The sequence below is a fragment of the Lepus europaeus genome, chromosome 5 (genome assembly GCF_033115175.1).
Source record: "Lepus europaeus isolate LE1 chromosome 5, mLepTim1.pri, whole genome shotgun sequence".
NCBI lineage: Eukaryota > Metazoa > Chordata > Mammalia > Lagomorpha > Leporidae > Lepus > Lepus europaeus.
The window spans coordinates 132063400-132135488 of record NC_084831.1 but is presented as its reverse complement, the minus strand read 5'-3'; the positions used below and the strand labels follow the sequence as shown (position 1 = coordinate 132135488).

The 72089-nt window shown below is 39.2% G+C and overlaps 2 protein-coding genes across 2 annotated transcripts; one reads left to right on the top strand and one right to left on the bottom strand.

Annotated features, from left to right (window-relative positions):
• Positions 1-20851: 20851 nt before the first annotated feature.
• LOC133759259 (flavin-containing monooxygenase 5-like) lies at positions 20852-64690 on the bottom strand. Its single transcript, XM_062190193.1, has 8 exons — positions 64556-64690; positions 56144-56332; positions 55142-55304; positions 53039-53181; positions 52040-52239; positions 24014-24366; positions 23812-23884; positions 20852-21227 (listed from the first exon to the last, which is right to left on the bottom strand). Exons 1-8 carry the CDS (start codon positions 64688-64690, stop codon positions 20852-20854), a joined length of 1632 nt encoding a protein of 543 aa, XP_062046177.1.
• LOC133760515 (N-alpha-acetyltransferase 11-like) lies at positions 44335-45078 on the top strand (the record flags this gene model as incomplete). Its single annotated transcript, XM_062193043.1, has 1 exon — positions 44335-45078. A coding segment is annotated over one exon (744 nt), but the record flags the coding sequence as incomplete, so codon positions are not given.
• Positions 64691-72089: the final 7399 nt, after the last annotated feature.

Genomic DNA, 72089 nt, shown 5'->3' with positions numbered 1-72089 from the left:
TTAGGTGTTGGAGGCACTGCCCTCTGCAAGGCTAACCCCTTCCTGCATGCTCTGGCTTCCTGTCTTCAATAGAATCTCTTCTGTGGCACATGCTCCCACCGTTGTAATGCCATTCTTTATGAGGTGATACAGCCAGGGGAACTCTGATATATATAGACATATATATATATAGCTATATATATATATATAGACATAGGTATAGATGTAGATATAGATATAATATATGTCACACAGAGTTACTTATTACTTACCTCTTAGCAATATGTAATGCAGCTATTTTGCATATGTCTATAAACAGTTCCCATTATGAACTATACATGCTCACTATAGAAGCAGACTCCTTAGCATTTTACATCTAGAGTTTAGATGTTTAGGACTATTTCAGCTTCAACAAACAATTCTCCAAACCCACAAACCAATTTAGAAAACATCTTTTAAATGCTGTTCACATTGAACTGCTGCTGATATCAAAGTCTGTGTTAGTTGGGATTCTCCTGAGAGTCAGAACCAGTCGGATGGATAGATGGATTAGAGGAGACCCACTACAGGAGCTGGCTCATATGATTATGGCCCAGCAGTCACACAACAGGCTACCTGCAAGCTGGAGACCCTGAGAGGCCAGTAGAATGCCTCAGAGCGTATCAGAAGGCCTCAGAACCAGGGAAGACAATGACATAATACTCAGTCCATGGCTGAAGGCTTGAAGAAAACCATGGGGGTGTGGTGGGGCAATGAGGTAGTTTTTAGAATTCAAGGCTAGAAAATTCTGATGCCCAAGGGCATGAGAAGAAGAGAGCCCCAGTTCCAGGAGACCGACAGGAAATTGCCTTCCCTCTGCCTCTTCTGTTGTAGCTGGAACTCCAACCTGCCCACAATGAGGGCAGATTTCTCCACTCAGTCCACTGACTCACACGTCAATTTCCTCTGGAAAAACCCTCACAGACACACCTAGAAGTAATATCTGGCCAAATTTCCAGGTCTTTCTTAACCCACTCAGATTAACACTTAGAACAAATCACGTCTACCCTCTTTGGGGTTAGGCATGGCCATTGACACCTTGGACCAGAGAGCTGGTAGCTTCTCTTTCCCTGGCTTAGCAAATGGCTCTGCTACAGTTAGTAGCTGCTTTGTGCATCTGGATTTCAGAGTGAGGATCACACTGAGCAGATGGATGTGTTACATGAGATACAAATGTTTTTTGAAGCTTCTGAGATTTTGGAGTTTTTTGTTATTGAAACATAACCTCATCTAGCTGACTGATACAGACAGTAGTATCTGGATGTTGGATGCTATTGTAACAAAATGTAAAGAAATTCAATTATGGCTTAGTAGTATTCGTTTAGCAATTGGAAAAGACACTGATACAGACGCTGGAAGAATGACCACCTGTGTTATTTACTGAAAATACTTTGGTGGAACTGTTGTCTGTGATATCATGAAGGCAGATGCTATATTTAATATTCTTAATAGTCTGATGCTGTCACTGCAGATTGAACTTTTTATTTACTTTTTCTAGACCTTTGGATATTCTTTTTTTCTATTTTTTTATTTATATCAGGTGAACAAATTTCATGCATTTCATAAATACAGATGTGGGATCATAGTGATAATTGTACACTTGATCTTAGCCAAAAGGCCGAGAAGTGATCATAGTGATAATTGTCACCCTACCCTCCTCCCATCCATGCTCCCACCCTCCTTCCTCTTTCCTTTCTTATTCTTTAATTATTACAATGCCATACTTTCTGTTTATTTTTATAATCATAAGCTTAGCCCTACACCAAATAAAAAATTCAAAAAATAAAAGAAAAAAAACCACTGCTCCTCAACAGTAGAGAAAATGGCTATAAACAATAATTAAATTTCAAAATGTCAATTTTTCTCATATATGTAACTTTTTTTGTACTCTACTCTTTACCACAGATCAGAGAAAGCATATGATCTTTGTTTGGGACTGGCTTATTTCACTAAGTATAATGGTTTCCAGTTGCATCCATTTTGTTGCAAAAGATAGGATTTCATTCTTTTTTACTTTGAGTAGTATTCCATAGGGTATATATACCATATTTTCTTTATCCAGTCATCAGTTGTTGGACATCTGGGTTGATTCCATATTTTAACTATTTTGAATTGAACTGCAACAAACAAGAGTGTACAGATAACTCTTTCATATGCTAATTTCATTTCATTTGGGTAAATTCCCAGGATGACTGGGTCATATGGTAGATCTATTTTCAGATTTCTGAGGAATCTCCATACTGTCTTCCACAGTGACTGTACAAGTTTACTTTTCCACCAATAGTGCATTAGGGTATCTTTACTCCACATCCTCACCAGAATTTATTGTTTTTTGCTTTCTGTATGAGAGACATTCTAACTGGGATGAAGTGAAACCTCATTGTGGTTTCGATTTGCAGTTCCCTGTTGGCTAGTGTTCTGGAGGATTTTTTTCATGTGTCTGTTGGCCATTGGAATTTCCTCTTTTGAAGAATGTCTGTTGAACTCCTTTGCCCATTTCTTAACTGGGATTTTGTTGTTGTTGTTGAGTTTCTTGAGCTTTTTATAGATTCTGGACATTAATCTATCATTTACAAAGTTTGCAAATATTTTCTCCCATTGTGTTCATTGCCTCTTCACTTTTCTGAGTGTTTTCTTCACAGTGCAGAAGTTCTTTAGGCTGATATAATCCCATTTGTCTATTTTTGCCTTGATTGCCTATGCTTCTGGGGTTTTTTATAATAAGTCTTTGCCTATGCCAATATCTTGCAGAGTCTTCCCAATGTTCTCCTCTAGTAATTTGACAGTATCAGGTCATAGATTTAGGTCCTTGATCCATTTTGAGCTGATTTTTTATAAGGTGTAAGGTAGGGATCTTGGTTTATACTTCTGCAGGCAGAGATCCAATTTTTCCCAGCACCATTTGCTGAACAGATTGTCCTTTCTCAAGGGGTTGATTTCAGCTCTTTTGTCAAAAATTAGTTGGTTGTAGAGGCATGGATTGATTTCTGGGGTTTCTATTCTGTTCCACTGGTCTATAGCCTATTTCTGGGTCGGTACCAGGCTGTTTTCATTATAGCTGCCTTGCTGTATGTCTTAAAATCCATCATTGCGCTGTGTCTGGTTTTGTTTCTGTTGTTTAAGATTGCTTTAGTTACTCGGAATCTCTTGTGTCTCTATACTAATTTTAGCATTTAAGATCTGAGAGAAATGTTGTTGATATTTGGGTCTTATTGAATCTGTAAATTGCTTTTGCTAGTATGGACATGCTCATGACATTAAGTCTTTCAATCCACAAACATGAAAAAAATTCTTTTGTTTATTGTGTATTTTTTCTTTAATGTTTGATAATTTTCGCTGTAGAGCTCTTTCACCTTCTTGATCAAATTCCAAGATGTTTAAAGTTTTCTGTAGCTATTGTGAATAGACTGATCTGATAAGTTCTTTCTCAGTCATGGCATTGTCTGTGTATTCAAAGTCTACTGATTTTTATGTATTGATTTTATATCCTGAAACTTTACCAAACTCTCTTTTGAGTTCCATAGTCTTTTACTGGAGTCTTTTGGTTTTTTTAATATATTGGATCACGTCATCTGCAAACAGATAATTTTACTTCTCCTTTCCAATGCATATAGTTTTGATTTCTTTTTTTGTCTAATAGTGAAAGTGAGCATCCTTGTATGACTCTGAATCTTAGTGGAAATGCTTCCAACTTTCCCCCTTTCAATTTGGTGCTTCATGTAGGTACATCATATATTGCCTTGATTATGTTGAGGAGTGTTCCTTCTATACCCAATTTGGTTAAGGTTTTTTTTTTATGAAAGGGTGTTGTATTTTATCAAATGCCTTCTCTGCATATAACAATATGATATAACAAGATGGCTTTATTCTTTAATTTATTACTGTGATGTTATACTTTTATTGATTTGCATATGTTGAACCATCCCTGCAACCAGGGATAAATCCCACTTGGTCTGAGTGAATGATCTTTCTGATGTGTTGTTGGATTCATCTAGCTAGTATTTTGTTGAGGATTTTTACATCTATGTTCATCAATGATATTGCTCTATAGTTCTCTTTTTTTGTTGTATCTTTTTCCTGCTTTGGAATTAAGGTGATACTGGCCTCAAAGGAGGAGTTTGGGAGGGTTCCCTCCCTTTCAATTGCTTTGAATAGCCTGAGAAGAATTGGAATTAGTTCTTCTTTAAAAGTTTGGTATAATTAAATAGTGAATCAATCAGTGCTAGACTTTTCTTTTTTCAGAAGGATTTTTATTATTGATTCAATCTCTGTCTTGGTTACTGGCTTATTTAGATTTTATATGTCTTCATGACTTAATTTTGGTAGATTGTATGTGTCCAGGAATCTATCCACTTACTCTAAATTTTCCAATTTGTTGACATATAGCAAAAATTTGCATCAGTCGGGTCCCTGGAAATGTGTTCCTCCATTTGTCCTTTTCATATCCCAGAGCAGCTGAAGTTAGTGTGGCTACACCCTGTTCAACCATCTTGGATCTTAAGAATCTGGACACTCTTTTCTGAGACAATGGTCTCCTTAAGGAGTTGGTCTGGTCATTAAAAAACAACTCTGTCAAATCCTTTATAGCACAACAACGTCTAGAACATGCAGAAGTATGTCCAACTGGGTAGCACCTGCTCAGTTTTCAACTGTGTGGAGGCTGTAGTTGTGGTACATGGCAAGATAACAGGAAATATTGAAGAAAATGTAAGGACACGTAGTTCTGCTCTACATAGGCATATTCAGGTATCTTATGAATCTTTGAGACCAGTTGAGAATTATCTAATGTATTTTCAATCAACTTCCCAGACGATGGAGCCATCACAGAATGATAGAATTATTGCCAAAATTTATTTAAAATCCTCTTCAAGATGCTTTCAGATTCCATTGTTTACATGGATTTTCATAATCAGACTGTGAGTGCTACATAGCTGTCTCTCATAGCCACATTTATCAAAACATATATTTACCAATTATTTATTCTTACATACTCACCAATGTAATGACAAAGTCACAACAACCTTCAATTAATTTCTTGTTTTCCTTTGTCCCACTTAATAAATCCTGCAAAAATCACCTAATACATGTTTCTGAATTTCATTGATTTCTGGTCTTAAAGGTTCTCTTGTTCTGGTTACTGGTTGTTTTTCTCTTCCACATGTTTTCCATTTGTTTTTCCAGCCATGTCAACATTCTGATTATTCTTTCTGTAGGATTTGAAGTATAGTTCATTGCTGCATCAGTCTGTTTCTCTTACCATATTGTGCCAAATTCTTTCCTTATCATTTTCAGTTTGTTTTTACCTGCTATCCTTTCAATATTCAGTTTGCTCCTTGTGAATTTCCTGATGCCAATGTCCAATGGTTTGCTTGTCCCAGATACTACTTTCTTGGGAGTTTACTGCCAACACCTTAGAAAATTGGAGTGACAAATACTCTTTTGGTGGCCTTTTTTTCCTGATGTGATAGTTTCAAGTTAGGAATGCAAGCCAGTTGAGATCCACTTTTGTCAGTTTTGATGGTGACTACTCGATAACCATATACCAGTTTTAGAAGGCAGAAGTAAAACAATGAATTTTTTAAAGGCCCATGCTCAAGAAGGTCAGAGTCTATATTTAGAGCTCTATATTTAGATGTCTGAAGAAAGCTTCAGCATACTGTAAAGTAGAAGTGTCCATCAATGTCTCTGACATCATCCCATGAATGTTGTCTAAGGCCAGTAACAAACTGAGAGCAGGAATGGTTAGGGAAAGGGTGATGACAGGGAGTGCTGGGGAACAGGAAGAGAGGGTTTGGAACAGAAGGGTCTGAGGAAGCCATCTGGAAGTTTCATGTACGTACTACCTGTCCTAGAAAATGTCAATCATGTCAAAGAGTGGGGAAAGCATCTGGAGATCACACACTAGCGCTACTGGAGAATCAAGGGAGTTAGAGTAAAGCAATTGAAAATTAATTAAGAAGAGGTAAATCCTTCATTACTTAAAATTCTTTTTTTAAACTTTTATTTAATGAATATAAATTTCCAAAGTACAGCTTATGGATTACAATGGCTTCCCCCCAAAAAAAACTTCCCTCCCACCCTCAACCCTCCCCTTTCCCGCTCCCTCTCCCCTTCCATTCACATCAAGATTCATTTTCAATTCTCTTTATATACAGAAGATCAGTTTAGTATATATTAAGTTAAGATTTCAACAGTTTGCCCCTAAATAGTAATGCAAAGTGAAAAATACTGTTGGATACTAGTTACAGCATTAAATCACAATGTACAGCACATTAAGGACAGAGATCCTACATGATATTTTTTAAAAATTAATTAATTTTCTATGCCATTTCCAATTTAAAATCAAGTTTTTTTTTCATTTTCAATTATCTTTATATACCGAAGATTGATTCAGTATATACTAAGTAAGGATTTCATCAGTTTGCACCCACACAGAAACACAAAGTGTAAAAATACTGTTTCAGTACTAGTTATAGCATCACTTCACATTGGACAACACATTAAGGACAGATCCCACATGAGACATAAGTACACAGTGACTCCTGTTGTTGATTTAACAATTTGACACTCTTGTTTATGGCGTCAGTAATCTCCCTAGGCTCTAGTCATGAGTTGCCAAGGCTATGGAATTCTTTAGGGTTCACCGACTTTGATCTTATTCTGACAGGGTCATAGTCAAAGTGGAAGTTCTCTCCTCCCTTCAGAGAAAGGTACCTCCTTCTTTGATGGCCCTGTTCTTTCCACTGGGATCTCACTCGCACAGATCTTTCATTTAGGTCTTCTTTTTTTTTTTTTTTTCAAGGGTGTCTTGGCTTTCCATGCCTACAATACTCTCATGGGCTCTTCATCCAGATCCGAATGCCTTAAGGGCTGATTCTGAGGCCAGAGTGCTATTTAGGAAATCTGCTATTCTATGGGTCTGCTGTGTCTCCCGCTTCCCATATTGGATCGTTCTCTCCCTTTTTGATTCTATTAGTTAGTATTAGCAGACACTAGTCTTGTTTGTGTGATCCCTTTGACTCTTAGACCTATCAGTGTGATCAACTGTGAACTGAAGATGATCACTTGGACTAGTGAGATGGCATTGGTACATGCCACCTTGATGGGATTGTATTGGAATCCCCTGGCACATTTCTAACTCCACCATTTGGGGCAATTCCGATTGAGCATGTCCCAAATTGTACATCTCCTCCCTCTCTTATTCCCACTCTTATATTTAACAGGGATAACTTTTCAGTTAAATTTCAACACCTAAGAATAATTGTGTGTTAATTACAGAGTTCAACTACCAGTACTAGAACAAAAAAATACTAAAATGGATAAAGTATTACATTGTACATCAACAGTCTTCGTAAGCACCTAAAATATTTTTTCTTTGCATCTGTGGTCTCTCAGCACAGCATGTAAAGAAAGTTCTTATGGTATTCCCAATTCCCATGATAATCTACCCTGTTAGAATGTGGCTCCCTCAAATTCTCTTTGGTTTCTCTGCGACAAGTCATTCTGGAGGCAAGATTCCTCGAGATGTCTGTTTCCCACATTTAGAAAATGATGCTCAGTGTAACTCACAGCAATATCCCTTTCCCTCTTGTGCTTTTCCTACCTGTCAGGAAATATGTAAAATCTTCTCTCTGAATGTGGCTTGTAAGGCATTTCTAAGCAAGGCTATTACCATATTTTTATTTTTGTTGCAACTCTGTCTCATTTTTTATTGTTAAATATCAAATAAGCAAACAAAATAAAAAAGAATCATCCATCTATATTTATATCTATGTCATCTATATCAATATCTATCATCATCTATCTTCATTCTATAAATAATAACTTCTGAGAAATGTCCATGTCCTAATTCTCAGAGTGTAAGACCCTATGTGGAAAAAACGACTTTGCAGATAAGATTGGGTTAAGAATCTTCAGAAGAGATTATGCTGAATTATCCTGGTGGATGCAGTACAATTAAATGGGTTCATATGTGAAGGAGGCAGAGGAAGCACAGAGTCAGGGAAAGAGATGTAAGAACAAGGCAGATGCTTTGCCTTTGAAGATGGAGGAAGGGGTTGTGAGCCAAGGAATGTAAGCTGACTTGAGAAGCCACAATGGCAAGAAACATTCTCCCTCAGTGCTCCTCAGAAGAAACGTAGCCACGCTGACTTCTTGATTTTATGTCGGTGAAACTGATTTGACTTCTGACCTCCAGAATATAACATACTCAATTCATGTAGCTTCAGGCCATTAGATCTGTGGTAATTTATTCCAGCAGTTACAGGAAACTGTTTAACAAAGACCCACTAACTGAATGAGAGATTCAGGACCCTTTTCAGATGGTTGAAAAATGCAATGGCCATTTGTTCCCCTGGTAGGACAACGAATCATTGTTTTCAGCTCACTACTATAATACTCAAAGACTGCAATAAGTACCTTGGTTTTCTATCTTTCTTGCCCATTTGCCTCTTCCTAATTTTGTACCAATTGCATAATTCTGCTAGGAGTAGGGGAATTAAGGGTTGGGAAAGAGTTCATAAAGGAGATAGAATTTTAGCTAATTTTGAAGGATGGATAGCAACTGGCAGTTGGAAGAGAGAGAAATTTTTTTTCAATCAGAACAGTCTGTACAAAGAGTGGAGATAAAATGCGCACCATGGTACTCAGGAACTTGGAAGCAGTTGGTACGCCTAGAGTGTAGATTGATCCCACAAAGGAAGATCTGAGGGGGAGTCTGGAAGAGGGAGCAAGGGGCAATTCTAGAAGGGTTCTCTCTCGGGGTTGCAGAGTTATGAGGGAGGGAGAAGATTGGATAGAACAAGTTTTCTTTTAGGTCTAACCATGGCATTGCTGCAGATGGTAGATTAGAGCCTGACAGTTAGCAAAGGCATGAGTAAGGAGGCCATCTTGCTAGTTGACACGATCCACCATGATGACAGTGAACTTGGAAACAATAGGACAGATGTTAGGGATATTCAGAATGGACAGGCATTCGAAAAGTACAGCCTGTAAGTGAAGGTGGAGGAGAACAACAGGACTTCTAGATTTTTTACTGGGGCCACCACTAAGATAAGGGATGTGGGAGAAGAGCATGTTTTATGGAAATTAAATGAGTTCAGTTTGAAAAATGACAGTGTGTGAAGGTGCCTTTGGAGCTGCCCAGAGGAAAGTACACACTTGAGATTCTACCTCGGGAGGGAGATTGGCACTGAAAGATGAAGATTTGGAAGTCAGCCGAAGGTTGAGCCTGAGTGGGATCAGCTGTGGATGGAGTACTGGATGAAATCATGGAGTACTAAAGGCTGGGAAGAGAAGACAAGGCAGGGTTTGGGAGCAAGCTCTGATTAATGGGTACTAAGTTACTTTAGATAGGAGTAAGAAGTTCCGGAATCCTCTTGCACAGTAGGGTGACATTAGATACTGTACTGCACACTTCTCCTTAAAAAAATGAAAACTAGAAGAAAGGATTTTGAAAGCTTTTGGCATAAGAAATATTAAATGTAGAGAGAGTTTTGCTTGCTCTGAGTGGACATTGCACAATGTATGCAGGATTTGAAATATCACGTGGCTTCCATAAATCTGTGTGATTACCCTGTGTCAATTAAAAATTGTAAAAAACACTTAGCAGAAGGGTGGGTGTGGGAAAGTCTCACTTAGCAGGCTCATGCAGGTCCATTTTATTCTTTTAGGGCTCCTCCTGTTAAGAAGTACTAAGCAGTCATGGCTAAGGATTCACCTCAAAACACCTTGTTTTTGAAATACATGTAGCATTACAAAATAGCATTCATGAGTTAGGATTTATTTGACTACATGCTGTTGTTCAAACATGTACTATATAGCAAAGCAGTCAATATTTACAAGTTATTTGGATATATCTTATCTTTGATGCATACAGTATTGATAAGAAATGAACATTGCATAAATCCATATTATATACAGTAATAGGCAGCGATTAAAAAGTAACTAAGCTACTATGGAAAAATTCTAAATGGAAAAAAACATTGATTAATGTGTGTGCAAGTTACAGAGGTGTTCACAAGATTTGGAATGCAGAAAAATGGGAGTTCTGCCAAGAATACCAAAACAAGTTTAGCAGACGGTACTGGATAATGACCTGTACATAAACACAGTTAAGTGGGAAAGATTCTACTCTCTACCTCTCAGCCTCCACTTTTCTCCCCAAAAAGTGGTTCATTTTTTCCAGAGTAGGTTAACATTTAAAAAATCAAATTTCCTTTTTTTTTAAAAAAAGATTTATTTATTTATTTGAAAGGCAGAATTAGAGAGAGAGAGAGAGAGCGCTTCTAACTGCTGTGTTATTTCCCAGATAGTTGCAAGAGCCAGGGCTAGGCCGGACTGAAGCCAGGAGCCCGAAACTCCATCTAGGTCTCTCAGATGGGTGGCAGGGGCCCAAGTACTGGGCCATCTTCTGTTGCTTTTCTAGGCACATTAACAGGGATCTGGATTAGAAGCAGAGCAACCAGATTTGAATAGATGTTCACAGGGGATGCCCATTTGCTGGCAGTGGCTTAACCCACTATGCCATATGCTGGCCCCCCAAACCCAGTGTCTATCTATAGAAATCTGATTAAATCAGGTGATGGAGAGGATATATGGTAAAAATACTTTGTGATTTGCCATACTAAGTTTAGTTATCTGAATTCTTCTGGAGAAAAAGTACACATAGTATTTATTTGGGTTTTGTTGACCAGAGGAATAATTATAAAATCCAATGGGGAAATTTATATTAAGTAAATAAAAGTTTAAAAAAAATCCAATGGGGGAATTTTTGCTAATAGCAAAGTAAAAACTAAAATATCAAAGATTTAAGATTTTTTATTTTTGGGGTCAGTGATGTAGTGCAGTGGGTTAACCCATTGCCTGCAATATTGGCATCCCACATTGTAGCACTGGTTCAAGTCCTAGTTCCTCTGCTTCTGATCAAGCTCCCTGTTCACACGCCTGGGAAAGCAGTGGATAATGGCCTGAGTGGCTCGGCTGCTGCCGCCCACTTGGGAGACATGGATGGAGTTCCAGACTCCTGGCTTCAGCCTGGCCCAACCCCAGCCACTGTGTCATTTAGGGAGTAAACCAGTGTATAGAATCTCAATCTCTCTCTCTCTCTCTCTCTCTCCCTCCTTCCCTCCTTCCCTCCCTCACTGTCTCCCTCCCTCCCCCTCTCTCATAATCTGCTTTGCAAATAAACAAACTTTTTTGAAACAACAAAGTTTTTGTTGTTGTTGTTTTTTGTTTTGTTTTATTTTGTTTTGTTTTTTTACTGGGACCAGTGCTGTGGCATAGTGGGTAAAACTGCAATCTACTGGCCGGCGCCGCGGCTCACTAGGCTAATCCTCCGCCTTGCGGCGCCGGCACACCGGGTTCTAGTCCCGGTCAGGGCACCGATCCTGTCCTGGTTGCCCCTCTTCCAGGCCAGCTCTCTGCTGTGGCCAGGGAGTGCAGTGGAGGATGTCCCAAGTACTTGGGCCCTGCACCCCATGGGAGACCAGGAGAAGCACCTGGCTCCTGCCATCGGATCAGCGCAGTGCACCGGACGCAGCGCGCTACCGCGGCGGCCATTGGAGGGTGAACCAACGGCAAAAGGAAGACCTTTCTCTCTGTCTCTCTCTCACTGTCCACTCTGCCTGTCAAAAAAAAAAAAAAAAACTGCAATCTACTGCAAGGCATCCATATGGGAGCTGATTAGAGTCCTGGCTACTCCACTTCTGATCCAGCTCCCTGCTAATGAGCTTGGGAAAGCAACAGAGGATGGCCCAAGTACTTGGGCCCCTGGACCCATGTGGGAGACCCAGAAGCAGCTGCTGGCTCCTGGCTTTGAGTTGGCCCAGCTCCAGCCGCTGCAGCCAAAGAGGGAGTTAGCCAGCGGATGGAAAATTTCTTTCTATATATCTCCCTCTCTCTCTCTCTCCTTCTCCCTCCTCTCCATAACTCTTTCAAATAAATAAATCTATTTTTTTAATTTTTAAAATTAAAGTTTATTCTTCAGAATCATTAACATATAAATATAAGCACTGTGTTCTAAACCAACTTGTATTAATATAAAGAATTTTAAGGCTTTTTATTTTTAAAATCAAGACACAGCCTTCAGACTCACCTACGTACAGTTATAAATAGAAGCACTGTTTTTAAAATGACTGTCAATATTTTTGCTCCATTTATTCACTAGTGTCTTTCTACACTTGCACTGGCTATGTTACTTTTTCTTCTGATGCTGTAGTAAAGCATCAATGATGTAGTGGCGTAGATAACACGAGTTCATTATCTTTTCAGTCTGGAGGTCAGAATCTCCCATGGCTAACATGGAATCAGTGCAGCTGGGTTTCTTCTGGAGGATCGAGGGCAACATCTGTGCTTTCTTTGCACAGCTTCTGTAGCTGCCTGTGCTCCTTGGCCTACGGTTCTGTTCCTCCTCAAAGCCAGCCAGGCTGTCCCTGAACCTCTGCTTCCTGATTCTCCTGCCTCACTCTTCCCTGAAAAGGACCTACATGAATGTATTGGCCAAGAGCCTTATCAGCAAAGCACCAGTTGTTCCTTGGGAGATACCACAGGCCTAGGTTCTGAGAACTGGTTATTTAAACAGTTGCCAGTAATTATGTTGTTAGTAATAGTGTTGCAATTGTCACTCTGAGCTGGCTGTATATGCCTTGTGCAACAAAGCACCCATGGTGCCACGTAAGGTGTGGGGACAGATGTGGAAAGATACAAACAAACTTCCAGTTTCTCTTCAAAAGGCTTTAGTAAATAGATTCCTTTATGATGCTTTTACGATATTTTAACTGATGTTTCTTCTTGCTCTAACTGCATACAGTCAAGCCCTACCCTTCATTCCACTCAGCTCCCATACTTTCATTCTGTGGTGGGTTGGATCTTAATAGAGCGGCAGAGAGAACACTGCTAGGCAACAGAACCCAGGCTTAGGATTTCAGTCCCCAGGGTAGAAGGCCTTTGGAACAGGGAGCCCTTCTGATTTTCTCAGAATATTGACAGTGAGAAGTCCCTGTCCTTATGTAGAAGGAGGCTGTTCCAGTAGTGTCAAATTGTTAAGTCAGCAACAGGAGTCACTGTGTACTTACATCCCATGTGGGATCTGTCCTTAATGTGTTGTCTAATGTGCAGTGATGCTATAACTAGTACTGAAACAGTATTTTTACACTTTGTGTTTCTGCGTGGGTACAAACTGATGAGATCTTTACTAATTATATACTGAATTGATCTTCTGTATATAAAGAGAATTGGAAATGAAAAAAAAAAACCCTGGTGTTAAATTGGAAATGGCATAGAAAATAAATTAATTTTTTAAAAAAATATTATGTAGGATCTCTGTCTTTAATGTGCTGTACACTGTTATTTAATGCTATAACTAGTACTCCAACAGTATTTTTGTGTTGCTATATGGGGGAAAACTGTTGAAATCTTTACCTAATATATACTAAACTGATCTTCTGTATATAAAGAGAACTGAAAATGAATCTGGATGTGAATGGAAGGGGAGAGGGAGCAGGAAAGGGGAGGGTTGCGGGTGGGAGGGAAGTTATGGGAGGGGGGAAGCCATTGTAACCCATAAGCTGTACCTTGGAAATTTGTATTCATTAAATAGAAGTTTAATAAATGGAAAAAAAAAGAAGGAGGCTGTTCCAAGGGCACAGCATGCAGCTGCGTTTTTTAGAGATTTATTTATTTATTTGAAAGGCAGAGTTACAGGGAGGCATAAAGAGAGACAGAGAGAGAGAGAGAGAGAGAGAGAGAGAAGGGTCCTCTATCTGTTGGTTCACTCTCCAGATGACCACAATGGCCAGAGCTGGGAGGATCCAAAGCCAGGAGCCAGGAGCTTCCTCTGGGTTCCCCACATGGGTGCAAGAGCCGAAGACTTGGCCCATCTTTGTAGCTGCAATTGTCACTCAGGTGTCAGTGTAGCCTTGCTCTTAATAGCATGTAGTGATTGTCTATCTCCAATTAGCAAGAGCTTAGCGCAATTCATTGAAGTTTATGAAATCTATTATATTTTTATTAGTTGTTTCTTCAAAAACAGTTGCATTTAAAGTGAACAAGTAAATTTAAAAGAAAAACTTTTTTTCATTTCTAGTAAGCTGAAACCTAAAATATTTTATTTTTAAGTTGAAGTATAAAATGTTTAATTTTTTAAGATTTAACTTTTATATGGCAATTTGAATCTTTTCTGAGAATTTTATAGAATTTTTTGAAAAAATAAGCAGGCCTGCGCCACGGCTCAATAGGCTAATCCTCCACCTGCACACCGGGTTCTAGTCCCAGCACACCGGGTTCTAGTCCTGGTTGGGGTGCTGGATTCTGTCCTGGTTGCTCCTCTTCCAGGCCAGCTCTCTGCTGTGGCCCGGGAGTGCAGTGGAAGATGGCCCAAGTCCTTAGGCCCTGCACCTGCATGGGAGACCAGGAGAAGCAGCTGGCTCCTGGCTTCCGATCAGCGCGGTGTGCCAGCCGCGGCAGCCATTAGGGGTTGAACCAACAGAAAAGGAAGACCTTTCTCTCTGTCTCTCTCTCTCTTACTGTCTACTCTGCCTGTCAAAAAAAAAAAAAATAAAAAGAAACCCAAATGCTCATCAACCAATGACTGGATAAAGAAATTATGGTGTATATCCACTATGGAATATTACTCAGCATGAAAAAGAATGAAATTCTGTCTTTCCCAACAAAAGAGATGCAGCTAGAAACTATCATACTTAGTGAAATAAGCCAATCCCCAAGAGACAGACCCTCTATGTTTTCCCTGATCTGTGGTAACAAATGGAGTACAAAAAAAGTAGTGTATAATTATCTGCATTACAATCTGCCTAAAATTATTCCTGAGTATAAACTGCTGAAAGGAAATTGTTTAAAGTCTAATTGAGGCCATGGTGGAAGACCCTGCCAGAGCAGTGGAGATGGTCTGGACGCGTGCTGAGAGAGAAAATACCAACAGAAGACCTGCCAAATTGAATCCAGGGAGGAGGACACCTGCCCCTGCAAGCCAGGTAAGAGGGGACTCCTCGGGCCCATGGCTCTGCTGATACAACAGGAGGGAGAGCTTAGTGAACTGCTTTTGGAGTTCCACATGGATCCTCCACTGTATCAGGTGATTGATCACCCAGAAGCAGATCTGCAGCCAGCCAAGGAAGAGCTGATGCCATTTTTGGACACAGGCAGATGGCACCCACCCCAGATGCTGTGCACATATCCAGGAATAGCTGGGGTTCCCCTCACACCCAGTTGGTGAGGGCCATAGCAAGTCAGAGACAGCTGAGGAGGAGAGCCTCCACCATGCCATTTACATTGCACCAATTGCCTAACAATAGGAGGAGAGGGAAATCCGCACCTATGGAGGGGAAGCACCACACGCAGGACTGTCCTACGTGCCCAGCACAATTAGGAAGTGAGTGGGGCTACAGAGGGTGGGTATTTTGTGTGCCTGTGAACCACAGATCTAACCAGAGAGAAAAACCCGCCTTCCCCACCAACACTGAATCAGGTTGGAAGGACCACACATAGAGAGCAGCTCTGGGAACTCTTTAGTTTCCATATTATAGACAGGACTGGCTAGTAGGGGACAGAGAGACCACACTGGCAATGCACCACCTGGAGAGCCCGGGGAGCTGAGTCTGAGAAAATAGTGACTGCATAAGAGGAGGCAGAATGTGGCTGGGTTCTGGGCAACCACAGAGTGCTTCTCTACACTCTCTGAGCTCCTTGGTTGCCTATAGCAGCTCTTAGCAGAGGGAACTGTGCTCACAGGAAAGACTCCACAGATCAAATGTGCAGTTCATAAAGTGATGCAGGTAAGTGCTGAGCACACTGGGAACTAACACCTGGATGTTCATCAGTTAAGAGGAGAAGAGCTGGTTGCACCAACAGAGGTGATCATTCCTCTCAATCCAGTTAACCATAGGAGAGCTACCAGGCCCAACTTGGGTGTTACTCTGGATACTCACTCCACCTAGGAATACTGAACAGAGCACCCTGGCCACACCCAGCACACACCTCTTGGTAGTCACTGAAACTCTAGACATCCCACTAAGCCATCAGACAAAAAAAATTTCTAAAAAGGCAAAAACTCAAAAAATAAGACTAAGTAAGACACTTTGAGCTCCCCAAAGGAACACTACACCATTTCAGCATTAGAGTATAAAAATGAAGAGGTTGAGGAAGTGTCAGAGATGAAATTCAAAAAGCTAATTATCAGATTACTCAGCAGCAATGAGAAGCAAATTCACAAACTAAAGAAAACCATATATTATATAATGAAAATTTTCCCATGAAATTGAGATCTTAAAGAAAAATCAAAATGAAACATTATAAATGCAGAATTCAATAGATCAAATAAAAGTGCAGTAGAAAGTCATAACAACAGAGTTGACAAGGCAGAAGAAAGAATATCTGAGCTAGAAGACAAACCCCTGGGTTTTACAGTCAGACCAAAAACAAGAAGAAATTAGAAAACTAAAAAACACTGTTGTACTATGCGAATTAATGGTAAAACTACTACTCAAACAGTACTCTATACTTTGTGTGTCCTTGTGAGTGCAGTCTGTTGAAATCTTTATGTAGTATATACTAAGTTGATCTTTTGTATACAAAGATAATTGAAAATGAATCGTGATGAAGAATGGGATGGGAGAGGGAGTGGGAAATGAGATTGTTGTGGGTGGGAGGGAGGTTATGGGGGGAAAGCTGGTATAATTCAAAAGTTGTACTTTGGAAATTTATATTTATTAAATAGAAGTTGAAAAAACAACACTTGGAAATTTACAGAATACTATCAAGTGACTCAACATATGGGTCTTCGGAGTTCCTGAAGGCGTGGAAAGAGAGAAAGGAATAGAAGGTCTTTTTAGTGAAATAATAACAGAAAATTCCCCCAATTTGAAGAAAGAATGGGACATCCAAGTACAGTAAGCATATAGAAATTCTAATAGACAATACCAGAAGATCTTCACCACAACTCACTGTGGTCAAACTCTGCACAGTAAAATATAAAGAAAAGATTCTAAAATGTGCACAAGAGAAACCAGATCACTTTCAGAGGATCTCCAATTATACACCCAGCAGATTTCTCATCAGAAACCCTATAGGCTAGAATAGAAGAGAATGGTGAGATATATTCCAAATCTTGAGAGAAAAAAATTGTAAACCTAGAATACTGTACCCTGCAAAGATCTCATTTATGAATGAAGATGAAATAAAGACCTTCCATAACAAACAGAAATTGAAAGATTTGTCACCACTTGTCCAGCCTTACCAAAGATGCTTAAAGATGTACTACACACAGAAACACAGAAACATGATCATCTCTACAAAAGAAGGTAAAGGAAGAAAATCTCTCAGTAAAAGTTCAAAGGAAATTAAAAGTAAAAAATAGAAATATTTTTGGAAAAATGGCAGGGCAAATTTGTTTCTTATCAGCAGTCACCTTGAATGTAAATGGCCTCAACTCCCCAATTAAAAGACACAGACTGGCTGAATGGATTAAAAAACAAAACCCATCTATTTGCTACCTACAAAAAACACATCTCACCAAGAAAGATACTTGCAGACTGAATGTGAAAGGATGGAAAAAGATAGTTCATGCCAACAGAAACCAAAAAAGAGCTGGTGTAGTTATTCTACTATCAGACAAAATAAACTTTAACATAAAAACAGTTAACAGAGACAAAGAAGGCCACTATGTAATGATTAAAGAATCAATTCAAAAGGAAGAAGTGATTATTATAAACATATATGCACCTAATTACAAGGCATCTGGCTATTTAAAAGAAATATTAAGGGATCTTAAGGGAGACATAGACTCCCATACAATAGTAATGAGGGACTTGAATAACCCACTTTCAGCAATGGACAGATCAACCAGACAGACAATCAGCAAGGACACAGCAGATTTAATTGACACTATAGACCAAATGGACTTAACAGATATCTACAGAACTTTTCATACTACAGTTGCAGAATACACATTTTTTCTCACCAGTGCATGGAACTTTTCTCTAGGATTAACCACATAGTAGGCTGTGAAGCAAGTGTCAGCAAATTAAAAAAAAAAATGCATACCATGCATTGTCTCCAGTAAAATATTATTGGAACTCAGAAAAGAGTTTGGTAATGTGGTAGGATATAAAATCAACACAGAAAAATCAATAGCCTTGTATACACAGAAAATGCCATGCTGAGAAAGAACTTTAAAGATCAGTTCCATTCACAATAGCTCCAAAAAGAATAAAATACCTTGGAATACATTTAACCAAGGATGTCAAAGATCTCCCAATGAAAATTACAAAACACTAAAGAAAGAAACAGAACAAAATACAAAAACATGGAAAAATCTTCCATGCTCATGGATTGGAAGAATCAACATCACCAAAATGTACATATTACCAAAAACAATTTCCATATTCAATGCAATCCCTATAAACATGCCAATGAAATTCTATGCAGAGCTAGAAAAAATGATGTTAAAATTCAAATGGAGGGTCGGCACCGTGGCTCAATTGGCTAATCCTCCATCTGCGGTGCCAGCACCCCGGGTTCTAGTCCTGGTTGGGACACTGGGTACTAGTCCCAATTGCTCTTCTTCCAGTTCAGCTCTCTGCTGTGGCCTGGGAGGGCAGCGGAGGATGGCCCAAGTGCTTGGGTCCCTGCACCCGCATGGGAGACCAGGAGGAAGCACCTTGCTCTTAGCTTCATATCAGCGCAGCACTGGCCATAGCAGCCTTTAGGGGAGTGAACCAATGGAAGGAAGACCTTTCTCTCTTTCTGTCTCTCTCTCACTGTCTATAATTCTACCTGTCAAAAAAAATTCATATGGAAACACAAGAGACTCTGAATAGCTAAAGCAATCTTATACAACAAAAGAAAGCTGGAGGCATCACAATACTTGATTTCAAGACATACTACAGGGAAGTTATAATCAAAGCAGCCTGATATTGGTACAAAAACAGATGGATATACCAATGGAACAGAATAGAAATGCCAGAAATCAATCCAAACATCTAAACCAACTTATCTTTGACAGAGGACTAAAATCAATCCCTGGAGCAAGGACAATCTCTTCAACAAATAGTGTTGGGGAAACTGGATCTCTGTGCTTAGAAGTATGAAACTAGACCCATACCTTACATCTTACACAAAAATCCACTCAAAATGGATCAAAGACCTAAATCTATGACACGATACCATCAAATTACTGGATAAGTTTGGAGAAACTCTGCAAGATATTGGCATAGGCAAAGAGTTATTGGAAAAGACCCCAGAAGCACAGGCAATCAATGCCAAAATTGAAAAATGGGATTTCATGAAGCTGAGAAGCTTCAGAATTGCAAAGGAAACATTCAGGAAAGTGAAGAGGGAACCGACAGAATGGGAGAAATTATTTGCAAGCTGTGCAACTGATAAAGGGTTAGCATCCAGAATTTATAGAGAGCTCAAGTAATTCAACAGCAACAAAGCAAACGATCCAGTTAAGAAATGGGCAAAGGACTTGAACAGGCATTTTTCAACAGAAAAAATTCAAATGGCCAACAGACACATGAAAAAATGCTCAGGATCACTAGCTGTCAGGGAAATGAAGATCAAAACCACAGTGAGGTTTTACCTCACTCCAGATAGAAGGGCTCTCATACAGAAATCACCAAATGACAAATGCTGCTGAGGATGTGGGGAAAAAGTTATCTTCTTCAATTCTTTGTGGGAATGTAAATTAGACAAGCCACTATGGAAGACAGTATGGAGATATCTCAGAAATCTGAATATAGACCTACCCATAAGATCCAGCCACCCCACTCCTGGAAATTTACCCAAACCAAAGGAAATCAACATGTGAAAGCATATTTGTACCCCCATGTTCATTGCAGCATAATTCATAACAGCTAATGTCTGGAATCAACCCAGATGTCCATCAACTGTTGACTGGATAAATAAATTATGGTGTATATACACTATGGAGTACTATTAAGCTTTAAAAAAATGAAATTCTGTCTTTTGCAACAAGATGGATGCAACTGGAAACCATTATACTTAGTGAAGTAAGCCAGTTCCAAAATGAGTACTACCATATGTTTTTCCTGATCCAAGGTAACTAATAGAGTACCTGGAATATAATGTACTGGAATGAAATAGACATTTTGAGATTTGATGATTGTTTATAGCCCTTGTCTCTTACGTTGAGGAACAGCTTTTTTTCTTTTTTCTCTTCATACTAATTTTTGAACTCTTTTACTTAGTGTAGGGCTAACTAAGTGATCATTAAGTAGGCTGAAAATAGATCTTTATAAAAATTAAGACCAAGGATATGAGAGCGAGGAAAAGGAAGGGTTGGAGTGTGGCGGGAGGCATACTGGGGGGGAGGGGAGTATCATTATGTTCCCAAATCTGTATATATATGAGATACATAAAACCTGTATAACTTAAATAAAATTTTTAGAAAATCATATTGAATCTGCTAAAATTAATTAAAATAAAAATGAAAAAAGTGATGAAGTAAGATTTTATTTATAAATTTGTATAAGGAGAACTTAGCTTTGTGAAACCACTTTTGTTATACTTTATATTGCAAAACCATTCTTAAAACTTATTAATGATTTCTTTTGATAATAATACCTTCGTGAACATTCATAATGCTGTATTATATGGAAATATGATGCAAGCCCATTCTTAAGGAGTAAATTTATTTTTAAAATATATCTAAACACTTTCTATAGCAGTTGTAGTAGTACTAAACACTACTGGACATATGTTGTTGACTTAAAAATAATGATTTAGGCATAATGATTCAGGAAGAGTTAAAGTTTAAAAGCTATTAATTGTTTTTTCTCCCTCAATTTCATTCATTCACTCATTCCTGTTTGTGCTGATGAATATATCTGAAATATATTAAGGCAGCAGCCAGAAATGCCAGGCCAAGTGGCACCAACTTTCTCACAAAGTGCTGTGAGGATGACTGGCAGACCCCACTAGTAACTCGAGTCTTCAGGGGCTTGATGATCCGTTCTCTCTGGGTCAGAATGGCTCTCCGGGCCCCGTCCCATTTCCCTGGCCCCTGTAGGCGGTACTGGTATGGGGTGCAGGGGCCGAAGAAAACCTCCATGGCTAGCTTTGGATCTGAGAGAAAGAGCAATAGCAGGTTGGGCTTCACCCCCGCCAGGGCGGCGATCTCATCCATGTATTCAATGTGATCCACCTGGATGGTGTGGCGTGGTGTCTTCACATACCTGAAAGGGAAGGGAAAAGTGTAGAACACTTGGCCCGTGGTAGTGGGAGGGGCACAGAGATTTCTGTCATCTGAGTTATAAGAATCTTAACCCTTTCTGTACACAGTACAGGTAATGTAAGTGAACCAGGCAGCTGAACTGATGAACCCAATGCCACTCCACTATTGCATGACAGACCAGATGTGCAATGTAAGTTTCTTCATTTCTTAGTGTAATGGGGGTGACTTTGTTGCAGATTGGTATGCTCAGTGACCCGGACCCTTTAAAACATTCATTTTATCAAGGAAGGACAGTTAGCTACATCTTGTTTATTGTGCAGATGGATCAAAAACTCTTACTTTCTAGTGCCCTGGGTGTTTGCATCCAGTCAGGGATGGATAATCGGGTAATCATAGACAGCCTGGCCCCAGGAGCTTGGCGGCTGCAATGAGGCATGGGTGCAGTGAGGTAGCCTCCTTTGCAGCTAAGTGACTCTGCAGTGCTACTGGGATGGCAGTAACTTGGGCATCTCTCCTTTGACCCTAATGCTTCAACCCTGTGCATTGCTGAATTTGTACCCAGGGACTGCATGACCCTAGAGACCCCATTCATTGTAGATACTGCAGAGTTGATGTTTATTATCACAGTTTTTCTTTCAGTGTTTGAAAGAAATGTGTCTTGAGGAGGAATTGCCTTTTTTTAGGAGACAAGATGCATTTTATGGGATAACTGCAGCCCTGTGTACACTCGCTGGACAATATGAGGCAAAAGTGGTATGCATACTATCATCTCAGGATGTGTGGGAGCTGATGCTTCTGCTACAGGAATGGAACATTCGTTCCACGTGAAGAGAACTTCCCCTTAATACAGAGACCACAGCCCTCACATTTGACTACAGAAGGCTTATTTTAGTTAAATAAGAAGAAACAACAGTGTTATTATTTTATGTTGTTGTCCATTTCCTCTTGGGCATAATCCTATTGGAAATGCTTAGCAATATGCCCACCATATTGATAAAGGCAAAAAGGAATTTTTAAAAATGCATTTATTTGAAAGCGGGAGAGAGAGAACCCATCTTTTGGTTCATTTCCCAAATTTCTGCAACAGGCAGGGCTGGGCTGTGACCAGGAGCCAGGAACTCAGTCCAGGTCTCACATATGGATGGCAAAAACCCAACTCTTGAGCTGTCATTGCTGCTTCCCAGGATCTGCGTTAGAAGGAAACTGCAGTCAGAAGATTGAGTTGGGTATTGAACTGAGGCACTTAAATATGGGACACAAGCATGCTAGGCTAAATATCCACTGCACAAAATAATGAAGTTTTCATGAATGAATTAGAAATATTTCACTTCTCCTACTTCTGAATGTTGAGGAGAATGAAACTTGAGTGCTTTTTCAACCAGTGGTTTTCTCTATGTTGCAGCTTGTAAAATTAATTGTGAATTGTGTGTGTAGAGGGGACTGGTGTTGTGGCATAGTAGGTTAAGCCTCCGCCTGCAGTACTGGCATCCCATATGGGCACTGGCTCATGTCCTGGCTACTCCTCTTCTGATTCAGCTCTCTGCTAAGGCTGGGAAAGCAGTAGAAAATGATCCAAGTACTTGGGTTCTTGTGGGAGATATGAAAGAAGCTCCTGGCTTCAGATCAGCCCAGTTCTGGCGGTTGTGGCCATTTGAGAAGTGCACCAGTAGATGAAGACTTCTCTCTTTGTCTCTCTTCTCGGTCTGTAACTCTGCCTCTCAAATAAGTAAATAAATATTTAAAAATGTGTAGAAGAAGAGTATTGGTAAATGAATGATGAGTGAATTTCATTTTTATATGGACATAAACACACATATACATTAAAGCCTTTAAAATCTTGAAATAATGAGGCAAGGTAATCTATTAAGATATTCATTTGTACATGTTCTTTCATTGTCCCTCTCATCCACTGTCTATGAAAATGGCCATGCCTTTTGTGTTTCCTGGCCTCAGAAGCACTTTGGTTACATGACCAAAGAAGCACCTTACCTGCAAGATACTTCCCCTCTTAGATTTTGTTCCCTTAAATTCTGGGCTCATGGTAGAGAATAAAATAAATAGCTTCGAATGCAACAAGACATAAGTGTATGAAGTAGAAGTCTGATCTTAAAGAATCTGAGAACTCCTAAACAGAATTCAAGCACAAGGATTGTGATGTGTTCCTTCGGAGACCTCAGCAAATATTCCTGCACCCAACTCATGGTAGAGAAGCCAAAGCCTCCAGACCTTAAAAGTGTATCTCAGACTTAGGTCATGAGGATGTCAGTGAAGAACACAACATGGTGGAAAGCAGAGACTCTTCCCATATTTTGGGAAATCACTTACAGTTCCTGGATTCTGATGAGAACCTGGAAGAAACACTAGTTGATGGGGGTTGAGGTTGAGGGCTTTCATGCAGATGTAGTGCTGCGTAACTGAATGGGAGGATGAAGATACATACTTGTGTTGCATAACAACATAATGTAGGAAATAGAAGAAATAAAATCGAGTGAGAGGAAGAAGAGCATAAGGTCTAGAAGCCCAGAGCAGGACTTGCAGCAGTCCTGGGAAGGTGCCCCGTTGGTCACGGCTCCTGATTTCTTTACCTTTTTTCCATGTCTCTTTTCCTCTGGGCAATGTCTGCCATCATGGTCTTCATTGAGGGCAAATTGCTGAGCCCTAGGAGACAGAATTCAGAGTCTGTCAGGGTTCCTAAGAGTAAGAGGCACACATTTTGCTGAAAGGAGAGAATAGGTGTGCAGAAGAGGCTGAGGATTAACTGTAGAACTACTAGGTCATCCTACATACCTTTGAACACGCGCACAGCCCAGCGCGACTGGAGTTCTGCAATAGGGAGGACGATGCCCAGAGGCTGGATAAGACCGATGATGGCCAGGGTCGGCTTCTCCAAGTCAGGTGGGAACATAAGCTTATACAGGGACACTTCGTTATTGCTAACCTTGACCAAATCATCCAGGAAAGGAAAAGAGAAACTATATCCTGTGGCAAAGATAACAACATCGATATTCTCTTCGACCGTGCCATCATCAAAAATGGCATCTGTTTCTGTGAACTCTGTCACGTTGGGTTTCACTTGGACTTTCCCAGAAATGATGTGGTTTGGCAGGTCATCACTGATAGTTGGGTGCTGACTTAAAAATCTGTGTGTAAAAGTTAAAAAGAAAAATCTAGGTAAAGACAATATACAAAAAGGATAAAATGTATATGAAAAAGTATTGAAAAAATTGCATTGAAAAAGGATTTCCTTTCTAAATATGTGCTTATCTAATATTCTACCTTTCATCTCCAAAGAGAAATTTTATGCCCTCAGTGCTTTGGTGACTATATCAGCTCTACATTGTTATCTTATATTTGACCTTAAAACCTTATGTATATGTTGGTATTCTGTGTCATAATACTTATTTGTTCTACTGCTAAACTATTTTAAGTTACTGAGAATCAAAGATAAAGGATAAATAGTTATTAGTCATAACTTGAAGGCAAGTCATAGATTATGCTTAACGTTCCCTCCACTTCATGTCCAACCATGTTTTTATTCTTGGTAAGCAAAATCAACCTCCAGATTAGATACATAACACATCTGTAGCAGAATTAATTAGTCATAAAAGTACCTGGCACACGTACTCATTCAAAATTTTTTTAACCAGCTAAATGATTGTCTTAAATAACTCCAGGCATTGAATTCATGTTTGAGAAAAGATGAATGAGAAAGGACAAGGATTTATATTTGTGAGGGTGACCCATTTTCCAGGCAAACACAGGCCTTTCCAGAACCTCCATTTATTGGATTCCATTTATTCTTACAGGGGAAGGTATGTCACATGACCACACTGTCCTAACAGTTTTCTATTGTAAAGATGAAGGAGCTACTTGGTAAACAACCAGGAGGACTGTTACAGATGGGTAAGATTGTTGAAAATGGGGCATCACAAAATAAATGAAAAAGACACATTTATAGAATTTTTCAAATATATATGTATATGTACAGTTAAGTTTGCTTTATGGAATTTTAAGGGAAGGAGTGGAGAATAAAAGGCAAGGTCACTTGATTTGGACTTAATCTGAGAGTAAAGGGAGATTTACTACAAGCATTTAAAAAATAGATTCCTACAGTCACCATGTTAAATATAAACACTTGGGGCCAGTGCTGTGGCACAGCAGGCTAAAGCCCTAGCACGTAGCACTGGCATCCCATATGGGTGCCAGTTCAAGTCCCAGCTGCTCCACTTCCAATCCAACTCTCTGCTAGTGTGCTTAGGAAAAGAGCTGAGGATGGCCCAAGTCCTTGGTTCCCTGTACCCATGTGGGAGACCCAGAAGTGGCTCCTGGCTTCGAATCTGCTCAGGTCTGGCCATTTGGGGAGTGAACCAGTGGATGGAAGACTCTCTCTCTCTGTTTCTACCTCTCTCTGTAGCCCTGTCTTTCAAATAAATAAAATAAAATTTCTTTAAACAAAAAATTCAGTCTGTCCCTGATACTGTTTCTAAAAAAATACATTCTTGATTTAATACTTATGCATAGAAATTTTAAAGTAAGATTGCTGCACAAAAATCTTTTACAATCTGTGGCAGAAAGACCTCCTTAATTGAGTTTAAAAACTCAGATATTATTACATGTTCATCACATGATGTGTGTTCATCACATGGATGAACAGTGAAAATTTAAGAACTTCATGCATTAAAAAAGGTATCATTAGAGACCAAGATGGCCAAATAGAGAAGCCAAGTGTCTACCTAATCTTTTACTGAGAAAATACAAAGCAGCTATAGCTTGCGGTGAGTGTGCAAGGAATAGTGCTTGACTGTAGTAAAAGAACAGTGGGAACACCAATACCAGGGCAAACAGCATAAAGAGAGGCAAAAAGTTAAACCAGTAGGGGTGGTAACAGCATCTGAATCCCTGGCTCCATGGTTGGAGACAATCCCTGTTGCAGGGCAAAGGGTGGTCAGGAGAGCCTTAGTAGAATCCCTGTGCAGATCATCCTCACTGGAAAGGACCCAGTCACCACAAACCAACAGCTCAGTAAGGACAGCTCCCTGGGTAACACACAGTCCCTTTGCTTCAGAGAAGGAACTTGTGCTGCCCCTTCCCCAACACCCAGAGTATGGGCTGTGGCACTATCTTGAGAGGAGTCACTGTTACAAGCCATACTGGATTAGGAGACTGAAACGCTTGCCTATCTTCTTTCTAGGGGGCTCAAGAACATTCCTGAAAGTTGCAAGAACATTCCTGCAGTTTAGCAAGACAGACTGAACCCCACAGGCCCAACTGGGCCCAACAGAGCAAGAGCAGAGGTCTCCCCATCAACCGCATCCACAGCACTTTGCACCTCAGCAGGAGTAGGGCAATTGGGATTTTTAGCCCCTAGGATCCTGGAAGTAAGGGAGACTGACCCCCTGTTTTGGAGATCAACCTTCTCCTCATTGTCTTCCCTCCCCCAGACATTTGAAACACTACTTGTTGCAGCTGGCTCTTGTGCACAGTGGGGGCTAAGTCAGGGTTCCCCAGTACCCACCCAGTCTGCCAAGCACTGAGAGTGAATCTTGCAGTAGAGTCTGAGCATGCAATACAGAGTGTGCATGTTCTCAGGATGCTGTATACATCCAAATGAGTGAAAATTGCTGGGACCATGTGCTTACTCTGAGCAGTAAATCAGCCCACTCCCCAGACACGAGGAAGACTGATGGACTAAACACCATACCTGTTGGCTCCAGCTCTTTGCATTGACAGTAGCTGGAGGTGCTGGATCACGCTCATCTCTCATATCCCTCTGGACTCTTGCCCCTCCCAGGAGCAGCTGCTAGAGCTCTCTGGTCCCACCTGGCACATTCCCTGTGGGGCTTTGGCTTGAGCCTTCCATACTCCACCTAGCCAACAGCAGTTTGCTCACTGGGGCTTTGAACAGGCCTCTCTGTGCCCCTCCCAACACAACACAATTGCTCCTATTTGCTGGGATTTCTGGCCCAGAGTTTCTGTGCTCTGCCCAGACCCAGCATGGGCTCAGGGCTCTAACCTCTCCTGTGAAAGCTGCCAGGTTTTGAGTGCTATAGCTCACTTATGCCTCAGGCCTAAACTACCTTCACCCCACCCAGCCCAGCAAGCAGCCAGTGAAGAGTGGCCCAAAACTTCTTGTTCTGCTCTCACTGAGCTAAAGTCACCCTAATAGATCCTGTAACCCTCTCAGATAGCATCTGTGAGACATTCCTCTTCTACACTGAATTAGTGCTACTCATTGATCTCTGGAGTTGGGCAGTGAATTGGAGTCTGTGAGACTGTCCTGCTCCTCAGAGGGCTGATCTCACAACACAAACTCCTGAGGTGACTATTGACTGGAAGTCTGTGTGCATCAACAACATGAGCAGGACTTGCTCTCAACACCTGAGGAACCTCCTCATTCCAGAAAGAAAAGAGAATGGATTCAAAAACTTAAATGAAATTAGATGCTTAAGTGAAATTCAGCAAAAAGATAGAGATTTCGAGAAAAAAAAACAAACAGAAGTATTAGATATGAAGAACTCAGTAAGTCAAAATATATACTGCAAAGCCTTAAAAACCTTAACAATAGATCATATAGAAGAAAGAATTCATGATCTTGAAGACAGCTAATTTTATAATTTTTATTTTTAAAAATTTATTATTTAAGGAATACAAATTTCATAAGTACAACTTTAAGAATATAGTTATTCTTACCACCATACCCGCCATCTCACCCACACTCTCACCTCTCCTCCTCCTTTTTCTGCGCTTGCCAGTCTCATTCTTTATTAAGATTCATTTTCAGTTAACTTTGTACTCAGAAGATCAACTCAGTTTCAACAATTTGCACATAAACACACACACACACAAAACTGTTTGAGAACTAGTTTTGCAGTTAAGTCTCATAATACAACTCATTAAGGACAGAGGTCCTGCATGGGGAGTAGTGCACAGTGACTCCTGTTGTTAACAATTAACACTCTTATGTATGATGTCAATGACCACCCCAGGCACTTGCCATGAGCTGTCTAGGCTATGGAAGCCTTCTGAGTCCATAAACTCTGTCAGTATTAGGACAAGGCCATAAGCAAAGTGGAAGTTATCTCCTCCCTTTAGAGAAGAAGAGTATATCCTTCTTTCATGTCTATTTCTTTCACTGGGATCTCACCCACAGTGATCCTTCATGTAGAACAATTTTTGCCACAGTGTCTTGGCTTTTCACATCTGAAATGCTCTCATGGGCTTTTCAGCCAGACCAGGAAGACTTAAGGGATGATTCTGAGGTCAGAGTGTTACTTAAAGTGATTGTAATTTTATGAGTCTGCTGTGTTGACTGCTTCCCATGTTGGAACATTCTCTCTTTTTTAATTCTATCTATTATTATTGCCAGGCACTTGATCCTATTTATATGATCACTTTAGCACTTAATCCTTTCTATATGTTCACTTTAACACTTAATATGATCACTTTACCAATTAAGATGGCATTTTTACTATCAAGCTTAATGGGATTTGGAGTCCCATGACAAGTTTTTAAACTCTACTCTTAGAAGTAAGTCCGACATCATAGACCAAATAGACCTAACAGATATCTACAGAACTTTCCACATATTTCTCTCTGGTACATGGAACTTTCTCTAGGATTGACCACATGCTAGGCCATAAAGCAAGTCTCAGTAAATTCAAAAAAATCAAAGTCATACCATGCACCTTCTTGGACCACAATGCAATGAAGCTGGAAATCAACAACTCAAGAATCCCTACATCATATGCAAACACATGGAGAATGAACAACATGCTACTGGATGAGCAATGAGTCATATAAGAGATAAAAAGAGAAATCAAAAAATTTCTGGAAACAAATGAAGATGACAATACAACATAACAAAATTTGTGGGATACATCAAAAACAGTGTAAGAGGAAAGTTTATAGCAATTGGTGCCCACATCAAGACACTGGAAATGCACCAAATAAATGAATTATCCATGCACCTCTAGGAACTAGGAAAAGAACCAGCAAACTAAACCCAAAACTAGTAGAAGAAAATAAATTATTAAAATTAGAGAAGAAATTAAAATTGAAACCAAAAACCAATACAAAAGATCAGCAAAACGGACAGCTGGTTTTTTGAAAAAATAAAAAAATTGACACACCATTGGCCTAACTAACCAAAAAAAGGAGAGAGAAGACCCAAATCAATAAAATCAGAGATGAAAAAGGGAATGCAACAACAGACAGCACAGAAATTTTAAAAAATCATCAGAAATTACTACAAAGAGCTGTATGCCTACAAACTGGGAAACCTAGAAAAAATGGATAGATTCCTGGACACGTACAGCCTACCTAAACTGAGCCATGAAGACATAGAAAACCTAAAGAGACCCATAACTGAGACAGACATTGAGTCAGTAATAAAGGCCCTCCAAACAAAGAAAAGCCCAGGAGTGGAGGGCTTCATTGCTGGATTCTACCAAACATTTAAAGAATTAACTCCAATTCTTCTCAAGCTACTTAAAACAATTGAAACAGAGGGAATCCTCCCAAATTCCACGTATGAAGCCAGCATCACCTTAATCCCTAAATCTGGAAAAGATGCAACAGAGAAAGAAAACTATAGACCAATTTCCCTGATAAACATAGAGGTAAAAATCCCGGCCAATCAAATTCACCAACACAACAGGAAGATCATTCACCAAGACCAAGTGGGATTTATCCATGGTATCCAGGGATAGTTCAAAATCTGTAAATCAATCAATTTGATACATCACATTAACAAACTGCAGAAGAAAAATCATATTATGATCTCAATAGATGCAGATAAAGCATTTGATACAATACAACACCCTTTCATAATGAACAAATTGGGTATAGAAGGAACATTCCTCAATGCAATCAAGGCAATTTATGACAAACCCATGGCCAGCATCCTATTGAATGGGGAAAAGTTGGAAGCATTTCCACTTAGATCTGATACCAGACAGGGATGCCCACTCTCTCCATTGCTATTTAATATAGTTCTGGAAGTTTTAGCCAGAGCCATCAGGCAAGGAAAAGAAATCAAAGGGATTCATATCGGTAAGAGTGAAGTCAAACTATCCTTATTTGCAGATGATATGATTATGTATATAGGAGAACCAAAAGCTTCCACTACGAGACATTGGCACTCATGAAAGACTTTGGTAAAACAGCAAGATATAAAATCAACACCCGAAAAACAGCAGCCTTTGAATACATAGATAATGCCATGGCTGAGAAAGAACTTCTTCTTTTTCTTTCTTTTTTTTTAGAAAACTTTTATTTAATAAATATAAATTTCAAAAATACAACTTTTGGATTATAGCAGTTTTTCCCCCCATAACAACCCTCCCACCCATAGACCATCCAATCTCCTACTCCCTCTTTCATCCCATTCCTCATTAAGATTCATTTTAATTATATTTATAAATAGATCAACTTAGTTTATACTAAGTAAAGATTTTTTTTTTAATTTTTTTTTTTTTTGACAGGCAGAGTGGACAGTGAGAGAGAGAGACAGAGAGAAAGGTCTTCCTTTTGCCGTTGGTTCACCCTCCAATGGCCGCCGCGGTAGCGCGCTGCGGCCGGCGCACCGCGCTGTTCCGATGGCAGGAGCCAGGTGCTTCTCCTGGTCTCCCATGGGGTGCAGAGCCCAAACACTTGGGCTATCCTCCACTGCACTCCCTGGCCACAGCAGAGAGCTGGCCTGGAAGAGGGGCAACCGGGACAGGATCGGTGCCCCGACCGGGACTAGAACCCGGTGTGCCGGCGCCGCAAGGCGGAGGATTAGCCTGTTGAGCCACGGCGCCGGCCCTAAGTAAAGATTTTAACAGTTGAGAAAGAACATCTAAGATCAATCCCATTCACACTAGCTACCAAAAAAAAAATCAAATACCTTGGAATAAATTTAACCAAGGAGGTCAAAGATCTCTATGACAAGAATTACAAAACTCTAAAGAAACAGAAGAATACACACAAAAAATGGGAAGAAAACTTCTATGTTCATGGATTGGAAGAATCAATATCATCAAACGTCCATTCTTGTAAAAATAATTTATAGATTCAACTTAGTATCAATCAAAATACCAAAGACATTCTTCTCAGATCTAGAAAAAATGATGCTGAAATTCATTTGGAAACGCAAGAAACCTTGGATAGCTAATGCAATCTTATACAACAAAAATAAAGCCAGAGGCATAACAATACTAGATTTCAATTCATACTACAAGGCAATTATAATCAAAACAACCTGGTACTGATAGAAAAACAGACGTATAGACCAATGTAACAGAATAGAAACACCAGAAATCGATCCAAACATCTACAACCAACTTATATTCGACCAAGGAGCTAAAATCATTCCCTGGAGCAAGGACAGTCTCTTCAATAAATGGTACTGGGAAAACTAGATTTCCATATGCAGAAACATAAAGCAAGACACCTACCTTACATCTTACACAAAAATCCATTCAAAATGGATTAAAGACCTAAATCTATAATCCAATGCCATCAAATTACTAGAGAGTACTGGGGAAACCCTGCAAGACAATGGCGTAGGCACAGAGTTCCTGGAAAAGACTCTAGAGGCACAGGCAATAAAAACCAAAATTAACAATTGGGATTACATCAAATTGAGAAGCTTCTGTTCAGCAAAAGCAACAGTCAGGAAAGTAAAGAGGCAACCAACAGAATGGGAGAAATTATTTGCAACCATGCAGCTGATAAAGGATTAATAACCAGACTATATAAAGTGATCAAAAAACTCAACAATAGCAAAGCAAATAACCCAGTAGAAAAGTGGGGAAGGGGCTTAAATAGACATTTCTTGAAAAAGGATATCCAAATGGCCTACAGATACATGAAAAAAATGCTCAGGATCACTAGCCATCAGGGAGATGCAAATCAAAACCACAATGAGGTTTTACCTCACCCCAGTTAGAATGGTTTTCATACAGAAATCATCAAACAACAAATGCTGGCGAGGATGTGGGGGAAAGGTACCCTAATCCACTGTTGGTGGGAATGTAAACTGGTAAATCCACAATGGAAGACATTTTGGAGATACCTCAGAAATCTGAATCTAGTCCTACCATATGACCCAGCCATCCCACTCCTCAGAATTTACCCAAAGGAAATGAAATCAGCAAATAAAAGAGGCATCTACACCTCAATGTTTATTGCAGCTCAATTCACAATAGCCAAGACATGGAATCATGGCCTCAGAATCAACCTCTAGGGCATTTGGAACTGACTGAAAACACCATGAGAGCATTTCAGGCATGGAAAGCCAAGATACAGTGGCTAAAACAGTTCTGCATGAAAGATCTCTGTGAGTGAGACCCTAGTGGAAAGAAGGGGCCATCAAAGAAGGATGGACTTTTCTCTGAAGGGAGGAGAGAACTTCCACTTTGCATATGGCCCTGTCTAAAAAACAACAGAGTTTGTGGACTCAAAAGGCTTTCATAGCTTTGGCAGCTTTGAGTGATCACTGACATCATAAATAAGAGTGTCAGTTGTTAAATCAACAAGAGTCACTGTGCACTTGCTCCCCATGTTGGACCTCTGTCCTTAATGAAGTGTACTATGAAAATTAACAGTAAAACTTGTCTTCAACCTTACTTTATAATTTGTGTGTCTGTGTGGGTGCAAATAGTTGAAATCTCTACTTAGTATAGATTTGGTCTTCTGTATATAAAGTCAATTAAAAATAAATCTTAATGGAAAATAGAATGGGAGAGGGAGTGGGAGGTGGGTTGGGAGTGGGGTGGGAGGGAAGGAATGGGGGGGGGAGAAACGATATATCCTGAAAATCAGTTCACATGAAATTTGTATCAATTAAATAAAAACCTTCAAAAATAATCTAAAAAAAGTAAAATAAACTGTTCTTTCTCAAAAAAAGTAAATCCATAGGAATGTATGCAGAAGTATATAGCTTTACAGTTACAAACTTCTTTCTCCCTCTCTAATTCCCACTCTTATTTTTTACTGAGATCAATTTTCAATTGACTTTATATACATGTGATTAAATCTATGTAAAGAGTTCAACATATAGCATGAAGAAAACAAAACAAAAAAATGAAACTATTCCTCAACAGTCAAGACAAGGGCAGTTCAAGTCATCCCTTCTCAAAGTGTCAGTTTCACTTCTACAGATTTCATTTTTGGTGGTCTATTACTTCTCACAGATCAGGGAGAACATATGGTATTTGAGACTGGCTTATTTCACTAAGTATGGTATTTTCCAGATTCATCCATTTTGTTGCAAATGACCAAATTGCATATTTTTTTTACTGCTGTGTAGTATTCCATAGTGTACATATCCCATGCTTTCTTTTTTTAAATTTTTTTTTTTGACAGGCAGAGTGGACAGTGAGAAGAAAGAGACAGAGAGAAAGGTCTTCCTTTACTGTTGGTTCACCCTCCAATGGCCACTGTGGCCGGCACACCGCACTGATCTGAAGCTGGGAGCCAGGTGCTTCTCTTGGCCTCCCATGCGGGTGCAGGGCCCAAGCACTTGGGCCATCCTCCACTGTACTCCTGGGCCACAGTAGAGAGCTGGACTGGAAGAGGGGCAAGTGGGACCGAATCCGGCGCCCCAACTGGGACTAGAACCTGGTGTGCTGGCGCCGCAAGGCGGAGGATTAGCCTATTGAGCTGCGGTGCAGGCCCCCATGCTTTCTTTATTCAGTCTTTGGTTGATAAGAATTTAGGTTTATTCCATGTCTTAGCTATTGTAAATTGAGTTGCAATAAACATGGCAGTGCAGATAACTCTTTTGTTTGCTGACCTCATTTCCCTTGGGTAAACTCCCAGGAGTGAAATTGCTGGGTCACATGGTAGGTCAATACTCAGATTTTTGAGGTATCTCCATGCTGTCTTCCATATTGGCTTTACCAGTTTACATTCTCACCAACAATGGATAAGGGTACCTTTTTCCTCACATCCTTTCCAGCATTTGTTGTTTGTTGATTTCTGTATTAAAGCCATTCTAACTAGGGTGAGGTGAAACCTCATTATGCTTTTGATTTGCATTTTCCTGACAGCTAGTGATCCTAAAATTTTTTTAAGTGTCTATTGGCCATTTGGGTTTCCTCTTTTGAAAAATGTTTGTTTAAGTCCTTGGCCCATCACTTAACTGGGATGTTTGTTTTGCTGTTATGGAGTTTCTTGATCTCTTTGTAGATTCTGGTTATTTATCCTTTATCAGTTGCATAGTTTGCAAATAACTCTGCATTTCTGTAGGTTGTCTCTTTACTTTCTGACGGTTTCTTTTGCTGCACAGAAATTTCTTAATTTAATGTAATCCCATTTGTTAATTTGGCTTTGACTGCCAGTGCCTCTGGGGTCTTTTCCAAGAACTCTTTGCCTATGCCAATATCTTGCAGAGTTTCCCCAATGTTCTCTAATAATTTGATGGTCAGGTTGTAGATTTAGATCTTTAATCCATGTTGAGTGGATTTTTGTGTAAGGTGTAAGGTAGGGGCTTGCTCATGCTTCTGCACATGGAAATCCAGTTTTCCCAGCACCATTTGTTGAATAGACTGTCCTTGCTCCAGGAATTGTTTTGAACTCTTTGGTCAAATATAAGTTAGTTGTAGATGTTTGGATTGATTTCTGGTGTTTCTATTCTGTTCCTTTGGTCTTTCTGTCTGTTTTTGTATCAATACCAGACTGTTTTGATTATAACTGCCTTGTATGTCTTGAAATCTGGTATTGCTATATATCTGGTTTTGTTTTTTGTCGCATAAGATTACTTTAACTATCTGAGGTCTCCTATATTTCCATATGAATTTCAGCATCATTTTTTTCTAGATCTGAGAAGAATGTCTTTGGTATTTTGATTGGTATTGCATTGAATTATAAATTATTTTTACAAGAATGGACATTTTGATGATATTGATTCTTCTAATCAAAGAACATAGAATGTTTTTCCATTTTCTTGGTATCTTCTTCTAGATCTTTGACCTTCTTGGTTAAATTTATTCCAAGGTATTTGATTTTTTTTTTGTAGCTATTGTGAATGGGATTGATCCTAGAAGATCAATCTCAGCCTTAGCATTGTCTATGTACACAAAGGCTGTTGTTTTTCTGGTGAAAACTTCCAGGACTATATTGAATAGCAATGGTGAGAGTGGGCACCCTTGTCTGGTACTGGATCTCAGTGGGAATGCTTCTAACTTTTCCCCATTCAATAGGATGCTTGCCATGGGTTTGTCATAAATTGCTTTGATTGTGTTGAAGGACATTCCTTCTATACCCAATTTGCTTAGAGTTTTCATCATAAAAGGGTGTTGTATTTTATCAAATGCTTTCTCTGCATCTATTGAGATAATCAGATTGTTTTTGTTCTTCAATTTGTTAATGTAATGTCTCACATTGATTGATTTCAAAAAAACCAACTCTTCATTTTGCTGATCTTTTGTATCTTTTTTTATTCAATACTGTTGGTTTCAACTCCAATTTTAATTATTTCTTTTCTCCTGTTTGAGTTTGGTTTGCTGCAGTATTTCTAGATCCTTGAGATGCATTGATAGCTCATTTATTTGGTGCCTTTCTAATTTCTTCATTGTAGGTATCTAATGCTTTTAACTTTCATCTTCACACTGCTTTTGCTGTATCCCATAAGTTTGCTATGTTGTATTTTCATCTTCATTCATTTCCTGAAATTTTTTGATTTCTTCTATGACCCATTGTTCATTCAGGGGCATGTTGTTCAATTTCCATGTTTTTGCATATGTTCTAGAGATTCCTAAGTTGCTGATTTCAAGCTTCTCTCCACTGTGGTATGATAAGATGCCTGGAATAATTTCAATTTTTTTGAATTTACTGAGACTTGCTTTATGGCCTAGTGTGTGGTCAACCCTAGAGAAAGTTCCATTTACTGCTGAGAAGAATGTGTGTTATGCAACTGTAGGATGAAAAGTTCTGTAGATATCTGTTAAGTCCAATTGGTCTACAGTGTCAATTAAATCTGCTGTGTCCTTGCTGATTTTCTGTCTGGTTGATCTGTCCATTGCTGAAAGTGGGGTACTCAAGTCCCTCATTACTATTGTATGGGAGTCTATGTCTCCCTTTAGATCCCTTAATGTTTATTTTTTAATAGCCAGATGTCCTGTAATAAGGTGCACATATGTTTCTAATAATCACTTCTTCCTTTTGAATTGACCACTTAATCATTACATAATGCCCTTTTTTGTCTCCTTTAACAGTTTTTATGTTAAAGTCTACTTTGTCTGATATTAGAATGGCTACACTAGCTCTTGTTTGGTTTCTGTTGGCATGGAATATCTCTTTCCATCCTTTCATTTTCAGTCTACATGCATCTTGGTTGGTGAGATGTGTTCCTTGTAGGCAGCAAATAGATGGGTGAAGACTGGAGCCAGCAAAAGAACAAAGAATATTCAAAACAGAAGCCAAGAATTTTAATGGAAAAATGGAAAAACCAAGTTATTACTTATCAACAAAACTTTGAGTTTAAATGTATTAAATTTCCCAATTAAAAGGTGTAGGCTGGATGAATGGATAACAAAAAAGCTAGGCCCAAGTATATACTGCTTACAAGAAACACATAGACTAAAAGTGAAAAGATGGGAAAAGATACTCCATGTGAATGAAAATTAAAAAAAGCAGTAAAAGCTATACTTACATATTACAAGATGCACTTTAAGAAGACAACTGTTAAAAGAGACAAAGTATGTCACTGTATAATGGTCAAAAAATCAACTCAACAATAATTGACATATTGTGAATGTATACACACCTAATGCCAGAGAACCTGGTATCAGAAAGCAAGTTTTAATAAATCTAAAGGAAAACATGTCTCCAAGACAACAATACTGAGGAACTTTAACACAGCCCAGTTTCAAAAGTGTGCAGATAAAACAGACAAAAAATCAACAAAGAAGCAATGGTTAGTCTTTACTAACCAATGGTCTGTACTAGACCAAATGAATCTAATAAACATTTATATTCTATCCCCAAGTTGCAAAATACACATTCTTTTCATTACTGCATAGAACATTCTCTAGAATAGATCTTTACTAGGCTGTAAAACAAGTCTCAACAAATTCAACAAAACTGAAATTATATCATGCATCTTTTCTGACATAATGGAATAAAGGTGGAATTTTTTTTTCCTTGAAAACATAGATATTATTATCAAAGAGTGAGGGATTCATGACAATGATCATAACATGGGGATAAAAGAGTGTAATTCCATTTATATTATATGATTCATTGAAGCAATATAACTAAATATGCAATGATATGACATCCATAATCATTTTTATACTCTCTCTATATTAACTTCCACAAATAAGAGAAATTTGTAGTATTTGTCTCCCTGGGTTTAGCTTATTTCACTTAGCATAATCATCTGCAGTTCCATCCATTTGGTTGGCAAATGTCAGGGTTTCATTATTTTTTTATGGGTGAGTAATATCCCATCATGTATATATACCACATCTACATCCAAGCAGCAGTTGATGAACATCTAGTTTGATTCCATATCTTTGCTATTATGAATTGGGCTGCTATAAACATAGGCATGTGGAAATCTTTTTCATATGGTGATTTCATTTTCTTAGTAGATATCCCCAGGAGTGGATAGCTAGGTCATATGATACATCTACTTTTCATTTTCTGAGGAATTTCCATACTATTTTCCATATAAAGCTGGAAATTAACAACCAAAGAAATTCTAGAAAATATACAAATACATGGAGACTGAATAATATGATCCTGAATGAACACTAAATCTTAGGAGAAATCAACAGGGAAATAAAAAATTTGTTGAAATGAGTGAAAATTAAAACACAACATATCAAAAGTTATGGGATAGAGCAAAATCTGTTTTAAGACGAAAGGTTATAGCAATAACTACCTACACTGAAAAAATGGTAAGATATCAAATAAATAATCTGAGAACATCTCTCAAGGAACTAGAAATATAAGAACAAACCAAGCCAAAAAATTAGTAAATTAGTAAAAGGAAAGAAATAGTGAAAATTAGAGAAGATATAAACAAAATATTTTAAAATCCAAAATATTAATTAAATGAAGAACTGGTTTTTTGAAAAGACAAACAAAATTGATACACCACTAGGCACACCAACCCAGAAAAAATGATGAAGACACAAATTATTAAATTTCAGAGATGGAAAATAATATATACAATTGATATTGCAGAAATACAAAGAATCATTAGGAACTATTATGAGCTGCTATACTGCAAAAAACTAGAATATCTAGAAGAAATGGGTAGATTTTGTACACATATCATTCAACAAAAGTGAGTCAGGAAGACACTGAAATCCTGAACAGACCAATAACTAAAGAGATTGAATCAGTAATACAGTTTTCTAAGAAAGAAAAGCTCAGGACCAGATGGACTCATTGCTGGACTTCACAAAACATTTAAGGAAGAACTAATACCAATTCTTTTTGAACTGTTTCAAATAATGGAAATGGAGGGAACCCTTTCAAACTCATTGTGTGGGGCCACCATAACTTTAATTCCAAAACCAGACAAGGATGCGACAAAAAAAGGTAATTATCGCCCAATATCTGTGATAAAAATAGATACTAAAATTCTCAAATAAAATCCAACGATTCATCAAAAAGATCATTCATCTTGACAAAGCAAGATTTATTCTAGAGATGCAGGCATGGTTCAACATATGCAAATCAATAAATGTGAAACATAACATCAATAAAGTGAAGGCTAAAACCTTATGATTGCCTCAATAGATGCAAAGAAGGTTCTTGTTGTAAAATACAACTTCCACACATGAAAAAATATTTTGAAAATTAGATATGTAAAGAATATATCTCAACAAAAAAGGCTATATATAACAAGCACACAAACAACATCATACTGAATGAGGAAAAGCTGGAAGCATTTCCAATAGATCTGAGACCAGAAAGGATGCATACTGTCACCACTTTTATTCAATATAGTTTTGGAAGTTTTAGCCACAGCCATCAGGCAAGAGAAAGAAATAAAAGATATACAGATCAGAAAAGAGGAATTAAAACTGCCCCTGTTTGCATATGCCATGATCCTTTATAAAGGAAAACCAAAATAATGCATCAAGAGATTATTAAAACTGATAAGAGAATCCACCAATGTTGCAGGACACAAAACCAACTCAAAAATCATAGCATTCTTATACAATAATACTGGCTCTGTGACATACCCGGTAAACCCTCCGCCTGCAATACCAGCGTCCCATATGGACTCTGGTTCGAGTTCTGGCTGCTCCACTTCCGATCCAGCTCTCTGCTATGGCTGGGACAGCAGTAGAAGATGGCCCAAGTGCTTGGGCCCCTGCACTCATGTGGAATTGGTGCAGCTTCGGCTATTGCAGCCATCAGCTGGAAGACCTCTCTCTCTACCTCTGCCTCTCTGTAACTCTGCCTTTCAAATAAATAAATAAATCTTTTTAAAAAAACAGAGAGAATAAGTAGGAAGTACACACTCTGGAGAAGAGAAGAGGGAACTCCTGGGGAAGTACCATGGGAGGAACATGGTGAGTGCTGCCGCGCACACAGAGAGCTGCCGCGTACAGCCTGAGCCCCAGGCATTACTGAGATGGCTGGGAGGTGCAGGCAGGGGGGAGCAGTAGAAGATGGCTCAAGCCCTTGGGTCCCTGCACACTCTTGGGAGACCTGGAAGAAGCACCTAGCTTCTGATAGGCACAGCTTCGGCCATTGTGGCCAGCAGATGGAAGACCAACCTCTCTACCTCTGCCTCTCTGTAACTCTGCCTTTCAAATAAATGAATAGACCTTTAAAAAAAATCAGAGAGAATAAATATGAGGTACAGTACACACTCTTTGAAGAACAGAGGAGGAAATTGCTGGGGAAGTACCCTAGGAGGAGGGGAAATGGCTTGAAACTCTGTGGTGAGTGTGCCGCACACCCAGAGAGCTGCCGCGTACAGCCTGAGCCCGCAGCATTACTGAGACGGCTGGGGAGGCACGGGGAGAGGGAAGCAGTAGAAGATGGCTCAAGCCCTTGGACCCCTGCACCTGCTGAGAAACCCAGAAGAAGCTCCTGGCCTTGGATCCGCGCAGCTTCGGCCTTTGCGGCCAGCGGATGGAAGACCGACCTCTCTACCTCTGCCTCTCTGTAACTCTGCCTTTCAAATAAATACATAAATCTTTAAAAAAAATTAGAGAGAATAAATAGGAGGTACACACTCTGTGGCGAAGAGAAGAGGAAATCATGGGAAGCACCACGGGAAGAGGGGAATGGCTTGAAACTCCGTGGCATGTGCTGCCACGTACAGCCAGATCCTGATCCCGGAATTGCTAAGATGGCGGAGGGGGGGAGTGGGGGCATTGGTCTGCACCAGTTCATGGGGATAGAGGGGATACAGCCAGACAGAGCTTGTCGCAGCTGCCACGTTTACCCATGGTCCTAATGATAATGAAGGGAGGCAACTGATTCAGACAAAACTCTCCAAAACAAGACCCGCAACTCAGTTGGGAGAGGGGGCAGGCGCCATTTTAAATTAATGGTACAACTCTGAAGCCTGTAGGGGGGTACGTAACAGATCACAGAGACTGGACACGGGAGTGCAGTGCTGCCAGCAGTGACGGGCGGGCACTGGAGCAGGGACTCTAGTGTGCACGTGTGATCCAGAGCTACCAACAGAGGGAACAGCACACAGCATCCACTGCCCCAGAGCTCAGTGGGAAGGTGGTCTGGCAAATACAAAAAAACAAAGAAGTGCCTGCACCACCAGTGCCCTCTTGTGTCAGCGTCTATGGGAGCTCTATATGCTGAGATAATGGGGCCTCTGTAGCTACTCAGAAAGATGTAAGGCATAGCTGGCTTTGGAGTTCCACCATGCCCAATGCTGGTGTCATCCTGGAACCTAGCCCCACCCTAGAGCATTAACCAGAGCCCCTGGGCCACGTCTACCACTTCCTCCTGGTATGCATGGAAAGGGTAGATGCTCCTGGAAATCACAAAAGAAGCATAATCCCAAAGATAAAAACCAACAGAAGAAAAAAATTAAAAATCAACGCCTCAAATGATGAAAAACAACAGTCAAAACTCAAGAAATAAGGCTTCCATAGCCTAGGCAGCTCATGTCAAGAGCCTTGGGTGGTCACTGATGTCATAATTGCTAAATTAACAACAGGAATCACTGTGCACTAACTCCCCATGCAGGACCTCTGTCCTCAAAGAGTTGTATTATGAGAATTGACTGTGATACTTGTTCTCAAACAGCTTTGTGTGTGTGTGTGCGTGTGTGTGTGTGTGTGAGTGAGTGAAAATTGTTGAAATCATTACTTAGTATAAAGTTGGTCTTCTGTGTACAAAGTTAATTGAAAATGAATCTTAATAAAGAATGCTACTAATGAAGTAACACCTTGACTGTAGGGGCTCCATTTTGGAGCACCTGAGACTCCATGCTGAGAAAACATCCCCCACCCCCACCATGAGACTCTGGTCTGAAACTATGATCTAAAGCATTTGGACAATAGCAGTCCACTACATCACACTTGGCAACCTGCATCACACTTGGCAAAGCATAGAAAACCCCTAGCATGATTGCTCAAGCTTGGAAGCAGATAGGCTGCACCTGGGTTCATGATAGAAATGTAATTTGTCTACGCCCTACATATGATTTAAGCCAATACCTGTCAAGATTATAATTGAAATTGTTAAGATTGTAATTGGTATTGTCAAGATTATAATAGATACTAGTTTCACATAGGTTTTAGGTTAGCTTGACTCTGGTAGCCTTGTAGTCCCCCCCCCCCCATCCTAGCAACCATGTATTCCCCTCCTTATTTTGTGGTTTTTGCCCCTAAAAACCGTTGCTTTGGACTTCAGAGTGGAGAGGTCTTTAGGGCATGAGCTTGCTCTCCAATGCCGGCAATAAAGGACCATCAAATTTTATCAGTGTATGGTGCTTCTTTGTTTGCACTCACTCAGGTACAACACTGAGAAGGGAAGAGGGTGAATGGGGTGGGGTGGGAGTGTGGCTGGGAGGGCGAGTATGGTGGGAAGAATACATATGAAATGTGTATTCCTTAAAAAAATAATTTAGCAACTCATGACGAGAGCCTAGGGTGGTTACTGGAGCCATAAACTAGAGTGTCAATTTGTTGGGTCAACAACAGGAGCCACTGTGCACTTGCTCCTCATGTGGGATCTCTGTTCTTAATGTGCTGTACATTGTGATTTAATGCTATAACTAGTACTCAAACAGTATGTTTCACTTTGTGTTTCTATGTGGGTGCAAACTGTTGAAGTATTTATACTAAATTGATCTTCTGTATATAAAGAGAATTGAAAATGAATCTTGATGTGAATGGAAGGGGAGAGGGAGCGGGAGAGGGGAGGGTTGCGGGTGGGAGGGAAGTTATGGGAGGGGGAAGCCATTGTAATCCATAAGCTGTACACTGGAAATTTATATTCATTAAATAAAAGTTAAAAAAAATAATTAATTAAAAAAAGAATAAGTAAGCCACCATGACACTCAAGAGGAACACAGCAACATCTCAATATTATAATGTGAAGATAAAGAGATTGAGGAAATGGCAGATAGAATTCAGAAAATTAATCATAAGATTACTCAAAAAAAAAATCAGAAACAAATCCATGATCTAAAGAAAACCATACATGACATAAATGAAAATTTTTCCCAGGAAATTGAGAATATAAAGATAAATTAAAATGAAGTTTTAGAAATGAAGAATTCAATGGAGCAAATAAAAAATGTAGTGGAAATCTTAACAGCAGAATTGATGAGGCAGAAGAAAGAATATCCAAAGTAGAAGACAAATCCTTGGAAATCTTACAGTCAGACCAAAAAAAAAAAAAAACCAATAAAATAGAAAACTTAAAAATAGTGTTGTAGATCTTTGGGATACCATCAAATGACCCAACATATGTGTCTTGGGAATGCCTGAAGACATGGAAAAAAGAGAAGGCAATAGAAAGCCTATTCAGTGAAATAATTACAGAAAATTTCCCCAATTTGGAGACAGAAAGGAATATTCAAATAGAGAAAGCACACAGAACTGCTAACAAACATTACCAGAACAGACCCTCACCATGACACATTGTAGTCAAACTTTCCACAGTAAAAATAAAGAAAAGATTCTAAAATGGGCATGAGAGAAATGACAGATCACTTTCAGAAGATCACCAGTTAGACTCATAGCTACTTCTCATCAGAAACTACAGGCCAGAAGGGAATGGCTGATACAGTCCAAGTCTTAAAAGAAAAAAGCTGTCAACCCAGAATACTGTGCCCTGCAGAGCTCTCAAATGACAGGGTCAGGTCACTACTTACCAACAGTCACCTTGGATGTAAATGGCCTCAGTTCTCTATTTAAAAGATACAGACTGGCTGAATGGATTGAAAAACAAGACCCATATATATGCTGCTTACAGGAAACACATCTCACCAACAAAGATACATGCAGACTGAAAGTGAAAGGATGGAAAAAGATAGTCCATGCTAGCAGAAGCCAAAAAAGAGTTGGTGTTGCCATATTCATATCAGACAAAATAAACTTTAACATAACAAATGCTAAAAGAGATGAAGAAAGGCACTATGTAATGATTAAGGGACCAATCTGACAGGAAGATGTGACTATAATAAATGCATAGGCACCCAATTACAGGACTCCTGGCTATGTAAAAAATGTTTATAGACCTAAAGGGAGATGTAGAGTCCAATACAATAGTAACAGAAGACTTCAATATCCCACTCTCAACAATGAACATTTTCTAGGATAGGCCATATGCTAGGCCACAAAGCAAATATCAGCAAATTCAAAAAAATTGAAATCAATCCATGCACCTTCTCAGACCATAATGGAATGAAACTAGAAATCAACAACTCAAGAATCTCTAGAGCACATGTAAATACATGGAGACTGAAGAACATGCTCCTGAATGAACAGTGTGTCATAGAAGAAATCAAAAGAGAAATAAAAAAAATTAAGGAAACAAATGAAGATGACAATATATCATATCAGAACTTATGGGATGGCCTTCCCGCCATCCCACCTCCACGCTGCCAGCTCTGCGGCTGCCGCCCTGGTGAACTGAAGCTGCAGTGACAAACGGTGTTTGGGCGTGGGCTCGTGCACCTCGCTCCCGTGTTCACGTGCTGCCACCATGAATATCCGGACCACCTGATGAACGTGCAGCACCGCAACCTGCTCTGCCTGCCTGAGAACTACCAGATGAAATACGATTTCTACCATGGCCTTTCCTGGCCCCAGCTCTCCTACATCGCCGAGGACGAGGACGGGAAGATTGTGGGCCACGTCCTGGCCAAAATGGAGGAGGATTCAGACGACGTCCCGCATGGACACATCACCTCTCTGGCGGTGAAGCGCTCGCACCGGCGCCTCGGCCTGGCCCAGAAGCTAATGGACCAGGCCTCCTGGGCCATGATAGAGAGCTTTAGCGCCAAGTACGTGTCCCTGCACGTCAGGAAGAGTAACCACGCGGCCTTGCACCTCTACCCTGACACCCTCAACTCTCAGGTTAGTGAGGTGGAACCCAGATACTATGCCGATGGGGAAGATGCCTATGCTATGAGGCGGGATCTCTCGCAGATGGCAGACGTGCTCAGAGAGCAGCCGGAGCCGAAGGAGAAGGGCGGGTGTATGGTGCTCTGCTGCACAGAGAGCCAGGAGAGCCAGGACAGCGTGCTTCCTGGGTCAGAAGACGCCTGCCAGCAGGAGAACGCAGCTGCTGCAAGGAACCCAGCACTGACGTCCAGAGCAGCTCAGGGGACTTCAATTCCACCTCCTGGAGCCTGCCTGAGATTTGCAGGCCCTCATGTTTCAGCCACATCTAATCCTTGGACCCCAGCTTAGTCTGTTTGCTCTCCAGCATCTACATTGGGGTCATTATCCCACAGTGACTCAAATGACTTCTCAATCTCAACACTCAGCAACTGTCCATATACTGTACTGGGATCATGAAGGAAAACCTGGACAGAAGAGCCTGCTGCACAACAGCCAAGGAAGTTTGAAGCCGGCTATTAGAGAACCTTCCTTGGCCTGCTCACACCATGCCACCATTCTCTCCTGTTTGTAGTAGTCCTGTGTTGTGTGTGGTTGTCTCCTCCTAGAATGCTGAACAGGTAGTAGGGTGAACTCTTAAAGCTCCCTAGTTTTCAGTTTTTGCCATTATTTATCTAGATGTTCATCATTGAGGGGGTAATCAGGATCATCAAGTCAGACCTCATGCCCCCTCCCTCGTCTTATATGGCAGAAGCGTCCTATTTCCTCTTCCTTTCTCTGGAAACTCCCTATTTATCCCATCCTCCTCTTTCTTAAGGAGGTATTCTCCTTCCCCTTCCTGAGAGATAAGGTGCTAAGTTAGGGCTTCTGCTGTGCAATCAGAACTTGGAGATTTTAAGAAAAGGATAACCAATAATTAAAATTGAATTTCTAACCTAAAAAAAAAAAACAAAAAACAAAAAACTTATGGGATACAGCCAAAACAGTGTTAAGAGGGAAGTTCATAGCAATTGGTGCCTATATGAAGAAACCAAAAAGGTAACAAACAAATGAGCTATCAGTGCATCTCAAGGACCTAGAACATCAACAACAAACCAAATCCAAAACTAGTAGGAAAAAAGAAATAATTAAAATTAGAGAAGAAATAAACAAAATTGAAACAAAAAATACAGAAAATCAGTGAAATGAAAATCTGGTTTTTTGAAAAATAAACAAAATTGATACACTATTGGTTCAACTAACCAAAAAAAAAAAAAGAAAGAAATGACCCAAATCAATAAAAATCCGAGATGGGAAGGGTGACTGTGGGGGGGCGGGGGGGAGGGAGGTTATGGGGGAAAAAGCCAGAACAATGCAAAAGTTGCACTATGTAAATTTACATTTATTAAATATAAAAAAGAAATGTAACAGATACCACAGAAATAAAAAAGAATCATCAGAAATTACTACAAAGAACCATATGAAAACAAACTAGAAAACCTAGAAGAAATGGATAGATTCCTAGAAAGACACAATCTACCATAATTAAGTAATGAAACCTAAAAAGACAGGGATTGAATCAGTAATAAAGACACTCCTAACAAAGAAAACACCAGAACTGGATGGCACCACTGCTGAATTCTACCAGACATTTAAAGAAGAACTAATTCCAATTCTTCTCAATTTATTCAAAATAAGGAGGGAATTTTCTCAGACTCCTTATGAAGCCTGATTCATCTTCATACCCAAACTTGGAAAGATGAAACAGAGAAAGAGAAATATAGACCAATATCCCTGATGAACATAGATGGAAAAAATCCTCAGCAAAATATTATCCAATTGAATCCAACAACACATCAGAAAGATCATCCACCCAGATCAAGTGAGATTTATCCCGGGTATGCAGGGTTGGTTAAACATTTGCAGATCAATCAATGTGGTACATCACATTAAGAAACTGAAGGGCAAAAACCATATGATTATCTCAATAGATGCAGAAAAAGCATTTGAGAAAATACAACACCCTTTCATGATGAAAACTCTAAGAAAATTGGGTATAGAAGGAACATTCCTCAACACAAACAAAGAATGTATGAGAAACCCATGGCCAGCGTCCTATTGAATGGGGAAAAGTTGGAAACATTCCCACAGAGATCTGGTACCAGACAAGGATGCACACTTTCACCAATGCTATTTAACATAGCTTTGGAAGTCTTAGCCAAAGCCATTAGTCAGGAAAAAGAAATCAAAGGGATACAAATTGGTAAGGAGGAAGTCAAAATATCCTTATTTGCAGATGACATGATTCTATACATGGGGGATCTAAAAGACTCCACTAAGAGGCTATTGGAACTCATAGAAAAGTTTGGTAAAGTAGCAGGACATAGAATCAGTACACAAAGATCAATAACCTTTGTATACACAAACAATGCCATGGCTGAGAAAGAACTTCTAAGATCAATCCCATTCACAATAGTTTAAAAAAATTGAATATCTTGGAATAAATTTAAACAAGTATGTCAAAGTTCTCTACAATGAGAATTACAAAACATTAAAGAAAGAAATAGAAGATACCAAAAATATGGAAAAACATTCCATGTTCATGGATTGGAAGAATCAATATAATCAAAATGTCCATACTACTGAAAGCAATTTATAGATTCGATGCAATACCAATAAAAATACCGTGGACATTCTTCTAAGATGCAGAAAAAATGATGTTGAAATTCATATGGAAACACAGGAGACCCCGGATAGCTAAAGCCATCTTGTACAACAAAAACAAAGCCAAAGGCATCACAATATCTGATTTCAAGACATACTACAGGACAGACATAATCAAAACATCCTGGCACTGGTACAAAAACAGATGGGTAGACCAATGGAACAGAATGGAAATGCCAGAAGTTAATCCAGGCATCTACAATCAATTGATCTTTGACAAAGGCACTAAAACCAATCCCTGGAATAAGGACAGTATCTTCAAAAAATGGTTCTGGGAAAGCTAGATTTCCAAATGCAGAAGTATGAAGCAAGACCCATACCTTACAACTTTCATAAAAAGTGTCTCAAAATGGATTAATGAACTAAATTTATGACCAGATACATTCAAATTATTAGAGAACACTGGAGAAATCTTACATGATATTGGCATAGGCAAAGAGTTCTTGGAAAAGACCCCAGAGGCACAGGGAGTCAAAGCTAGCATTGAAAAATGAGATTACATAAAATTGAGAATCTTCTGCACTGCAAAAGAAACACTCAGCAAACTGAAGACGCAACTGACAAAATGCGAGACATTATTTGCAAACTAGACAGCTGATAAAGGATTATTAACCAGAATATTTATAAAGAGATCATGAAACTCAACAGCAACAAAACAAAGAACCCAGTGAAGAAATGGGCAAAGGACTTAAAGAGACATTTTTCAAAAGAGGAAATCCAAATGGCCAACAGACATATGAAAAAATGCTCAGGATCACTAGCATCAGATAAATGCAAATCAAAACCAAAGTGAGGTTTCACATCACCCTCGTTAAAATGGATTTCATAGAAAAATCAACAAATAACAAACCGGTGAGGATGTAGAGGAAAAGGTATCATAATCCACTGTTGTTGGGAATGTAAACTGGTAAAGCCACTATGGAACAGAGTATGGAGATACCTCAGAAATCTGATATAGACCTACCATATGACCCAGCCATCCCACTCATGGGAAATTACCCAAGGAAATGAAATCAGCAAATAAAAGAGTTATCTGTACCCCAATGTTTATAGCAACTCAATTCACAATAGCTAAGACATAGAATTAATCCAAATGCCTGTCAATCAAAGACTGGATAAAGAAAGTGTGGAATATGTACACCATGGAATACTACACAGCATTAAAAAATAATCTGGTCATTTGCAACAAAATGGATGAATCTGGAAAACATCATACTTAGAGAAACAAGCCAGTCCGAAAGGGACAATTACCATATGTTCTCCCTGACCCATGATAACTAATAGAGCACCTAAAAGGCTATCTGTAGAAGTGAAACTTATATTTTGAGAAGCAATGACTTTGAACAGCCCTTGTCTTGATTGTTGAGAAATTTTTGTTTTTTCGTATTATTTGTTGAACTCTACTTATCCCAGAGTTAATCATGTGTATAATGTTAATTGAAAATAAACCTAGTAAGAAATAAGGTGGGAATAGGAAAAGGAGGATGAAGAGTGGTGGGAATGTGCATGGGAAGGGTGCACAGTAGGAAGAATCCTAAAGTTGTAATTAGGAAGTGTATGAAGTTTGTAACTGTAAAGCTGTGTAAGTCTGTATACATTCCTACAGACGTGCTTCTAAGGATACAGTTTAAAAACTTGCCATGGCACCCCAAATCCTCTTAAGCTGGGGGGTACATTAGCATTTTAAGTGCTAAAATGAGCATAGGGATAGGATTAAGTGTTAAAATGATCATATAGATAGAATGGAGGATATTCTTATGTCTCATAAGTTATTGTTATGTCTAACTGATCACAAAAGATGTATCATTCTTGGATTATTCGTTAAAGTCAATTAAATTTCTCAAAAAAAAAAAAGAGAGAAAGCATAAAAAGAAGTGAAATTAACTTTGAGATGCCATGTTTTTGAAGTCCAGTCCTTGTCTGGACTGTTGAGAAACAATTTTTTTTTTCATAAAAGTTAATGAACTCTTTACTTAGTATAGAGTTAAATTTCTGTATAAAAAGTTAATTGAAAAATCTTAGTAAAAATCTTAGTAAAAAATAAGACTGGGAATAGGAGAGAGAAGATAAAGAGGGATGGGATTGTGGGTGGGAGGGTGGGCACAGTGGGAAGAATCACTGTGTTCCTAAAGTTGAACTTATGAAATGCATGAAGTTTGTATTCCTTAAATAAAAGATTTCTTTAAATTTGCTAGGTCGGCGCTGTGGCTCACTCGGCTAATCCTCCGCCTGTGGTGCTGACGCCCTGGATTCTAGTCCCAGTTGGGGCGCCGGGTGCTAGTCCCGGTTGCTCCTCTTCCAGTCCAGCTCTCTGCTGTGGCCTGGGAAGGCAGTGGAGGATGGCCTAAGTGCTTGGGTCCCTGCACCCGCATGGGAGACTAGGAGGAAGCACCTGGTTCCTGGCTTCGGATCAGTGCAGCACCAGCCGTGGTGGCCATTAGGGGAGTAAAACTACGGAAGGAAGACCTTTCCCTCTGTCTCTCTTTCACTGTCTATAACTCTCTCTTTGTCTCTCTCTCTCTCTCTCACTCACTGTCTAACTCTGCCTGGCAAAAAAATAAATAAATAAAAATTTTAAAAAGTTGCTGTGTACTGTTCATGATTTTCTGTCCACATTCTGCCTGAAATAACTATGACTATTTATAAAGAAAATCTTTAATAAAGATGGGTACAGCTTGAAAAAAAATGTTGGGCAACTTAAATATAGACAATAAAATAAGAATAAAACCCGAACTCTGCCCCGTGGCTCATCAGATCTGGATCCTGCCTCCCAATGTGTTCTCCCCTTACTGACTTTAATCACAATGGTGTCCTTTCTAATCCTCAGTTTGTACCAAGCCCCTTTATAGCTCAAGAATTTCATACTTGCAGGTCATTCTACTTGAATTCTTCTCTCCTTACTCTTTATGTTGTGGTTCTTTTTTGTACTGTAAGCCTCAGCATAAATATCACCCCTCAAAATTGCCTTCTAGATGTCCCATTAAATGAGCTGCTGCCTCTGCCCCTAGTTGTTCTTTCTCACATGATCCTCTTCATTCCCTTCATCATTCTTAGCATATACTGCACAATTTTTTATCGTTCATTTCCCCCTAGCAGAGCGCAATTTTTTATACTTCCACAGCATCGTAAATGTTCATGAAATATTTTTAATGAATTAATAAATATAACTTTCTTTGTATCACTTGCTATAACATTTCAGGAATTTCTCTTTAAGAATTGCCATTAGAGCTGGTGCCATGGCTCAATAGGCTAATCCACTGCCTGTGGCACCGGCACCCTGGGTTCTAGTCCTGGTTGGGGTGCCGGATTCTGTCTCGGTTGCCCCTCTTCCAGGCCAGCTCTCTGCTGTGGCCCGGGAGTGCAGTGGAGAATGGCCCAAGTGCTTGGGCCCTGCACCCCATGGGAGACCAGGAGAAGCACCTGGCTCCTGGTGCTCCACGGTGGCCATTAGGGGGTGAACCAACGGAAAAGGAATACCTTTCTCTCTCTCTCTCTCTCTCTCTCTCTCTCTCTCTCTCTCACTGTCACTCTGCCTGTCCAAAAAAAAAAAAAAAAAGAATTGCCATTAGAGACAATTAAGTATTCATGTAAGGAAAAAATAATTACTGTTTTTATAATCTTAGACTATCATTCCTAGGGTTTGTAATTTGGTAGATACTTTTTGTCTAAGTCTCTTTTCTTTTGTTATGGTAATACCACAGATTGGGTCATTTATAAAGAACATAGTTTTATTCAGCTCATGGCTCTGGACATCCAAGATCAGGGGGCTCTGTTTGTTGAGGGTCTTCTGACTGGTGGAGACCCCCTGTGGAGTCCTGCTGTGACACAAGGCATCACAGGATTAGATAGAGCAAGCTTGATAACTTAGGATTCTCTTTCTCCTCTCACAAAGTCATTAATACCATCATGTGATCCCACTCTCACCACTTCATATAACCCAAATTATCCCCAAGAGGTCCAACTTCCAAATACCACTATCATATGACTTTGGGCATTAAGGAGCCCACATGCAATGTCCAGAAGATATACCCAAATCAAAACACTTTCGTTTAATGTCTTCAAATACTTTTGCTTCGTCCTATCCTTTTCCTTTTCTTAACTTAGTATAGTACTGACTCATACTTGCATTGTCGCACTAGAAGTGGCAGACAATTTCTGAACCAAGCAACCACCATGGAAAAACCTGGAGCCACAGAGGTGCTCACACTGAGGAAGACCCTTGGCCAGTTCTCCATCTGTGTGGTCTTTCTTGACATTTTCACCCCAAGCTTGATTAAATTTTACTGTGTCCTATTTTGTGCCTCACTGTAACCTTCCCTGGTGCATATCACAGCATCCATTGCATTTCCTTGCTCCAACCAGTTTTCATGTCTTTGCTACATTTGAAGTCTGGTCAAAGACAGGGCAGCACATCCTTCCTGATGTCATTTACTCACATTTATCTGCTATTATATGTATGACACGCATGTTATGAGTGCTTCATGTTAATTAATTCTTGACATTAATTGGCAAAAGTTAGTATTAATTGCCAGAAGTTGAGTTATCTTTGGGACAAATTCCTTTTTACACCCATACATAATCACACAGATTAAGACCCCCTGCTCATCACCTGTGCTGAGGCTGCAGGCCGTAGAGTGCGTGATTGAATCGTGAGTTCAGGATCTTTTCTAGGTGGTTATTTGTTGAGGCGGTAGTTATTATCTTCTTGAGGAAAGTATTGAACCGAGTGAAAAGTAAACTATCCATGGGATACCCATTATCCCAAACACGATGTAAGATCCATGATCCTCGCCTAGTACTGAGAAATACCTGAGGGAAACAGAGTAGTATTATTTTATTCATTAAACAGTTAAGAATGTTGGCTATTGAGGGAGTAAAATACTTTGCATTGATCACCATGCTGTGCTTTGACAAAGCTGCCTACTGTTTCTAGAAAAATGGCTGCTTCTATGATATCACATTTATTAATGGAAAATAAAAGGTTTCACTCATCAATCTGTATGCTTCTGAATAACTTTTTAAAAAATACTAAATATTTATATGGCTGTACAACGAACGTTTGAATTTAGAAGTGAATTTAACTATTATATAATCAATATGAATTAATAACTATTAATAATTAATATGAATTAACATATATTATTTACTTCAAAGTAAAAGCATATATTAAAAACGTTAATCAAACTGTTCAGGACTATGATGTCTTGCTTAACTAAATGCAACCAATATTATTTTTCAAATAATTAAGTAATATGTTTGGGCACTTTTCTGCATTCTGAGGCAATTTGGTAATACACTGATTTGTTTGTTTGATTAATGGTGCTTTTGCAATCTTCAGGTGATCATGTTGAATCTCAGTTTTTATGTGTCAAATCTGGGAAGTAATACATAGATTACATGGGTGCTAGTGACCGGGAATTTGCCCCTTTAAGTGCTTATTAAAATTTAAAAACTAAATCCACTGTAAGTGATTTAGTTATAATTTCTGCTAAAAGTTGATGGTAAATGATAAGAAATAAGTAAGTAAACACAAGGAGAATATCTGAAGATCTAGTAGACTGGATTTTCCATCAATTAGGTCCTCATTAAATGTGTTTAGGAAACAGACCTGTTTGGCTACATGACTGAGCTCCACGGCAATATCCACTCCAGAATTCCCAATGCCAACCACAATGATTCTCTTTTCTGAAAACTCCTCAGGACTTTTGTATTCCCGACTGTGAAAATAATAGCCTTTAAATTTTTCAATGCCTGTGTTGGAAGAAGAGAAATTCTCACTGGAGGTACTTTTTGGGTCTGATGTTGTGACTCAATGAGTTAAGCCTCTACTTATGATACCAGCATCCCAGATGGGGGCCAGTTTGAGTCTTGGCTACTCCACTTCCAATCCATCTCTCTGTTAATGCACCTGGGAAAGCAGCAGAGGACAGCCCATGTGCTTGGGACACAGCCACTGTTGTGGAAGACCTGGATGGAGTTCCAGGATCCTGGTATCTGCTTGATCCACCCCCAGCTGTGGCCGCTATGGGGAGTGAACCAGTAGAACAAAGATTCTCTTGCTCTTTTTCTCTCTCTCCCTTTCTCTGTGGCTGCAACTCTGACTTTTAAGTATATAAATAAGTAAGTCTTGAAAAGGAAGTATTTTTCACCAGATGGACTATACGTAGAGAATAATCTGAATTTGGGTCAGTGAGTTGAATATCAACCTCTATTCTAAAACTACCCTTGGGGCTCAGGGAAAGAGGAAATAAACTCAGAATTAGCAACCTTGGATTCTAAACATAGACTAGTAACCTTATAAAGTATTTAGTGAATGATCTATCTGTCTGCTTTCAAGCTACTCAAAATCGAAATTTCACAACAATGTTATTCTGATTTAATTTTGTTCATAATCACATTGTCCTGTATAATTTGAAGCAAAATAAGAAGCAGGAAAATGGTTACTGTTTTGTTTTGTTTCTCTATTCTCTAACAAGATTATAAGAACTTTCTTTATCAGTTTGACATCTCTCTGCCTTCCTAGTACCTAAAGTCCCCATGCTGTCCCTGGCTGTGCTGAGGACTTCATAAGAGACCTCAATCAGTGTCTGAAATCCTCCAACATTGTTGCATTCTGTACAAGTTTATGTCTTCCTCCCCTGAAATCTATCCAAGCATACATATCCCATGGGGCTCTCTATAGGGAATGTCTCTCAGCCAGGAAGCAAATCAAAAAGAAGTTGATAAGTAAATAAGTATATAATGATTATTAATGGAATCCATAGATTATATGATAATTAATATAATGATTTTCAGTATACATTACATTTTAACATTCAGAAAAAGACATTTTTGTTTTACAAAAGATTATGTTGGTGTGTAAACATAACACAGCTACTTAGCTGAATATCCAAAATCCAAGTCTAAATCTCTTGATTTCCATCCAGGACCCTTCTATTTTTGATTGGCCTCAATCTCAAAGGGTGTCTCCTGATGGCTTGTTAGGCATCATGGGAAGGCTCTAAGATTTGGCCGCTAAAGCAACTAAGGGAAATGGAACTCAAAGGCAGCAGATGTAAGGTGACAGGACTTGGTTAGTTGGGGAGGATATTTAAAGTAATAGTCTTCTCTGAGATGGAGAATTGAAAGGGAGCAGTAAGTTTCTTGCTTCTTGTCATATCATTTGTCCCTTATTTTACTAATTTCACTTTCTCTGAGAGAAAGTGAGATTAAATGAATGAATATAAAACTAAAACCATTTGAATATGGGCTAATTTTTTGTTACATCTTAAATACTAGATGAAACTACTGTTAATAAAAAATAGAAGTTGTGGGGACGGCTCTGTGGCGTAGCAGGTAAAGCTTTCGCCTGCAGCACCGGCATCCATTGAGGACCCTGGTTCAAGTCCCTGCTGCTTCACTTCAATCCAGCTCCCTGATAATGTGTCTGAGAAAGCCATGAAAGATGGCCGAAATCCTTGGCAGACCTGAATGAGTCTCCTGGCTCCTGATTTCAGCCTGGCCCCGCCAAGACTGTTGTAGCCCTTTGCACATGAATTTTATGACTAGAGCTAGTAAAATTTCTCTCAATGGTAAAAAACTAACTGCTCTATATTTTGTTAACAAATGGAGAAATTTCACTAACTCTAATCATGAAATTCATGTGCAATTATTTTTCCCTATAAATTATTTGGAATGTACATTGGCAGCAAACAGAGTCTTAGTGACATACCTGGGAATGACTGAAGTGGTAAGGAAGGGTTTGTGTGATGCCCACTGCACACCAAGATCCCATCAAAGACCAAAGTCTCCTGTTTCCCATCACTCTCAACAATAACATCCCATTGTCCACTGAGAGAAAAATCTGGATGCTTTCTAACACTCCTCACTTCGGTCTGAAATCAAGGGCACAAACATAGATGATACTGTATCATAATCCTCATGTTTACACTCTCCCTCCAATCCCATAAATGTGCATAACACCATACATCTGAAGTAGTCACACTCATTCAATTCCCATTCCTGGGTACCTTCAGAGTGATTTTTGTGTGGGTAAAATTTTAGAATATTATGGATATTCATCAAAAAATATAGTTTTCCATAGTAATAGAAAAGTTGAAACTTACCTATGAAATAAAGTAATTGAAATAATATTTCCTTCCAAGAAGACTTCTAAAAATATAGTATTCTTAGTATTTTTCATATTTTAGCCCAGACTTCCCCATTTTTTGTGGATTTGGCTTTCAAGTTTCAGGGAAGATTTATGCTGCACCATAATTACAGAGATGGATTGTGATTGTATGAGTTGGGAGTGGGGGTGGTAGATGGAGTACGAGAACAACATGGATCTCAAAAACTCATTCTTGTGTTGTTTATATGATTTAGTTTTTGTTGTACAATCAAGGTAATTTGGTTCAATTATTATTGCCATTCTTCAAAGTCATTAAACATTTTGAATTTAAGGCTAAGAGAGAGAGCCCTTCCTCTATCACACCAAAATATTATCAGTATAGGTCCTGCTGAGCAAAATTCTACAATCCCACATTCAAGTGAAGACTTAAAAAATTAAATTTGCTATAATCGATTATTTTCTAGGGTGGACACTCCCTAATGATGTTTTTCTCTGATCGTAGGAAGAATGCCAAATATAACTTCCATTGATGCTCAAGTGAGTGTGCTTGCACACATGCCCTCCTATGCACACTTACTATGCAATAATTCATTTAGTTTTTACCTTAAAACGGATGTAGCTCAAGAGGTCAAAGTGTTTGGCATACATCTTAAAGTAGTCCATAACTTTGGAGTTGTGCATGTAGTTGGGAAAATGATCAGGTATAGGGAAGTCACTGAAGCACATCATCTCCTTGGAAGTATTGATGGTCACAGATTTGTAGATGCTAGGTATTTTCTCTGAAGTATTTTTCTATAGAAGAAAGTCTTTCTTAATAAAATAAACCTTGCATTAACAAGAAAATCAAAATACAAGTACTTCAGTGAAGAAAAATCATCTCAGGTATCATACACCACTATATTTCCTTTTATTTTCTTCATGAATATTTTCTACTTCACTCCTCTATCTGCTAGGGAAAAACGTTACACTGAATAAACACTAAGATTTATATCTGACTTCACAAAAGAAATTATAGGAGCAGAAACAATGGAATGATATATAAAATTTGTTGAAATAACAGGTTATTAGAATTTGTTAAAGATTTACTTATTTGTTTGAAAGTCAAAGTTACAGAGAGAGGGACAGACAGCCAGAGAGAGATATCATTCATGTTCTGGTTCACTCTCTAGATGACCACAAAGACCAGTAGTGGGCTAGGCTGAATCCAGGGGACAGGAGCTTCTTCTGGGTCTCTCACATGGGTGTTGGGGGCCAAGTACTTGGTCCATCTTCTGCTGCTTTTCCCAGGCTATTAGCAGGGTGCTGGATCAGAAGTGGAGCATCCAGGACATGAACCGGCTCCCACATGGGATGTTGGCATTGCATGTAGTGACTTTACCCACTACACCACCATGCCAGCCCCTAGAATAAGAACTCTAATTCTGTTAGAATTCCATGTCCAGTAAAAGTATCCTTAAAAAAACAAAGTGAAATTAACACATATTAAAATAGCCAAAAGCAGAGAGAATTAGTTGTTAGCAATGCAATGCTATGATAACTATGAAGCAAACTTCATCAAGTTGAATAGGAATGAATAAATCTGGAAGCATGAAAATGCAAGATGTAATGAAAACAAAAAATCATAAATATATGGGAAAGAACTAAAAATGATGACTGCTTAAAAACATAATAATATTAATATCTTGTGGGATTTACAACATGTTCAACATGCAACACAAGGGTGGGAAGGGGAAAGTGGAATCAAGACCCTTGCTTCCTTAGTCAAGGATGTGTATTAAAATTTTTAAGATATAGTATTAATGTAAGAATCAATATCTAAATAATAAATGTATAAGAGAAATTAAGTAAAATCAAAAGATATGAAGAATAAAATAAAGTTATAAAACAAAATTTAAAAATGCAAGCTAGTAAATCAAAATCCCATATATTCATATTTTATTACATATAAGCACTCCAATTAAAACAAAAGGGATCCAGCAGCCATATGAGAAGCCAACACTGCAAGCAGCAGCTTTACTTGCTATGTCACAAAGCCAGCCACTTATGTTCTTAAAATTGTATCTACAAATCACATCAAAACTGTTAAAAACAAATTAAAAATTAAAATAAATTTTTTTTAAAAATCTGCACAACTCCCTTCCCAAAAAAGAGACCAAAAATGCCAAACAAAAGTCCTCTTTATGCTATTTTCAAGAGATAAAGTTAGATTAAAAGATGGATATCTGATGAGAAGTATTAATCAAAAGGCAATTAAAGGGAAATATTAATATCAGACAATCAGATAACATGGCAAAGAGGGAGAGATCACAATGTTATAAAGGTTAGTACTACAAGAATTTATAAAAATTCAAAAGTGCTTAGTAACATAACTTCAAAATACATAAAGTAAAAATTAACATAATTAAAAAGAGAAATAGATAAGCTCACATTCATAGCTGGAGAACTTATCACTAAGCAACTAACAGAACAGTGGACCAGAAATTGCTAAGGTTATGGGAAATTAAAGAACATAATTAAGCAACTTGGCTTAATTGGTATATACAGACAAATAAACCCTATAGCTTTAGACTACAAGTTGTTTTGAATTACATGTGATATACTTTCCAATATAGGCCCTATGCTGGCCACTGAACAGTCTAAGTTTCAAAGGATTAAAATCAGGTTATATTCTGCAACAACAGAATAACATTAAATTAGAAAATAACAAGAGAAAGAGAACCAGGAGCCTCTTTCATAATGGTTAGAAATTAAGCAACGTGTCTAAGCTATTTTTGGATCAAAGAATATATTAGAGGAATATGGAAAACATTTTTAATTGAAATTTTAATTGAAAAAGTAATTTTAATTGAAAAAGTAATGAAAAGATTTGAAAGGAAATCCATGCATCTCTAGGGTATTCAAAAACTCATCAATATATATATTATGTATGAAACAATATACCCACCTTACACCTTACATAAAAATCCACTCAGAATGGATCAAGGATCTAAATCTATAACCCAGTATCATCAAAATTCCTAGAGAACCTTGGGGAAATTGTGCAAAACATCGGCATAGGCAAAGACTTCCTCGAAAAACTCTTGAAGCACAAGCAATCAAAGCCAAAATTGACAAATGGGATTACATCAAGCTAAGGAGCTTCAACACTGCAAAAGAAGTATTCAGCAAAGTCAGAAAAGTGAAGAGACAACCAACAGAATGGGACAAAATATTTGCAAACTATGGAACTGATAAAGATTAATATCCAGAATCTGTAAAGAGCTCAAGAAACTCAACAACAACAAAAATAAACAATCCAGTTAATGAATGGGCAAAAGAATTGAACAAGGCATTTTCTTTTTTTAACTTTTTAATTATTTTTATATTATTATTTTTTTAAAAAAAGATTTATGTATTTTTATTTGAAAGTCAGTTACACAGATAGAGGAGAGGCAGAGAGAGAGAGAGAGAGAGAGAGAGAGAGAGAGAGAGAGAGAGGTCTTCCATCCGATGGTTCATTCCCCAATTGGCCACAACAGCCGGAGCTGTGCCTATCTGAAACCAGGAGCCAGGAGCTTCTTCCAGGTCTCCCACACGGGTGCTGGGGTCCAAGGACCTGGGTCATCTTTTACTGCTTTCCTAGGCCATAGCAAAGAGCTGGATCAGAAATGGAGAAGCCGGGTCTCGAACTGGCGCCCATATGGGATGCTTGAGCTTCAGGCCAGGGCGTTAACCCACTGCATCACAACACCAGCCCCTATTTTTATTTTTTAATTTAATGAATCCTTTTTACATAGATACAACTGTAGGAATATAGTGGTTCTTTTCCCCACACCCCCGTCCCTGCTCCCATCCCACCTCCCATTCCCTCTCCCATCTCCTTCTTCATTATGGATCATTTTAGTATGACTTTATATACAGAGGACCAACTCTATGCTAATCTTAGATTTCAACAATTTGCCCCCACGCCCACACACAACATATAGAATACAGTTTGGGGAGAGAATTTGCAGTCAATTCTCATATTACGGTTCAATAGGGACAGAGGTCCTACCTGGGGAGGAAGTGCACAGTGACTACTGTTGTTCCTTTAACAATTAACACTCTTTTTTTATGACGTCAGTGATCATCTGAGGCTTTCGTGACCATAGACTCCATCGGTATTTGGACATGGCCATAAGCAAAGTGAAGAGAAGAGTGTCTCCTTCTTTGATGACCCTTTCTTTCCTCTGAGGTCTCCCAGAGATCCTCCATATAGGATTTTTGGTTTTTTTTTGTTTTGTTTTGTTTTTGGTCATGGAGTCTTGTCTTTTCAAGGCATTTTTCAAAAGAGGAAATTCAAATGGCCAAAAGACACATGAAAAAATGCTCAGGATCACTAACCATCACGGTAATGCAAATCAAAACCACAATGAGGTTTCACCTCACTCAAGTTGGAATGTAGAAATAAAAAAACCAATAAATGCTGACAAGGATGTGGGGGAAAGGTTTCCTAATCTACTATTTTGGGGAATGTAAACTGGTGCAGCCATTGTGGAAGACAGTATGGGGATACCTCAGAAATATGAAAAATAGTTCTGCCAAATGACCCAGCCATCCCACTCCTGGGAATTTACCTAAACAAAATGAAATCAATAGATGAAAGAGTTATCTCTACCCCCATGTTCATTGCAGCTCAATTCACAATAGCTAAATAAACCTAGTGTCCTTCATGGATAAAGAAATTGTTATATATACACTATGGAATACTACTACTCATCAGTGAAAAGAAAAATTAAATCCTGTCTTTTGCAACAAAATGAATGAAATTGGAAACCATTATACTTAATGAAATAAGCTAATCTCAAAAAGACCATTGTTTTTCCTGATCTGTGGTAACTAATAGGGGACTTTAAAAGTAATGTATAATAGTAGGCTCATAGAATGGCAAATGTCCTAAACAGCACTCTGGCCTCAGAATCAGCCCTTCATCCATATGGATATGGAAGAAGCCCCATGAGAGTATTTCAGGTGTGGAAAGCCAAGACACTGTGGCCAAAAATAAAATAAAATAAAATAAAATAAAATAAAATAAAATAAAATAAAAATTACCTAAATGAAAGATCTCTGCGAGTGAGATCCCAGTGGAAAGAACAGGTCATCAAAGAAGGAAGTACCTTTCTCTGAAGGGAGGAGAGAACTTCCACTTTGACTATGACCTTGTCTAAATATGATCAGAGTCGGCAAACTCAAAAGGCCTCCATCGCCTTGGCAACTCATGACAAGAGCCTAGAGAGATTACTGACACCATAAACAAGAGTGTCAAATTGTTAACAACAGGGGTCACTGTGCACTTATTCCTCATGTAAGATCTCTGTCCTTAATGTGCTGTACATTGTGATTTAATGCTATAACTAGTACTCAAACAGTATTTTACACTCTGTGTTTCTGTGTGGGTGCAAACTGTTGAAAGCTTTGCTTAATATATGCTAAATTGATCTTCTGTATATAAAGAGAATTGAAAATGAATCTTGATGTGAATGGAAGGGGAGAGGGAGTGGGAGAGGGGAGGGTTGCAGGTGGGAGGGAAGTTTTAGGGGGGAAAAAGCCACTGTAATCCATAAGCTATACTTTGGAAATTTATATTTATTAAAATAAAAGTTAAAAAAAGTAAACATCAGCACAAGAAAAAAATAAATGAAGTGTTTATTGTTAAAAAAATAAACAAAAGTAATGTATATGAGTGAAATTGACATTTTGAGATTCGATGATCATTTACAGCCCTTGTCTCTACTGTTAAGGAACAGTGTTTTTTTCTTCACACTATTTGTTGAACTTAGTGTGGGGTTAACCTTATGGGTATAAAGTAAACAGAAAATAGATCTTTGTAAAAATTAAGAGTAGAACTAGAAGAGGGAGGAGGAAGAAGGGTTGGAGCATGGGTGGGAATGAGGGTAGGGTGGGAAGTATCACTATGTCCCCAAATCTGTATATATGAAATTCATAAAATTTGTGTATCTTAAATAAAATCTAAAAAAAACCCCTAAATATGTATTATGGAAACAAATTTTAAAAATAAACCAAGTAACAGATAAAAAGTTTAAAAAACACAAATACTTTCTACATCATGGGGATTTCAAAATATGTATTGGTGATACAAAATACCTCCTAGCAGGTATTAGCAAAACCTCTGTGTATGTGTGACTGTGTGTTATGTGCTTGCACATGCACATGTGTAATCAAGTGGCCTCAAAATTGACAGATGGTTTGGAAGCCCTTTACCAATAGAGGGTTTACTTCTGCTGATCAATACTCTGAAAAATGAAAAAGACCCACCAAGTGTTGCTGGCTTAAAGATGAGGAAGGCGACACGAAGCTGAGTGGCTCTCAGCAGGCAAGCAGCATGGGAATGGGGAAACTCGGCCCTAGAACCATGAGACCCTGACTTTACCAATGACAAGAATGCTCATGAAAGCAGTCTTTTCCCTATAGCAGTGGGACAAAAACTCCACCTAATGAAAACATGGATTTTAAACTTGGCACTTTAAGAAGAGAATGCTGCTAGACCACACCAGACTTCTGATGCATAGAAGTATGCACTGATGTACGTGAGCCTGTTTGAGCTGTTGATTATGTGATGACTTGTTAGGCAGCACTAGCAAAATAAAATTGAAGCCTGCATGTCTGTCAGAAGAGCTCTCAGCAACGCACAACTTTCTCCTGTGGAACTGTGGTCTTTTTACTTTTTACTTGTTGAATATTATGGTTAGTGGTGAATTAAACCTGTGAACAGAGTGGGTTACAATTATGTGTTTGCAGAAACTGATGAAGAGAGGGGAGAAAAGCTTTATTTTTATTTATTTATTTTTTTTGCCTTTGCCCTCTAGCTTACTTGAAACACAACAGTTGAGTGTGGTCCTTTTGAAAACATAAGTCAGAGAACGTTGTTCCTCTGCTTAAAACTCTTGCTTGGTATTCTACCTCCATCAAAGTTAAACTCTTTACCAGAGCCTATAAGGACTGACATCATCTGTTCTCACATTCCCTGCTCTGACCATGTCCTAGGCTTCTTCCATGGCATTATGATCCAGCCACTGTGATCTCCTGGCTCTCCCCTAACATGCCAGGTATGCTACAGCTCATAGCAGTGCACTTGTACATCCCTTTTATACTCTTTCCTTATATCCTCTCTTCTTTCTTCCTATCTCTTGTCCAAAGACTGCTTCTCACTGAGGCTCTCCAAAACCCCTTACCTAAACTATATTCCCTAAACTCTCCTCCTTTTTTCCTTTATTTTTCTCTACTATATTTACCATTATCAGCCACACTATTTATTTTATCCTATAACCCTATTAGAATGTAAACTCCATAAGCTGTACTTTGGAAATTTATATTCATTAAATGAAAGTTAAAAAAAAAAAGAATGTAAACTCCCTAAGGACTAATATTTTCCTGTTCATATTAACTGATAAATTCCTTGGCACCTTTATAAAAACACCTGACAAACAGTAAGTGCTACAGAACAATTGCTGCATGAATGAATGAATTCTTGAATTAAAGAAGCAAAATGAATATTATCAAGTATTTAGCACTGAATATCATTGAAGCAGTGCATAAGAAAACTTGCAGGTTGTGGAAAGATATTTGAATTACTTCAACATCTGATTGGAATGTCTGTCCAATGGCAACTAGGAATGATTCTTGGGTACTGGTTTGGTGAAGAAATACCAGTAGAGATGCCCTTGGGACAGTGATGTCAATTACTTTGCCAACAAGACCACTCTCTTTAGGAATGAAGAAACCCAGTATTTTAGCTGTTTATACATGGCCTGAGTGGAGAAAAGAGCCAAGGGCAAGAGAAGGAAATCAATTCACCAAAAGACACCCATAGGATGCCAGCCATGCTGGCGAGCAGGATGGCTTTGTGGGATTATCAGAATTGGAAAACACTGATGAGAAATGCCAGACATCACTGCAAGTAAAGGGCACTTGCAATAATGGCAGAGTAAATCACCAAATGCAGATGGAAACTCAAGCCTATTCAACATATGATACCAAGCTGGAACCCTCAGTGCAATACATTTCTTGCTACCAAGAGTTGAAGGGGAAATGTCATTGTATGTTTAGAAAAATTGTGCAAAGATACTAGTGAGCAGGAGTTACTGCAGAAGAGAATATGAACTTGTATGGTGGAAGCCCAGCAATGGACCATCCTTCCATACCATCAAAATCTGTGACAACCCTAAACTTGGGAACAACATGATTTGATCAGTTGAAAAAGCTCTCAACTGTCATTTTTTTTTAAATTTTAACAGATAGAGTTAGACAGTGTTGGTTCACTCCCCAAATGGCTGCCATTGCCGGAGCTATGCCAATACGAAGCCAGGAGCCAGGTGCTTCTTCCTGGTCACCCATGTGGGTGCAGGGGCCCAAGCACTTGCACCACCCTTCACTGCCCTCCTGGGCCACAGCAGAGAGCTGGAATGGAAGAGGAGCAACCGGGACTAGAACCTGGCGCCCATATGGGATGCTGGCGCCCCAAGTGGAGGTTTAGCCAAGTGAGCCACGGCACTGGCCCCATCATCTTTTTCTAATATTTCTTATGGTTGCATAAAATTTCAGCTACCTTGAAAAAAATCCTGTAAATGTCATGCCTAAAACTGAAATTAACCTACACTGACATATTTTTTCATCAGTAATGCAAGCAAGATTAAGGTCATTCAAAGCTTCTTAAAACATAATGTGCTTAGAGTTAACTATAGGATCATTAAGCAAACTGAAAAATAGATCTTCGTAAAAATTAAGAGTGGGAATGTGAGAGGGAGTAGGAAGAGGAAGGGTTGGAGCATGGGCAGGAGGGAGGATAGGTGGGGAAGAGTCACTATGTTTCTAAATCTGTATATATGAAATACATGAAACTTGTATAACTTAAATAAAATTAAAAATAAATAAATAAAAGCATAATGTGCTTCTACGTTCCATTTAAGTAAGCTGTCATCCAAATTGTTATGGCTATTAAAAGTCACATGGCAAAAATCAAATAAAATACAAACTTACTTGAAATTTCCAGAGACCTCCAATATCATCATTTCTTTCAAAACAGGTGGGCTCCAAATCTTCCTCCAAGCAGCATTTGATGGCACCCAGCCCACTAGTTCCAGCTCCAATCACTGCAATCCGCTTCTTGGCCATGGTGCCTCTGCTGATTGGGAAATTGAGAGCTCTATCAGTAACATCTAGGCCACTTAAACACTAATTATATTGTCACAAGCACCTATAGTTCCGCGTATTAAATTTTTATTATCTTCATTAGCAGTGAGGAAATATGATAGGTATAAAGAGAAAAATGCATAAAAATTAATTTCTTCCCCCCAAAGTTCTCTGTGTAGCCAAGGAGAAAAATGGAAACATATAATTCCCAGGCTATGTGATAAGAGCAATTAAAACATCCTGCCATGTGAACATGAACTGGCAGCACAGGGAGGGAATACTTGGCCTGCTGGAGGAAGTGCCATGGTGAAAATAGGCATTATCATGGTAAAAGACCTGGGAGGTGGTGTAAGTGTGGCTTTGGGAGGGGGGCATTTCAGACAGTGGAGACAATGGGAGTGGAGGCAGCAATGAGAGAACGCAGGGTGGCTTACAAAAACCATAGTGTAGTAAGATAGCAACTGAAATGAATCTGTCTGATGTATGAAGTTGTGATCATTTGTGATCTTTGTTTCAGTGAAGTGATGAGGTGGAGGCCATCTCACAGTGGTCTAAGGGAGAAAAATGAAACCAGATCAAGTGGACACAGTGCTGGTAACTACACTCCAGAATCTATAGAAGTAAAGCAAATCTAATATACTATATGTTTTCAAAAGATTTATTTATTTATTTTGAAAGTTAGAGTTATATATAGAGAGAGGGAAAGGGAGAGAGATCCTCCATCTGCTGAATTGGAAGTGGAGCAGCCAGGACACAAACCATGTCAGCATTGCAAGCGGTGGCTTTACCCAACATGCCACAACTCCAGCCCCTGACATTCTTTCTTTCTTTCTTTCTTTCTTTCTTTCTTTCTTTCTTTCTTTCTTTCTTTCTTTCTTTCTTTCTTTCCTTCTTTCTTTCTTTCTTTCTTTCTTTCTTTCTTTCTTTCTTTCTTTCTTTCTTTCTTTCTTTCTTTCTTTCTTTCTTTCTTTCTTTCTTTCTTTCTTTCTTTTTCTTTCTTTCCTTCCTTCCTTCCTTCCTTCCTTCCTTCCTTCCTTCCTTCCTTCCTTCTTCCTTCCTTCCTTCCTTCCTTCCTTCCTTCCTTCCTCTCTCTCTCTCTCTCTTTCTTTCTTTCTTTCTTTTTATTTTTTGACAGGCAGAATTAGAGAGAGAGAGACAGAGAGAAAGGTCTTCCTTTTCCATTGGTTCACCCCCGAAATGGCCGCCATGGCCGGTGTGCTGCAGCCGGCGCACTGCACCCATCTGAAGCCAGGAGCCAGGTGCTTCCTCCTGGTCTCCCATGAGGGTGCAGGGCCCAAGCACTTGGGCCATCCTCCACTGTCTTCCCAGGCCACAGTAGAGAGCTGGACTGGAAGAGGAGCAACCTGGACAGAATCCAGCGCCCCAACCGGGACTAGAACTTGAGGTGCCAGCGCTGCAGGTGGAGGATTAGCCAAGTGAGCCGCGGCACCAGCCTTAATAGGTTAATAAATGTTTGCTTAAATAACAGAAATTTTTAAAAAATGATATTTTCAGGATTATTATAAAAGTTTCAATATGGAATCCGTAAGCCTTAGATTGGACATCTATTCATTTCTTCATTTATTTGAATTCTATGTGTCCAACCAACACTTATTCCTCAGCTGTGGGCCAGGTACTGTTCTTATTGCGGAGGTCACCAAGAACACAGACCTTAACCTCAAAGGCCACATTCTCAGTGGGGAGGTAGTTCAGATAAAGACCGCACATTATAACTGCTAAGGTTAAAATGCATGCAGATTGTGTCCTAGTCTTGCAAGCTGCTTGTAATGAAGATGTAGACCTGTCTCCTTTCTTGATGAAAGTGTCATTTGTTGCAAGTGCTGTTTCCACTGCAGAAATGTCTCCCTTTTCTAACCAGGTACCTTTCATATAGACGTTTCCCCGAATTTCTCAGGCATAGTTAATTCCATCCTTGTTGTTGGGCACACGGTGCCTTGTACAGATCTGCATTATTTCATTCAGCACATGATTTCATTAATCTCAAATCTGTTATTTGGAAGAGTCACAAGTACCTAGCAAGATTTGAGACTCATAGCTTATGCCTAATAAATATCTGTGGATTGAGTGAATAAATTAACTTTTAAACTTATCTATATATTTTTACTAAACAACATGGTTGGACAATAAGACAATTGTTGTAGTCAGATAAAGTTGTAATATATACAGTTGTAATCAGATAAAGTATATTAATTACTATTTCCACATTTAACCCTCAAAGCAATATATAGTAAGGCAAAGAGACCAACCTTTGGAAAGAAGAAAATCCAAGTTTCATTTTTGATTCTTAATGAAAGTAAATATGTTTCTCCCTCTGTCTTCTTGGGAACAGTCATTTCACAGCAGTCTGCAGTCTTTTATAGCTTATTGAATTAATGAATAGATAATCCCTTCCCATGACTCTTCTAATTTGGATTTAAAATAGTGCCCTAAGCCTTTTAGGGAAGGGACCATGTCTAATTTGATGGTATTTACAACTCACTCACTGGTATTGATTTAATACTAACTGGCACATTGTCAAGATCATCCAAATGAGGCTCAACAGCTCTGTCACCTTTTGATTTTTGATTTGCCCACACTGACCATGTGGTCCTTCTCAAAGGCCCCTGTGGCATATGGGTAGAATCAAAGAGGGAAACCAAGAGGGAAGAAAAGGAGAGTGAAAGAGAGAGAGGGAGAGTCAGAGACAGATTCTCCATCCACTGGTTTATTCCCTAACTGGCTACAATTGCTAGGGCTGGGACAGACCAGAGCCAGGAGCCAAGGGCTTTTTTTCATGTTCCCTACATGAGTGCAGGGGCCCAGGCTCTTGGGCCATTTTTACTGCTTTCCCAGGTGCATTAGTAGGGAGCTGGATCAAAAGTTTAACAGCTAGGACTTGAAGCAGCACCCACACGGGTTGCTGGCATCACAGGCAGTGGCTTTACCCTCTATGCTACAATGCCAGCCCCTCTAATTATTCTTTTCATAGCCCCTTTCCTGTGACTGTTATTCTTTCTTTTGACTGTTAAATAATTCTAAACTCAGTTCATGTATCTTTGATATTATTCAATTGTTTTAAGATTGTTCCATTGTCTTGCAATTGAGATTGTTATATTCCAAATATTTGAAGAACTAATCACTCTATTGTCACTGTCTCACCTTGGATAGTTTACACTTACATGGTTTGAAATTTTTTATCTCACCTTCAATGGAGACTTGTTTCTCTTTGGAAGAAGAAAAAGCAATTCTATATCGACTTTTGCTGTGCACTCCATTCAGATCCCAGACTCCATTTCACTCACAGGGTTGGGGGTCCTCTAATCACCTAACTCTATGCAGAGATCATATTTTGACACCCCTATATCATGTGGTCCTCATGTTTAGTTGGGTTTTCTAATTCTAGCCTATATAGCATGGGGTCTCTTAGCCCAGTGTTTCTTTTGACCATTTGATCATGACTTGGTTGCTCCAGATTTAAGTTTCCCCTTCATTTTTGAACTGAGGATTTACTTTGTACTGTGATTTTTATGTTTCTTTGCAATGGGAAGAGACGAACAGCTTTCCATGTTAGCACAATGTATCAGGTTGTTAGATCTAGAAGTCTTTCAACTGTTTTAATCTTTAAATCCTGGAAACTTTTGATGATTTTTATAGAGTCCTCTTTTATTTGTGCAGTATTAATTAGCAATATACTTAGACATATGTGTAGATATGTATATGTGTGTACATATATTTGTATATATGTATGTACATGTGAATAAACCTGATTTTATTATAAATTCATCCCCATGAACATAATGTGCACAGGGGTCACTCACCACATGAATACTCATAAATATAGGACTAATGACCTACTTCAAGTATTTCTGGATCAAGAAGAGTTATACAAAAGTAAAATAAATTAATGATCTACAAAGCTTATGGGTGCTCCTGAGTTTCTGAGAAGAAAAGGAAAATACCAATAATATGTTCTAATCCTTGGCACACAACCTTGAAAAACAGAAGCTCAATTGTATAGATAGATGCCTGAGGAAACTCCTTGGCAAATAAAGCACACAACCCTCTAAAACAGACCCTGGGCACAGGTCAGCAGTTTCCCAACAAGATTAAGTAGAGATGAGCAATGCTTTTACACAACATCCAATTGCATTGTCCTATCATTAATGATGGATCATTTGCGATGGTTGATCAAACTAAGCTGCTCTTCTGGAAATACTTGCTTCATTTTAATGATATAGCTAATACATTGGAAATCATTCTATAGGCACCATTCTGATCTCAATGGCAAACACTCGAGCATGTGATGAAAATCTCACCACAGTCATCAGTTTCCAGGCCAAGGCAAGCTGCAAAGCTCTGCTCCACTCATTGTGTCTTCTCTTCATGGTTGCCTTCTCCCTTCATTCTTGGAATACACTTATTCAAGATTTAATGAGTACTTTCTCATGGATAGCTATCCATCGTATATTTAAGAGGGTATAAGGACAAAAGGAAAAGAAAGATACCAAAAGAAGGATAGATATGAATAATTTTTTAAAAAACTAGAAAGAAAATGAAGCAGAAAATATAAATCCAACACTTGATTTTGCACTGTATAAGACATACTCAAAAAAAAAAAAAAGACATACTCAAAAACCTGTCTCCAAGCATTTATGGTCCACCAGTTTTTCCTTTGATTTTGATTCCCTTAATTTAAAGCTAAACGTATGTTTTATTTATCTTGCAAAATAAAAACATACTAGAACTATCCACTAATGATATCTTTCACTAGCATGGTCTTTGAGTGCAGCTAGTACTCACAACGTTAGGTGCTTTTGCATTTAAATTCTTACTGACATGTACTGTTTCTTTTAAAAGGACATCTGTATTTTGAATAAGATAATAAGGAGGGGAAGTTTTCAGAATTGAATAACATAATAATTTCATGATCTTTAATAGCACTTACCTAATGTAATGATAAGCATATCGTAGGACACAAAACAATATGTTTTCTTTAAAAATCAACAGAACTGGCCGGCGCCGTGGCTCAACAGGCTAATCCTCCGCCTTGTGGCGCCAGCACCCCAGGTTCTAGTCCCGGTCGGGGCGCCGGATTCTGTCCCAGTTGCTCCTCTTCCAGTCCAGCTCTCTGCTGTGGCCAGGGAGTGCAGTGGAGGATGGTCCAGATGCTTGGGCCCTGCACCCCTTGGGAGACCAGGATAGGCACCTGGTTCCTGCCATCGGATCAGCGCGGTGCGCCCGCCGCAGCGCGCCGGCCGCGGCGGCCATTGGAGGGTGAGCCAATGGCAGGGGAAGACCTTTCTCTCTGTCTCTCTCTCTCACTGTCCACTCTGCCTGTCAAAAAAAAAAATCAACAGAACTTATAGCCATTTATTCCTTTTTATATACAAAGGTCAGTCGGTGTTTAGTTCTTGAAAGATACCTGACAAAAGTGGAAGCATGGGTCCTCTGTGTTGAATAACTGTGCTAGGTGAAGCCATTACAGTTCCTGGTGAACAGAACTATGCAGACATTAGGAATCAGAGAGGTTACCATGTTAGAGCTGGAGATTAGAGACTGGGCTGAGTGACGGTCGGTGAAGTCAATATGAAATCAGTTTGAAAATCCAGAAATTTAGGAGAGAAATACATGACCACATGAGACACAACAGAGGACAAACAGCAAACCCAGATTAGAGGGCCAGGGATGTGAAGTAGCTGACCTCCACCCAGTGGGGGAGCTTACAGGATCAGGATAGGACTAGGATATTCTGACAAACCCTTTTCTCTTGAAACTCTCAACAACAAGGTGCTGTTGATTATTGAGTAAGTCCTTAACTATTGCTCAACTGTTGGTTAATATAACACTTCTATCTCCTCTAGATCTTAATGTATTATGATATATCTGGGAACAGCACTCAGAGATCATGCAATGACAAAGATCACTTTCGGTCATATGAGACCAATATGCTTTGTGAAAGGAACTATGGTGATGTTAAGCCTTACATCTGATTCTAAAGAAGCCAAATAGATAATATATGTGACTCTGGACAAGAAGTATAATTCACCAGGCCCATCAGTGGGGACACGTCGGCCAAGTCTTGGTAGCTGCATTGAATGACATTGGATGTGTGCTTTAGCCCATTTTCTCAGTGAGCCCTTCAAAAAGATTCAAGTGGGAGAAATGCAAAGACAGTCAGGAAAGAGCAGCTACTCTGTGGAGCATTTTGCTACATGTGCTTCTAAGTTTACACGTGCACTGAATTGGAGGGCTAATCCTCAGTAATCCAAGAGAGCAGCACATGCAATAAAGATGGCCTAGGAGGAAGGTTGCCGAGGTCTACAGTGGTGCACTTCATGGAGAAGATGAAACAGCTTTAACAGCTGAGCCTTAGGGACAGCATTCCTGTCCCCATCAGTGACTACGAGGCCAGGTTGGCCTCCCTGCACTCGTCAAGTCCTTATACCAGCTCCACATTGACGTCTGCACATAAATTTTTTCTCTATGTATTTTACATTCAGTCACTTTTATTCTATGAACTTGAACTCTGTGTGCCACTAGGGATCATGGGTTTGTCACTCTTATTCACTCTGTATCTTCAGTGCCTGGTGCATGGTAGGTACAATGATTAATTTATGTGTTAATTTGGCCAAGTTATGGTGCCCATGGTGAAATATATGTTTCTATGAAAGCACTTTTTTTTAAAAAAAAAAAGATTACCATTTAATCAGTAGATTTTGAACAAAGCAGACAACTTGATAATGTGCGTGGGCCTCATTCAAACCATTGGAGACCTAAAGAGAAAAGGACTGAGGTGCCACAGAAGAAAGAAATTCTGCCTCTAGACCCAAGACTGGAACAGCAACTCTTCACTGGGTCTCCAGAATGCTGGCCTCCCTTACAGATTTCAGACTCACTGGCCTGCACAATCATTAGGCCAATTCTTCAAACTCTCCTTCCTCCTTTCTCCATCTCTCTCTCTCTCTCTCTCTCTCTCTCTCTCTCTCCATATGTTATGTTTTATGTAATGTATCTCTTATTGGCTATGTTTCTCTGGAGAACCTTACTACAATCGACACCCAATATGTGTTCGTGAAGTGAATTATTAGAAGGGAGAGGGGTCGGCACTGGGGCATAGTGGACTAAGCTTCTGTCTGTGGCACTGGCGTCCTATATGGGTGCTGGTTAGAGTCCTGGCTGCTCCTCTTCTGATCTATCTCTCTGTTTATGGTCTGGGAAAACAGCAGAAGATGCCCTAAGTCCTTGGGCCTCTGCAGCCACATTGGAGACATGGAAGAAACTTCTGGCTCCTGGTTTTAGATTGGCCCAACTCTGACTGTTGCAGCCATTTAGGAGTGAACCAGCTGTCTCTCCCTCTCTCTGTCTACAATTCTACATCTCA

Coding starts and splice junctions, on each gene's coding strand:
- LOC133759259 (XM_062190193.1), bottom strand. CDS start 64,690: ATGGCCAAGAAGCGGATTGCAGTGATTGGAGCTGGAACTAGTGGGCTG. Junction 56,333..64,555: donor GAGGTCTCTGGAAATTTCAA/GTAAGTTTGTAT, acceptor TTTCTTCTATAG/AAAAATACTTCAGAGAAAAT. Junction 53,182..55,141: donor ACCACTTCAGTCATTCCCAG/GTATGTCACTAA, acceptor CTTCCAACACAG/GCATTGAAAAATTTAAAGGC.